The sequence below is a fragment of the Erithacus rubecula genome (assembly GCF_903797595.1).
Source record: "Erithacus rubecula genome assembly, chromosome: 11".
In the NCBI taxonomy this organism is placed as follows: domain Eukaryota; kingdom Metazoa; phylum Chordata; class Aves; order Passeriformes; family Muscicapidae; genus Erithacus; species Erithacus rubecula.
The window spans coordinates 1,083,281-1,153,942 of record NC_136663.1 but is presented as its reverse complement, the minus strand read 5'-3'; the positions used below and the strand labels follow the sequence as shown (position 1 = coordinate 1,153,942).

Sequence of the window (70,662 nt, the reverse complement as noted above, 5' to 3'; positions counted from 1 at the left end):
CCTAATATCCCATTCTATACCCTCATTCTATCACTCCAGGCCCTTGTGCAAAATGCCCCTCCAGCCTCTTTGCAAACCCCCTTTAGGTCCTGGAAAGCCAGACATAAATATTTCAGAATATTTTGATAGGGAAGAGTGTTGTATAATTTACTGAATTTTTAATACAGTTTTACTTTTTATTCTCACACAGGCTCATCATGTCAGTGGTTGCTGCAAGCCTAGCTAATTAACAGAGGGCTGGGGGGATGATTAAAGGCAGGCTCTGGGTATCTGCATTGTTCTGCTTTAATTGCTGCTCAGGCAATGATTCAGTGCTGCTTTTGGCAGTGGAGCTGCTTTTGTCTGGCACGGTGAAATTCCCTGTTTCATGTCCATGGTGTTGGGGATGAGCAGGAGGGTTTGTAACAGTTCTAGAGCCAGGCTTGTGGCAGGAACTGGTTTTATGATGTGGGGAAGACCAGGCTGGAGTGGAAGGTGTCCCCTCCATCCCAGGATTCTGTGGTTGTAGGAGGGGAGCTCCTGGATGGACATTGCCCTGCCAGCCTGAATCCATCCCTGTTTCCTTGGCATCTGTGCTGCAGCCTTGCCACAGGTCCTCTTTCTCACCTTATCTCCTTTTGCTCCTGAATATTTAAAAACCATAGGAAAAAAAAGGAGCAAAAAAGCAATTTCTAGGTGGGAAAACGTTATCAAGATACCTCTAAAATCCTTCCAGTTTTCATAAGCAGAGATTGAGGTTCCTGGGTTTATCCAGGCCTTTTGCTGTCCCTGTTCCTGAATAAACACATCTTTGATGTCACAAGCTGCATTTCATGACACTGCCTTAAAAAAGAAGTGACTAAAGAAGGGATAATGTGGGAGACAGCCGATTACTCCATAAATGTAAACGACATTAAAAGTGGTGTGTAACATTATATATTTATGGCTACAATTTTGTTCTGCTGTCACATAACCAAATGAATAATGCATCAGTCCAAGAACTTGTCATTAAGTGAATTTCTTTGTTGCCTTGCTATAAAAATACAAAAATCCTTGGTGTGTGTATTTGTGTGACATTAACCCCTTCTGGGAGCAAAACACAGGGTGGGTGAAGGCACTGTTAAATTTTATTATTTTTTAGGTGAAATAATGTTAGGGATTTGAGGACATTCAGGAAGATTATTTTTTTCTGTGGATGAGAGGTGATGAATGCACTTCACTTCTAAAAAACAAACTTCTCAGTACAAGAAGGACAGGGATGCATTGAATCCAGGGGAGAGACAGGAAAATGGTTCAGAATCCAGGGAAAAAACAGAAAAATGATTCAAAATCCAGCTGGAGTGGCCCTGACCACCCTGCTGGGCTGGACTTGGTCTCTGCAGGCACCTTCCAACCCCACTCTAAGAGATGGGACATGGAATAATTAAAAATATGAGATTGCTACTGGGATGGTTAAAGTTAAGCTGAAGAATCTGCTGAGCTGAGATCTGGAACCTCTTAAAAACATCTCTGAATTCTCCACCCTCAGTTCCTGTGGGTTTCAATCTCTTTTTCCATGTTGTCTTCCTTTAATTCTTGTCCTCCTGAGGAGAGAGGGGAGCAGCTATTTACAGCCTGACAAGGGAGACCAAAGGGCCAATGGAACTTCTGATTAGGGGAAAATTGTCTTTATGGTTGAAGTCAGACTGGATATGGAATTTCAGGCCCCAGCTGAAATCCTTATCCTGTCCTGTGAGTCCTGCAGAGGGAAAAAAAAGGAAACCCTAATTCAGTTAGATGAGGGTGAAAAACTCTTTTGGTGTTGTGCCTTCCAGGCTCCTCCATGTAGATGCACGTGATGAGTTTGCACCTCTCAAAAGTAAGATTAAACTTATCTGAAATACCATTTATCTCAGAATGCATTAATCTGATTTTTTTTTTCTATTTTCTCCTATTTCTCCCTAACGTAATTGACAGCAAAATTGAATCGGTTTCCTACCGAGTTGGACTTGAAAGGTGAACACTGAATTTTCTATTACTTGGTTTTAATGCAATGTGTACACCTCAGGATTTGATAAATTCAGACCTGCTGGGGAAAAGCCAGGAACCACATTTTGGACACAAAGGATCAGATCTTGTTTTATTTTGCAGGAACTATTGGTTTAAATTTTGAAGTTATGAGAGGAAAATGGTTTCTCTGCAAAATGTGTTGAGAATTCAGGGAGTTGGTTTCTGGAGCAGGAGGTCCTCAGGTTAGGGAGGATTTTGGAGGAAAAACACAACAGATACAGTGATACCACCAAAAAAAAAAAAAAAAAACAAACCCAAAACAACCACCCCATAAACAAACCCAAACCAACAAAACCCCAAAAACACAGAGAAACTGAGGAAATGAAAACTTAGGATTGCTCAGGAACAGGACAACAGAGCAGAGTGAGAAAGAGATGAAAATAAAGAGATTTTCCTTCAAAAGGAGACATTTGAGAGAGCAAAGAATCATTAATTCAGACACCAGAACAAACCAGTGCTCTGGTGTCCTCTGTTCCTAATGGAGTAGGGAAAATCTCTGGCTAATGAGTAATCTGCTAATTGTGGAATGTTGAAAAGCTTTGCTTAGGGAAGCAACATCAGGACAAACACCAGGTGAGCCTAGACCTGGCAGCTCTTGCCTCAACAGGTTCGGTAAGATCGAGGATTTTCCAATCCAGCATTCTGCACTTTCATGCTTATTTATACAAAGAATCTACAAATCTAGGAAAGAGAGCTTTGCCTGCCAAGCCACTTCCACATCAGCGCTATTGTTAATTAATTTAAATAAGGTTTCTTGTGAGGTGCTGCCTCTCTTCTATTTTGCCCTGCCTGGTTTCCCGAAGCTCCCAAGTGAGCTGCTGCTCAGCTCTGCTGCTGCTGTGAAACGATGCGTGCTCCCCTTTCAAAGCCCTGGGCTCCTCTGAGGTGTAGGATCAGCGATGGAAAGCTTATTCAGCAGATGTTTGAGGGTTTTTCGTGCTGAGGCAAAATAGCCAGGAGGAGAAGCTGTGCACAGGCAAGGTGTGAGCAGGTACTGCTGCTCTCCCGTGGAACTCAGCACAAATCCCTGGGTTTATTTTCACTGCTATGGATTAGCTGGTTTCATTAGCAGCTTCAGAGGCTGGGTGATTAATATTAATTACCCCTGTTAGCCTATAGACTTAATTAGGGTGAGAAACAGCTGGACGCTGTGCGGACCCAGCCGCGGTGTCTGTGCCCCGCTTGCTGAGCTCTGAACTGGGCAGATCCTCGCTCCCATCGATTCGATCCCGCTCCTCCTTCCTGCTCCAGGACCCTGCTGAAGGCTCCTGCTCCTTCCCAGCGCCTGGCAGCCTGCTCGGAGCAGTCCTTGCAGGCACACGGGGTTTTTTTTCTATGGGAATAGCCGCTTTTACTCCCTGGGTGAGCTTTCCTCGCCGCTGCTCTCAGGGGTTCCTTGGGCTGCCAGCAGCAGCTTCGTTCATTTCATGGCTCTCCTTAAATAAACTTGTGCCAGCCGAATGCGGCTTTTGTGCCCTTGGGGTATTAGTAAAACCTGCAGGGATGTCAGGAGTGCGGAGCTCCTAAGGGCTCCTTAACTTGCGGAGCTGCAGCTCCGGTGGCACCGACCCAGCGCTCGATGGGTTCAGGGTCTGAAACCCCGGCAGCAGCGGAGTTATGCAGCTCAATTAGCGCACTTCATAAACTATGCAGCTCAATTAAGGAAGCCCTGTCCCTGGAAGGAGATGTCTGAAGTAATAAAATATGCGTTCAGTGGGGAAATGATGCAGGTGGTTAATGAAAATGTTACCTGAGATGGGAAATGTGCGTGGGGATGTAAAAACGAGCCTGAGTGTGCTTGAGTTTATCCAAGAGGAGACTGAGGTGACTTTTTTGTTGCTTGTGCGATTTTGGAGACCCCTCTGAACCAGCAGTGGTTACAAAGAAATGAGTATGCAAAGTTTCCCTATTTGTGATAAACTTTATGGCCACGATGGCGCAGCAGATGTTGGTTTGTGATGCAAATGAGCCTTTGGAGCAGGGCAGCTGTTAATGAGCTGTGAGCATTGCACAAGGCCATACCCACCTGGGCAAACCCACACACACCTGGGTCATAATTCCAGAGTTTTATTCAGGGAAAACCTCTTTTAATTCCAGTAGGGGCTATGACCGTGGGTGCTACACGGTAACTGGAGGATAAGCAAGGCTTGGTATGGAAACAAGGGAAACTTTTACATGATCCTCAAGGCGTTTGTGTCCTGGCTGGTTCCATCAGAATCAGGGGGATGTTGCCTGATTTTAAGAGTATGAAACAGTCTAAACATCAACCCATAACAGTGGATTAGGGGAACATTCATGGCTTGGCACATATTTAAATGTCATTAATAAGCGGTGCCCTGTCCTGGACCTGTCCCCTGCTGAGGCCACCCCAGCACAGAGCAGGATTTGAAACTCATTTATCCCATCCCAGATTTCAGCCTCAAACCCAGACAATTATTAGCCAAACTGAAACCCTCTGGAGGTGTCATCTGTGAGTCCTGCACAATTCTCCTTGGTTTTCCATGGCTGATTCCTGGCATACAGCAGGATTTTGGCATTGGAACAGGCTGATAGGACATAAACCTGATTTTGCCATTATTCTTTTATGTTGGGAGGGGAGTGAGTTCCTAAGAATATCTGAAATTAAAGAGACTCCAGCCTGACTGTGAAATTAATAGAGCTATCAACCACCCCCCCCTCTGTCATTATACAACAAATGTTAATTATTTACAAGCAAACTTCTGCAAAAAACAGTATTGTAACTGTCGGCATTGTCGTTATTAAAATTAAAACACTTTGTCTGGGTGGAAGATAACATGAGTCATTTTGGTGAAATGTAATGAATATGGAATATTCTGTTGCTTTTCCCCAATTAGTCAGAGGGAGAACAATAGCCTGTCTCTTCCCTAACAAGATGTTTGTTTTTAAAAGTCTAACAAAATAAATATTTTCAGGGCTTTGCTGAAAAAGGGCGTCATTCATTGTAGCTGTTATAATAAAAGTTCAAACAAATTTATTTTTTCTAAGATGGGGGAAAACCTACACAAAGTAAATTCTCTTTTTTTTCAGCTGGTGAAAGACGTGTGTGAACCTTTTTTCTTTATTACCACAACACCTTGGTTTGTCTTATTATTACAGCAAAGACTTTAAAGCTCATCTTGTTCCACCCCTGCCATGAGCACCTTCCACTATCCCAGGCTGCTCCCAGCCTTATCCAGAACATTTTCAGGGGTGGGGAATCCACAATCTCTGGGTGAATTTGGTTGCTGCTAGAAGTCAAAATGAGGTTTATGGTGAGCAGAGGAAGCTCTGAATTTCTGCTGTACAATGGATAAAGTTGTTAAGGAATGCAAAAATAAAATCCAACCCCCTGTCTGTGCTCTCCCAGTCAGACCATGCTGCCCTGTGAAATTTATTATATTAAAATCTCTTGTTTAGAAAATGAATTTCAGAGGGAGAATATTTTCTTTCCTGCCATCATCTCACAAGGTTTTTTGCAGTCTCATAGAAGTGGGAGAGAAGCCAGCTGTGTTTCTGTCGTTCCTGAGCTAAAAGGAAGATGTAGGAAACACACAGTTGGATTTCCCATAAAGAACAACAACTTTAACATCGTTAAAAGAATGTGTTCACCCCCCATTAATTTTGTATTTGATTGCCCAGGCTGTGGTGCAATGAGCAGGAGCAAAAAGCCATTAGGAGGAATTGCCATCAAAATTGAGGACTTGTGTGACTGTGTGTTCTAGAGAGCAGATTTTTTAAAAAAAAGAACTATAATTCATAAACTCCTTCAGTATTGCAAGCACCCTAACAAGAGTTGTACAAATGTTTCTCCTCATTATCTTTGGGCAAACAGGCTTTCCTTTCTCCCAGCAGCTGCCCAAGGGTGCTTGACCTTACACTTGGCTGTTCCCAGTTGGTTCCTTTGATATTTCTTTGGCTGTTATTAGAAAAATGTCCTTGCTGGGACACTGCCGGTGGGGGCTTGCTGCTGTGCTCTCCAGGAGAGCAGGACACAGCCAGGCTCAGATCCATGGGGTCGGTTTTAGTTAAGCTTGACCTGGTGGGAATCTGGAGTTTATTTGTCAGAGGGAAGTTAAGGGGGAAGGTAAGGCCAGGCTTGCTGGGGCAGGATCAGGTGAGGCAGGAGAGCCTCTGGAATGCTTTGGAGATCATTTCTGCTGCAGCTGCCGAGCTCTGGAGGGGCTCAGGTCGGTCCTGGACCCAGTCCCACCTGGGCAGGTCCCTTTGGAAGGGCTGGCTGAGCCTCAGGAGCTGCTGAGGTGCCACAAGTGTCAGCTGAAGGGCTGCACCTCCTCAGAACCCTGCTCTGCCCTGACTTCTCCTTTGGCTGAAGCTCCTCCAGAGGCACTGACAGGCTCCAGCCTTCCAGAAGAGGCCCCATAAGTAATATTAACTTCTGCAATTTCCTTGTTACTCTTAAGCAGGTTATTAATTAACTGAATGTAACCACTGGCTGTTGATAAATCCTTTTAACTAATTCAAATTCCGTATCGAGCTGGGAGCACTTTCACTCGAGCTGCTGCCCGAGTTAAGCTGGGTGAGGAATTATTCCTGATGTGTTTTCCAGCACTGGGGTTGGGGCAGAGGGAGAGGAGATATTTGTTTGCTTGATTCCACATGACAACTCCAGGGTAACTGAATAGCCTGCACGCTCGGGTTGACAGGGCTCACATACCAGAGCCAGGGGCTGGAAGGGGCACTGGCAGCTGGGATGGAGCCCATCCCAATTTCTCTGAAGAGCTCCAATTTGCCATCCATTATTCATGTTCTTCCGAGGTCTGGCTTCTGAGAGGTATGAATAACTTCAGTATGTGTTCATGTGAGAGTTTGAATAATGAATAAATTGCTGTGGGGAGGGGCGTTGAGGAGCAGGGCTGGGTGTTAAATAATGGAGGAGCTTTTGGAGGGAGTGAGGTCGTTACCAGCCTGGCTGTTCCTGGGTGTCTCTGAGTGAGGAGCTGTGGTTGTGAGATGTAGGAATGTGTTACAGTGATGGCTGGAGAAGGGCTGGGAGCTGGAGCTCCAGGGAAGGAAGAAGCAGAGTGTGTGTGTGTGTGTGTGTGGGACATGAACCTGCAGCACCCCTGCATCCCCTGGGGCTCAGCTGCTCCTTCCCCTCACTGGGCTCGGGGCACTCTGTCCCTTTGCCTTGCTTTGGGGGACCCTGGCACACTGCAGGTCCTGTTAAATCACCAGCTGCAGAGACTCTGGGGTGGATTGCCAGGTCCCTGGGAGGAACTTCAGGACATTCAGTGCTTGTCTGGTGGCTGCTGCTTCAGGAGACTTTGAGCTTCAGTGATTTTTGCATTTATTTACTGCTCTAGTCCAGTTTTCCCTGCCAGAATGGCATTTTTCATGACAGGATCCCTGGATTCTGACCCTGCAGTCCCTCATGCTTTGCCCCATTTCTCCCTTCACTCTCTTTAGACAGAAATACACATTATTCCCTTTGTAAAATTTTAAACCAAATTCTTTTTCTGTAACATCACTGTGGTCTTGAAAACAAATCACAGATCTAAAAGTTCGTTAGGTGTACCTTGAAAACAAGCAGCTTTTGACAGCATCATTGTGACAGTGACTGTTTGTTATGAAGCAATTTATTCCATTTTAGTGTTGTTTAGTTTAGCCTGATATTTTAATATCACAGAGACATTTAAACATGGAATTCTTACAAATCTGCCTTACTGATGTTAAGAATGCTAAGTCTTATGAAGTGCTATATAAAGCATCAGTGTGTGCTGAACCAGCAGCCAAATATGATTTTTTTATAGATTGAAAATCACAGGAAACTGTCTTGACAGCATCCAGATTATCAAGTAATTTATTTATATAAAAAATTGATCAAGTTGTCTGTTAGCAGCAGTAGAAGTTGGCAAGTTCCTAAGTGCATTCTTACCCCTCTGCAGCAGTGGCTTCTGCACGGGCTGTGCAGCCAAAATCTGGTTCAGTTCAGGCAGATTCTGACCCATAAAGCTGCTGATTCCACGAGCTCATCACAGGGGAGAATATTCTCACATCTGGAAGGACCCTGAGCTGCATTCAGGCAGTGGGAGGTGGCACAGCCCTGGAATTGTGGTAGGGGAGATCTCTTAAAAGGCTCAGTAATTGCTGGTTGTCCTCCCCAGGGACACAGGTGCCTTGTGCCCAAGAGCTGGATGTTGAGAACAAGTCAGCTCCCAGCACTGCAGAGAGGTGTTCCATCACTAAAAAACAGCTTTAACCCCTCAAATTCATTTTAGGGATTACAATTAATTAATAGTCTTCATAATTTATAATTTCATCATCTGGTTCAGCTCAGCATCCATGGGATTTCAAGGGATGTGAAGTGTGGAAACCTGTCCTGACAGAAAAAACAGAGAGAGGCTCATAGGAAACAATGGTTGTCTTGTGGGAAGATTTTAAATATATGCAGCTGATCCCATGGGAACTGCTGTAGTTCTATTCAACCTGTGTGAAAATGATGCTCTCTCAATATAATCTTTAATCCTTTTCTTTCACTGAAAAATGTGAGAACTTTATTTCCAAGTTTTGAAAGAATGATCTCTTTTAAGGGAGTAAATGCTTTCCAAGCATAAAAATAAAATAAATTTTGATTAGTGCAACATAGAGGGGAAAAGGTTTTCTGAAATATCCTGTAATTTTCTGTGCATGAATTGTATATGTGGATGTTCTTGGGAAATGTGTCCAGGCTTTTTTTCTCCCTGGGTCAGTGTGGAGGGGGGGAAGGAAGCACCCAGAAATCTTGGCAATAATACAAACTTCTGTAACTCTTTGAGACAGAAATTCCACAACATTTTTTCTTGTAAGATGCAAAAGAAGAGTTTCAACAGAAGGGGGATTCTACCTGAAATTCAGATTTTTCTTCGAAGATTATTCCAATCTTCCTGCTATTCATGGAAAAGGAAACTAAAAGTAAATATGCAGTTGTTACAGCATTTATACCCCAAGCATGGAAATCCAGCCCTGCTCTGTTCACTCCCTGTATGTGTGAGTAACACAGAGCTGCTCTCCTGGCCTTGAAGGGCCCAGGTCTGAGGATTAAACTTTTTTTGGTGCAAATCAATCATTCCTGGAGGAGTCCTGAGGGGAATTATACAGTCTGGACAGGCAAAGAGTCACTAACATTATTTTCCTTCTGTTTCCTCCAGTGCCTTTCCTCCCAGGCATCCAAAGCCCTGGGTGGAATCCATGGGTTAAGGATGGCAGCATGGGGGAGGTAAGAAAAGGGAGTTTTGGTTTCTTTTTTGGGGTCACTCAAAGCTCTGGGCTGTGTTGAGCCCAAGATGTTCACAATAAAACAGCTCCCACTTCTCTAACATGAGTCTCTCCAGCTCCTGGCAATTTCCAGATCATTTTCCTCTCCTGTGGAATTTACTGGAGACACTTTAAGTTGCAGTTTTGAACCAGATGCTCATTCTGTGCCTTTGGGGAATAAGAAATTCCCTATGGGAGTTGTGCTGCAGCACCTGGGGAGATCCATGGTGTGTCAGAGTCACAGAGGAGGGAGGCTCTGGCAATTTATTGGATTTCCTTGGAAACCCTGCCTGGGCTGGGTTGGGAGCATCCCTGTCCTCACTGCAGCTCCAGCAAGGGAGAAACCAAAAAATCCTCTAAAGGGTCACTCAACATGAACTCCAGTGGCCTGAGTTCCCTGAAATCCCTTAAAGAGAGGGAAGGATTTCCTGATGATGTGCAGAACAGAACTAGATAAAAAATGTCATTGCACAATTGCTTGAAAGTTGTGTTTCTGTTTCCAGTGGGATAACAAAAAATCAAGCAGCTGGATTTACATTTTGGAAGTTAAGGAGATAATTTTCTTGTAGAATTTCCTTCACTATAAATATATATAAAAAAATTATCTTTTCCCTTCCTCTTTGGTTTAAAAGAGACTTTTTTCCTGTCCTTCTAATGTCATTCTGCAGAAGCTGAGCTCCTGATAAACTGTGAGGCTCAGCTTTCAGCTCAAGTTCAAATGGCTTTTGGATGCCTGTAGGTCCAACTGCCCTTTTACACGGAATTTTTATTGTTAATCTTCTATTATTGGGGGAATTATTTTGCAAACAGACCAATTCAGTAGCTTCAAGCCCTGAAACCTGTCAGGCTGGCTTTTATTCTGATTGCTTCTGATAAGGAGCTTTGGTAAGAATGCTGTGCCTGCAGCAAGTGGAGAGATTCACCTTGGAGGGGAGCAGCTTCAAGGTCCCAGGGACAGGGTGGCTCTTTCAGCTTGGCATGAAAAGGGAAAGGAGGTGTTGAAAATCAGATCAAACCTGGGAATTGCTGGGGGACTGCACCACAACCAGTGCAAGTGGTTTGTGTTATAAGCTGAGGGGTTTTTCCTGCATAATGGCTTGAAGTTTGTTCCAAGCACTGGAGCTCCTGCTTTGTTCCCAACGTTCTGGCCTTGGAAAGGTGCAAATTCCTGCTGTGAATCCCCTCTGATCCAGCACTGGACAAACTTTGGCCAAACCCTTTTCCTTTTCCATTCCTTCTGTGTGTGGCACACAAATACAGCAAGTGAGAAAACTCTGATGGGTGGTGTGGAGTCAGGCTGATGCAGATTCAAGGTGATGTTACACCTCAGGAAAAACACTCTGAAGCAATTTTATTGCCCAGCTTGACCCTTTAAAATAAGAAAATTTAAAAATGACATTTTATAGGACGCATGATTTGTTTTCCCTCTTGCCCAGTGCCTGCTGCCTATTAATAACAAATCTTGTAGTGAGCAAGGAAATGCTTCAGGAATAATTATCTTTAATGCTGATGCAAGGAAAGTATTTCCAGCACTGTTACACAATGTAAGCATTAAGAGGATTTGCCATAATTCCATTTCCAAGAGCTCACAATAAAGAAACATTTTTTCTGCATTATCCTGACTATTGTCTATAAAACTCACATAAAATTCTCTGTTCAGGTAGAGCTCAGATTCTCTCTGAAAAACTCCTGTGCAGGAGCACAGCCAGGGGAGGATCATTTGCACAAGGCCAGTGATATTCCCAGGGCTCAGGAATATCCTGAGCTGGAAAGGGCTGGGGAGGAGGATGGAGCCCAGCTCCTGCAGAAGGGGCTGCTGTGTTTCAGAGCAGCTCATCAGAGGGAGGGCTCCACAGACCTTCCTTCCTGGAGCCCTTCTCTGCACCATGTGGGCACATTTTGTTGTGCTGCTCCTGGGGCTCCTGTTAAAAGCCAGAGCAAACCTCAGAGCCTCTTTTGTGCTCATGTGGAGGCTGCAGAACGGCAGCATTTATTCCTTTGGCCAGGAAATCTCCTCTCCAGCAAGGCTGTTCACTTGTTCTCTTTCTTCCAAACAGTGTGAGCTTACTGAGGGCTGTTTCCCCTCCTTCCCAGGCAAGGATAACTTTTCCACTAACACAGAGAGTTCTGTTTCCTCTATTAAAAACAACTGCCCTCAAGTGGAGCAGGCTTTGTGTTTTGCCCTGGAAACAGAGCAGCTCATTCAGAGATAAGGCTTCGCTGCCTTTGGGTTCCTTCAGTCACCTGATGGAGCCGTGGGTAACTTTTAGGCTGCTTTATTCTGCATTCCTGGGATGCCTTGGCTGTTAATTCACCGCAATTAACAGCTCCGGGATCCCTGCCTGCCGCCCTGCCCTGGATGCTGCCGGGGGAGAGCAGCAGAAGGGCTCTGGTGACCCCAGAACACCTGGCCCCATCCCTGAGGATGGCCCGGGGGGAGTCCGAGCAGGTAAAAAAAAAAATCTGTTTGTGTCTGCAGCTTTCTGAACTTTTATTATTTTGGATTTGGGGATGGTTGAGTGTGAGTAGGGGGAGAATATCTGAGCTCTCCCCCCTTCCCTGTGGCTCAGGTGGGTGGTTTGTGCCTCGGGATTTGCAGTCTCAGCTCCTTTCTGCTTCTGCCTGATGAGACTGGGAGTGCTGTGGAATGGTATTGACAGAGCTGGGGAAATTAAAACAGCCCTGCCTTGTGCCATTAGCAAGTGCACTGGGCTGCCTATTAAAATAGATTTTTATTTCAAGCAGGGAGTTGCTTCCAGAAGGTTCTCAGTGTTTTGCCCCTTCTGTGGATGCCCCAACCCTGGCAGTGCCCAAGGCTAGGTTGGGCAACCTGGGCTAGTGGGAGGTGGCCCTGCCCATGGCAGGGAGGCTGGGACTGGATGGGCTTTAAAGTCCCTCCCATCTATTTAACATTCTGTGATTCTATGATTTTATTTGACTTTTTTTTTTTGTCTGAAAAAAGAGAATAAAATAGAGATTAAGGGTACTCCACATCTCAAATAATAATTATAAGGGATATATCTTATGGTTTTGTCAACTCAAGAGGAGAATCCAGAGGAGTTGACACCCAAAATGATCCATGTGGGACCTAAGCAGAATTTTAGGACTCAAGTGCAGGACACTTCCCAAAGTGTGAGCCTGGCCCTGCCTGGCTCAGCCTCTGCTCCATTCCTCAGCCAAACTTTGTTTTACAGGAGTTTAAAAGACCCTAGGGATCATTTTGGCAACAAAAGTGACAATTTTTTTTGAAACAAAGCTCGTTGTCATCTTAATCTTGCTGATGATGTTTTTCTGGAGTCAAAACACAACAACCCAGAAATAAAGGAAGAGGCTTCACCCTCCTCCTCCTCCAGCTCTGCTCCTGACCATGGAAAGGGGTTTGGAGCCCTCAGCAGCTGGCCCAGGCACCAGCCTGCTCAGGTAACATGCACAGAAAGGAAGAAAACCTTGGGTTCAGTTATTACTGAAAATTATTTTTTAATCTAATTTTAAGCTACTTAGTGTTTAAAGGTAAAAACTCACATAATTCATGAATGTGCTTAAGGATGTCCCTGGCTCAAGGGGTCCTGTCTGGTGCTTTCAAACATTTAAAAACCAACGCACTTGCTGATTTTTCCTCTTTTCTTTTTGTTTTCTTTTAGACTGGGTCCAAGGAAGCCTTGAAATACAGCCCAGATTTATCCTTCATATGGAACTGATTGCTCCTGGCCAGGATTGTCCCCGTTTTGTCCCCAGCTGAGCTCTCTGTGCCCATGGTGCCTGCAGGGGGGGGCTGAGCAGGGCCATGCATCATCTCTTTGGGCTGGTTTTGGCACAGAAGGACCTGTCCCGGGCAGGGGATCTCTTCTCCCTGGAGGATGCTGAGATCGAAGGAAGCCTCTCTGAAGCTCTTGAACAGATCAGAATCATTAGTTCAGCTGCAGTGAGTGAAACAATGTCCTTAAATTTTTTTAAAAATTAGATTATATTGTATAAATAAGGGGGGGGGATATAAACAATTTAGATTTCTGAAGAGACTTGAAGAACAAAGCATAATATTTTAAAATATGCTTAAAAATGACAAATTTAAAGTTAAAAAATTACAAAGTCCATTTGTCACCAGCTGTTTTCCCTCAAAGATGTTTCCAGTTCATCTTTAGAATAATTTTTATTAAATAGTTATTTAAAACATATTAAAGATTATATGAGATTGCAGGGGTCCATCCCTTCCCAGTAATGAGAATTAAGACCTGTAGAATGACAAATTCCAGAGTTCTATCACACTGAACATTTGTTGTAAAGATGGATGCAGGAAAATGGACACAGGACTGCTAGAAAAACTGAATTTTTGGGGGTCCTGGCTGTAATGGTTTTGAAAGCAAAACCAGTGAGACACACCAAGTCAGAAATATAATTTAATAGGAAAGAAAGAGAAAAATAAAATCCATGCAGTAGTACAAAAGAAAAACCACTGACAGAATCAGAATAGAACCCAACACCCCTCTGGTCAGGGTGGTGGCAGCAGTGCAGATGAAGGGTCTTGTTGAAGCAGTGATCCTGTAGAAAGGTCTGGTAGCTCTTGTCCTCTGGAATCCAGTAGAAAGAAGCTGCTTTGGTGTTCCAAATCTCAGTTTTTATCGGGTAGGAAAGGCTTGGCTCCTGCCCTGGCTGGAGCATCTCCCAGTGGGATGATGAAATTTTATCAGTCATGCACTGAGACTCAGTGGCCATGAACAGGAGATATCTCCTGGAGAGAGGATGGGCTGTGGGAAGATAAAGATGATTGCCCCAGCTGGTTTTAACAATGGCCCATTAACAGGAGATATCTCCCACAGGGATAAGATTCAGTGCCACACCCAGTTTTAAACAATGGCCCATTAACAGGAGATATCTCCCACAGGGATAAGATTCACTGCCACACCCAGTTTTTAACAATGGCCCATTAACAGGAGATATCTCCTGGAGGGAAGAGGGGTCATGGGAAAGATAAAAGATGACTGCCCCACCTGGTTTTACGAGATGCCCATTAACAGGAGATATCTCCACAGAGATAAGAATCACTGCCCCCCCTGGTTTAACAGATAATGATAGAATACAAACTTTTGGGCACATCTTTACATTGTAACCTACTTCACTGGTAAACCAGCTCATGGGCAGATGTGTTTTGCTGTGCCCCAGGACTACCAGACCAATGACAACGACCAGGCTGTGGTGGAGATCTGCATCACCCGCATCACCACGGCCATCAGGGAGACTGCATCCATCGAGAAGCACGGCAAAGCCCTGGTGGCTCTCTGGGAGTCCTGTCTGGAGCACAACCTGAAGCCCTCTGGCAAAGATGAGGATGCTCCACACGCCAAAATTGCATCTGACATCATGAGCTGCATCCTGCAGGTATTGCTGGGCTGAAAGCAGGAGTGCAGCGCTCTGGCTGCCAATCCGGTTTTGGTTTTTAAAATGCTTTTGTAACTCTCTTTTTGGGTGCTTCTGAGTGGTTAAGTTTAAAACTAAGAGCTTGGGGAGTTGCACTGTTGTGATTTCTCCTCTCTTGAAATCATTGAGGTAACTCATAGAATCATGGAATGGTTTGGGTTGGAAAGACCTTAAATTTCATCCAGTGCCACTCCTGCCATGGCAGGGACACCTTTCACTGTCCCAGCTGCTCCAAGCCCTGTCCAGCTTGGCCTTGGACACTGCCAGCTGAGTTACAATAGTACATTTGCTGCTCCCTAAAACACAGCTTTTATTGGCAAGTTCCTTTGCATTAAAAAAAAAAAAAAAAAAAAAAAGAATAAAAGAAGGCTTTCCAGCAGATGTGGGGACAGTTGGAACAATAATGAATATCTGCCAGCTGGGCTGGATCTTCAGGCAGGTCTCTGTTGATAGCAGCAGCAGGGAGGTCCCCAAGGTTTGCAAACATCATTGTATCACTTTATTGAAATCTGCTCTTCATTGTCACCTCCACATTTTCTAAGTGTGCCTTCCTGCCCTGATATTTATCATGGAACAAACGAAACCTTTCTCCTTCCCTCTCAACTCAAACCTTTTTTTAACTAAGGATTTCATCTTTATTGTAAGGGGTGGGGGAAAAAAAAATAATTGTTCTTTGGAATTTTCTTAGATCTTTTAAATCCTAGTCAGAGAGCCAAGCCTTATCTTCCCATTCTTTGTGTGGAGTAGCAGAGCAATAACTTGGAGCAGCATTTGGCTCCTGCTCTGTGGTGTCTCAGCCAAACATAACGAGGCATTATGTTGATTTAAACGTGCTGCTGCAGAAAGCTCCATTTATTTGCAGGGCTTTTCTCATTAAAAATGCAGCTTTTGGTCATATGGCAGCTGCCAGAATTCTCTGTCTCGACACCAAGGGGTGGCTGCAGCCCCTTCTTCCTCAGGGGTCTCTGGAAGGGAATGTCCACTGCTTGGCAAGTCTCTGTTCCAAGGAAAAATCCTCAGAGCCACTCAAACTCTGTGGAATAACAGATTTGGGGTTTCTCAGGCTGAATTTATTCTATTCAGAGCTGCTCCAGAATGCAAGTCCAGAAAGTCTGCTCTGCCTTCCTTCCTTCTGTTGCTGTCTGAAACATCTGGGTTCCAGGGGTTGCCTGAGATTTCAGCTGCTAATTAGACATAATCACATTGCAGGATTATTTTCAGAAACAGGGATGTGCTCCAGTTTCATAGAGCTGCTCAGAACTGAGTGGAGAGGAGAGCACAGCACTGGTTAAGGAGGCTCCAGAGGGAATGTGGGTCCTCAGTGTCCTGCTGCTGTGGGAATTCAGCAGGCAATGGATGTGTGTGGTTTGTACACACAATTTTCTGTCTAAATAGTAGCAGAAAACCTTTTCTGACCTTGATTCAAAACTCCAGTGTACACTCAGGGACCCTGGGATTCCAGAAACTTGGAGCTGTTTTAGGAAGTGGAGTTTGCACTCCTGAAAAATCTCAGTGTTCAGAGGAATTGGTTGGAGGTTCCCAGAGAAGGGGAACTGGAATTCCAGTGGGAATTCCACTCCAATGGGCTGGAGATTCCCAGAGCAGCTGTGGATCCCTGGCAGTGCCCAAGGCCAGGCTGGGCAGGGCTTGGAGCTCCCTGGAATAGTGGAAGATGTCCCTGCCCTGACCTTTCCAACCCAGACCATTCTGGGATTCTGTGAGTTTAAATAAAAGAATGAAATCTTAGTGATTACAGGACAATTAATGATCAATATAGGGCTATTACAATGTGAGCAAGGTTCCAGGGAGTGGCTGCTCCAAGGTTTTGGGGTGTTGAATGCACCCTCTGTCACCCAGGGAGCACCAAACACAAAATGTCTTGTTAGAAATGTTAACATGTGCTTAGTGCCCTTCATATTTTATTTATATTGATTTCTATTTACAAATATTGTTAGTGTCCTTCTGCTTCCTCTAGCAGAAGACAAAAATAGGGCTGTTCTTACATTTCCTGCTGCAGTAGTTTTCAATTTCTGTATTGACAAGTTTTTTGCAATTTTTCCCCCCTTACTGCTTTGACTTTGGTTTCCCTACTCTGCCCAGCACAAGACTTTAATATTAATTAATAATTTTTTTTTTTTTTTTTTCAGAATTACAACCAGCCTCCAGTGATGGCCTTGGCTGTGCCAGTGGCAGTGAAATTCCTGCAGAGGGGCAATAAGGAGCTGTGCAGGAACATGTCCAGTTACCTGTCCCTGGCTGCCATTGCCAAGGCTGAGCTGCTGGCTGAGCACACAGAAACCATCCTCAGGAGTGTCCTCCAAGGTAGGCCCAGCCCAGAGCCTGGGTTTGGTCCCAAACTAAACCTGAATGTGTGACCAGATCACTTAGGCTGTGCAGAATCATTATCTTATAGAATCAATCAATCATTAGGGGTGGGAAAGACTCCAGGATCAACCCAACCATTAAACAAATCATATAAAGCAGACCTATGGAAATAGCTATAAATGTGATCAGATGTATTAATCACACTCCAATAACAGAGTTTCTCAGGGAATATGTGAATTTACTGCACCTCTGGAGGTTTTGGTATGGATTGGCTGAGCCACAGGGCAGGAAATACATCTGTACTCATTAATATTCCCTGCTAATGGACTCCAAATTATCAGACCTGATATGAGGCACCAGCCATGGAGCTCTTATCCTTCCTCTTAGTGTCACTGGCAAGGCTCCAAGAGAGAAATGGGGATGAAATTAATCCCATTCTGTGGTGGAATAGTCAGATGGAAGATATAAAAGCTTTGTAGTGGTTCTTCAATTGTGCCTGTGTTATTAGCTTTATATAGAACAATGTTGCTAATCTCATTACATTTTTATTTTTGTGGTTTAAAAAGCCAAAAATATTCATTTCTCTATAAAAGGAACTCCAATTGGATTGGAGTAATAAAGTTCACAGTGTTTGTTGCAATACAGTGCTACTGCAGTGGTAAAATCAGTGCTCTCCTTTGAGTGGGGGTAACAGCAGTGAGTAGCAATAAGTAATTATTAAAATAATATTATTATGAACATGTTAAGCCCTCCAATTAAATTTGTGCATCCTGCATTTATAAATCTTTAAATTTATTCTGTTAAGACTTATTAACGTGCTAACATTATTCATTGCCAGTTGTAACTGGGGTAGTAACAGAAAGAAATAGTGAATATATTCATGTTTTTTGGGGGAAAATGCTGCACACACACCCACAGGGGAAGGTTTCAGCACTGTGAGCTGTGTATTTTTGTTCTTCCACCAGCAGATGTTGCTGTGGATATCAGGTTTGGGAATTCCAGCCTGGAAGGGGCCACTTGGAGCAGGCAGAAGGATTTGTTTTACATAGTGACTTAATTCCAGTGCTCATAATTGGTGTCCAGGCAGGAGAAGGTGGGTTTGCAGCAGGCTGAGAGTTGCCCTGAGAGCTTTGCTGAAGGGGGCAGAGCTGCTGAGGATGGATTTCCAGGGCAGCTTTGGAGACAAAGCCGTGTTGTGGGGCTGCACAGACAGGGCTCAGCCTCGTGGCACCAGCCTCAGCAAACTTTGGCCCCTTGCCTGCAAATGTTGGAGAGGAACTGGAGTTTTTCATTACTTGGGGCAACTCTCTGGCTGCACAGCCAGCTTCTTATCTCATTAGGTAAAAAAGAGCTCTTTGGAAGGAGCCTGTGGGCTCTGAGCACCCTGAACATCAGCACCAGGCTCACCCACGGATTTATTCCCATTCCTGGGGGACTGCAAAGCTCTGCCCTGAAATCAGAGAGTCCCGGGGCTGCTGCACCTCCCAGAGCAGCTCAGGCATCCTGTGCTGCTGGGCTGTGCCTCAGCCTCCCTCTTCATCTCTGTGGCAGAGGCTTTTTCACAATTGGGGCCCAAATTTCCCCCAAATGCCATTTATTTGCCCCCCAAAATGCTATTTCTTTCCCTCCCAAATGCTATTTCTTTCCCTCCCAAATGCTATTTCATCCCCCCCCCCAAATGCTATTTATTCTCCCCCCACAAATGCTATTTATCCCCCCCCCCCCAAAATTCTATTTATTTCCCCACCCCCAAATGCTATTTATTTCCCCTCCAGTGATATTTCTTTCCCCCAAAATGCTATTCTTTCCCCCCACAAATGCTATTTATCCTGAGTCAGGATGGCTTTGCATTTGCTCCTGTGCCAAAGCTGAGCTGACAGCAGAAGGCTCCTTCCAAGACAAAGCATTTCAGGTATGAGCTGCAGTGAGAGGAGCAGCCAGGAAGGATTTCTGGAGATCTTTTTGAGGATTTTCCTTTTCCTGCTGTATTTCATGTACATTTGTTTTCATTTAATGGAGGGCACTGAGCAGAGGGAGGGTTTGAGAGTGGTTTTTCCCTTGCACAATGTTGGGACCCTGAGTGTTTTTGTAACTCTGAGGATCTGGGTTTTGGCTGCCTGAGATGAACAGAGGTAATATTTCATTGTGCTGTAGCTGAGGTTATTTGCAGATATTACTTAGTGAGGGATTTTTGTCAAGTTTACTGCCAAGCATTTATAACGTAGATACATTTTTATTGCAGAGTAACAGGAGAAATTCCAGAGCAATTCTTTGTCCCTTAAATAAGCACTGCTGCCAAAACTTTGGAGCAGGTCATGTAACTTTAGGTATGAAGCACAACCCCTTTGAACAGCACAGGAAAGTGGAATTTACCTTTTTTTTTTTTACTCCTTTTATATCTGGGCAGCAAGGATCTGTCATGGTCAGGAGGAAGTGTAGCAGCAATGTCAAGAAATTTGTCCAAGTGTGTTCTTGGGACATGTGCAGAGAATGAGAGACAGGGAATAGAGAAGAAGGATGGGCTGCTCCCAGGGGAAGCAGGAATTGCTTTGAATAAGACATTCCTCATGATGACTTGTTCAGAGGCTTCAGCAGGTAGCAAGTGGTTCTTGTTGTAAGTGGTTGCACACTCAGTGAGCAGGGCATTCATCACTCTCTGTGCTCTGCTCTCCACATGAAAACCATCAGCAGTTCCTGGGCTCTCTGCAGCTGCTGGTGCTCTGTGTCCAGCCCTGGGCTTACAGGGGATTTGGGGTGAGTTTGTGTGAGAGAGAAGAAAATCACTGGCACTGAGCAGTGATTCTATCTTGTACAAACCCCCTGAGGGCAGCAAACAAATCCAAATGTACCTCAAAACCTGCCTCAGGATTGTGCACGGGGTCTCTGCTCCTCTGAGATGTTGCTCTTTGTTTTCTCTACCAGCAGCTAAAACTGCATGGTTCAAAATGAGAATAAAGTCCCACTTGTGACTTGGTGCAGGATTTTGGTTTATGAGAAGAGTTGAGAGTTTTAGTCTAGTAAAGTATCTTTATTTACAAAACAACTTTACAAAAATAATTTCAATAAAATTATCACAAAGTCAATGTACAATATAATACAGCTGCATTTCCTCCCAATGTAACATCAGATTATAATGGGGAATATTATTTTTATATCAATCTGTGGCATAAATAATGCTTTAAACAAGGAACTAGCTTTCTTAGAGCCTACACATTACTAACAATGACTAATAGACAGCACACTTCTGGACTTGGGTGGTTCCTCTGTAAAATTCACATTAACACTGAAGAACCCAAGGATTGGAGGAGCCTGGAATGGTTTGGGTTGGGATGGACCTTAAAGCCCATCCAGGCAGGGACACCTCCCACTGCCCCAGCAGCTCCAGCCCCGTGTCCAGCCTGGCCTGGGCACTGCCAGGGATCCAGGGCAGCCACAGCTGCTCTGATCTGCAGAGCCAGGTCAGCTTTTCCTCAGCAGGGATGTCAGGAGCTCCACTGGCTCCTGAATGTCCAGGGTGACCCTCTCTTTATACAGAAAGCCCTGGGCTGCAGAGAGCTGCCTGGCCCCAGGAAGAGCTTTCCCAGTGCCATGCCTTGCTCTGTGGGGTGTTTTTGGGGTTTGGCCAGGACAGCAGGCAGAGATCCATCCCACCTGCAGTGCTGATGTTCCCTGGGAATTGCAGAGGCAGGGAGGGGCTGTGCAGTACCATCAGTTCAGCTCTGGGAGCTCCATGCCCAGCTTTAGGACACGAACTGGGCTCCTCCGTAGGGCAGCACCTCCGTCACCCCCCAGCCCACCACGTTGCCCCGGCTGCCACAGGTGTCCCCCACGCTCTGAGCCGCCACCTCGGCGGGGCTGAGCACTCTGTCCCACAGGTTAAAGCCAGTCAGCTTCCCCGAGAAAGCCAGGGCTTCATCGAACCCCCCTCCCACGCAGCAGCCGTTCTTCTCCTGGCCCAGCTGCAGGATGCCCCCGGCCGGGATGGAGTGAGCCCCAGCCACGTCCCGGGCACTGGCTGCCAGCTGCCCCTGCGCCCACAGCGATGCCGAGCCGTTCTCCGAGCTCCAGGTGCCACACAGGTGGAGCCATTTCCCAGGAATAACCACGTTTTTGGCAGCTAGTTTGTGCTGGGCAGCGCCCACAGCCAGCACGGCCGAGTCCCGGCTCAGGTACAGCTGCACCTCGTAGGGGTTGAACTTGGTCCCGTAGGAGAAGACGATGGTTTTGTCCAAGGCTTCGGTCACCTTGAGCCAGATGCAGGCAGTGAAGGAGCTCAGGGCCATTGCAGAGGTGGGGTGGACACTCCCAAAGATCTTCCTCGAGCGCATGGGGAACAGAATGGCAGTTTCACAGCCTGCAAAGGTTTGGGAGATTGTCAGGTCAAGGAGAACTGGGTTATTTGAATGTGCACAGTTGGGACTTTTGGCATTACACGGGTTCATTAAGGTTGGAAAAGATCTCTCTGGTCACCCAGCTGTGGCTGCCCCATCCCTGCCAGGCCAGGCTGGACAAGGTTTGGAGCAGCCTGGGATAGGGAAAGGTGGGGTTGGAACAAGATGATCTTTAAGATCCCTTCATCCCAAACCATTCCCTGATTCTGGCAAGTCAAACTGCCAGCCCAGCACCACCAGGCCATCAAATGCCACATCCCCCCCTATTTCAGCACTCCCAGGCTGCCTGTCCCAATTCCTGAGCCAGGGCTCACTTCCAGCCTTCCCCAAAGGCACTGGCAGCTCAGCTCATCCACTGGGATGCAGGAACCTTCCCCAGGATGGTTGGAAGGAGCTGCCAGAGCTGCTGGAGGAACTGCTGGGCACTATGGCAAGGGATAATCCAGCTGCAGGAATCTCTTGGCTCTTCCCTGCCTGCACAGGGGGGCACTGTACAGTCCTGTGGCATCCAAAGGGTTAATGCAGCTTCCTTTGGGAAGCTGGGCTTCCCTGCTCTGAATGGAGCACCATCCCTTGAGACTGGATAATGCTGCCAGGTAACTGGGGAACCCTCCCTCGGTGCCACTGACGTGTTCTCTCCTCTGCTCTCAGTGTGGAGAGTGAAAATAATTCCCTTGTGCTGGGAGAAGGGGTCAGGGATCCCCTCAAACAGGTTTGGACACTGAGGTGCTCCCAGGAGAGGGGGAGGCTGTGCCATGGATAATGGGGCAGGAACATGCTGAGATGGGTTTGCTTATTTAATTTCCATGAGCCCCTTTCCTGGCCCTGCCTTCAGGGGTTTTTTGTCAGGAGTGTTCACGGGCACTGGTTAAACAGGGGAAATTATGAGACAACTGATACTTTTAAACCAGCTCTTGTCTCATGTCCAATTAATCAAAGTGTTGATAATAGAAATTAGATTAGTTAAAACCACTAAACAGAAATTTATGCAGCTTGGGAAAGCAATAGGTGATCAGTAAAGCCAAGACATTTCTGGTGGTTTCTGTGCTGTTCCCTGGTTGTACCTAAGTTAATATCCAAGGTGACAGCAGGGAACAAGCAGCCCCTTCTCCAATTAAGCTGCTTCATTTCCTGTTTAAAGAAGCTGGAGGATCTGAAATGTCTAAAACGTGTGTGGAAATTTCTGCTCCGGGGAATGAAGGAGCCTTTGTGCCCTCCAGGACTGAGCTGCTGTGGTATTTCATGGGCTGCTTCCCTCCAGCTTTGAGCAGATTTTACATCTCCCATTGACCCTTTTGAAGAGGGGCAGGGTCAGTGAGCAACTGCTGGGGATTCTCCTTAAAATGCTACTTAGGAGCACTATTGTGAAAAAGCTTTTAATTAGCAGGCTTTCAGGCTTTATTATCAAAGCCTAAACAAAATTAAAACCAGCCTCGGTGAAGAACAAAAAAGTGTGATTAGAAAATCCCTCAAGAGGATGGCTGGCAGTAAGTCAAGATGTGAGAAATTAAAGTCAGTTGCTAAAAATTCCCTTGGAAAAAAAAAATCCAGAGAGATACTCTGGAAGTACTTAAAATGTAGCCTTTAAATTTACAAGTATGGTTGTTTTGTGTAAAATCACGTGGGAACCAGTGGAAATAAACCGAATTTCCACTGCTGATCCTCACTGCAGATGGAGTTTGCTCTCACCTGGTGCAGAGTAGCTGAGGCACAGGGAGATAAGGAATGAGAACATGTTCTCTGCAAGGTTTGCTTGGGGAAAACAGGAATATGCTCAAAGATCTCCTCTCAGCACACAAAGATTTGAGGTGTTGTGATAAAGCAGTGAAAACAATTTACTTCTGAAGCTGAGTTCTGAAGCATGAAGGGATGGGCTCAGGTTAGGCTGTAAAAGCTTTGATGTTGTGTTGTTGCCTTTGCTGTGGCAATTATTGCTCCTTTCTGCTCCCTGCTGTGGGAGCTCATCTGGGGATGCTGCACCCTCTTCTTCCTAAGCCTGGGGGAGATTTTGGGGGGGTTTAGATTGCAATAACTCCTATTTGTGGAAAACAGAGCCATTAATCAGCAATCAGAAGCCAGGCAGGGACAGCTCGCTGGTGGGCAGGGTGATTTCACTGTGTTTATCCTGCACATGGTAATTCTGCACCCACACTTCAAACAAATGAGGGGCTGCTCTGCCACACCCCAGCTGCTGCTTTTTGGGTGTCTGGTTACACAAAAGAACTGAGTTTGGATTTGAGGTATGAGCCCTACAGCCACCTCATTGACTTCCAAATGTTTTGGAAGGGGAAAAATCCCCCAAACAGCAGCAGCAGGGGTTACTGAGTTCTCTGTGCCAGTGGGAATATCCAGGGCAGAATCTCCCCCTGGCATGAGGGGATGTGCCCTCCCTGCCCTGAAGTGTGCCTGGCTGGAGCAGCATGCCCAGCTCTTGGACAGCAGAGCTGGTGAATGTCCATGGAGGAAGAGGAAGGAGTGGGAACATGCAGGAGAACAGGAGAGCTCTGTGACTGTGTAAATGCATGGGAGTCACTATCAGGGAAGGCAAAAGGTGAGAGAACACAGGCTGGATGTCTAAAATACATCTGCTGCTCTCTGGCAATGGCTTTGATCTGGGAGAGCCTGGAGCAGGTGGGATCCTGGCTGGCTCTGCCCTGCACGAGGAGCTTTGATGAAACCTTTCTTTGATCCCACGTTTGAAAAGCTCAGCGCCTCCTTTCCCACAAGTTTTGGGGTTCCCCCCTTCAGGCACAGCCTGTTCAAAGCTGCTCCTGGGGCTGGAGGTGCCCAGGAGGGTTTGTGGCCCCCGGAGCTCCCTCGCTGGCCTTACCTGCAGGCAGCAGGTGCTGAGCTGCCCATTGCTGTGACACCCTCAGCTCAGCCCGGGTCTGCTGCAGCTCCCTCCACAGCGAGTCCAGGATGGGGCTGTCCCCTCTGCTGGCCCCCAGCTCACCCTGCAGGGCTGTTTGCTGTGCCTGCTGCTCGGCCCTGCCTCGCCAGGCGCTCTCCAGCCAGCCCAGCCTCACCGACACGTTGTGGCTCAGCTGCAGGACGTGCTCCAGAACCTTCCCTTGCTCCCACTGCTGCAGCCTCCTGGCCTCCTCAGCCTGCTCCCTGCTCCTCTGCAGCACCTGCTCCACCTGGGCCACCACCTGCGAGGTGACAGTGGCCAAGGTGCCCGCCAGGGTGGTGGTGAGCTGGCTCAGCTCTGCCTTCAGGGTCTGCAGCTGCAGCCTGGGGAGCTCATCCAGAGCCTGCAGCATCATGTTCTCCTTCATCTGCGAGTTCTCCAGCATGATGAACAGCTTGTCCCACTTGCTGTGCTCCCGCTGGCAGTCGCACGCAGCAGCTGGAAGGGAACGTACAGATGTTGCTATTCCTTTGTACCGGGTTTGAAACGGGAGCGTTTGGCAAAATCTGGCTCTGTGCAAGGCTCGTGTGCTCCAGCCTGTCCCAGAATCGTGGATTCACAGACTGGTTTGGGTTGGAAGGGACCCTGCAGCTAACCAAGTTCCAACCCCCTGCCCAGTGCCTTTCCCTCTGTATCAGGACAGAACAATGCAGGGGTGTGATTACAGAGATCCTCAGCCCTGGGACAGCGACAGCCTGCTGCAGGAAAACCGAGAAATAAAGAGCCTAAAGCACAGTCCGAGGCATCCCATCCGAGGGCTTTGCCATTATAGCCCAAAAGAAATCTACAGCTACGAGCACGAGCGTACAAGAGCTCGGCAGCACCCGCGGCAGTTCTGCCCTTTAAACCGGATTCGGGTTACATTGACTCACCTTCCTCAGCCGCAGGGGCCGGACCTTCGATTTCATTATCCAGGTTGACGTACATGAGCTCGTAGTCATGGTCCTGATGCAGGGCGGAGGCGGCAGCGCTGGGCGCCGCGAGCAGGGCGAGCAGGGCGAGCAGGGCCAGCATCTCCCGGGCTGTGGCTACCGCGGGGCGCGCAACCACCGAGCGCTGGAGCGCCGCGCCCCGGCTCTGCCTTTTGGAGCGGATGGGATGCGATGGGATGCGATGGGGAGGAGGGAAAGGGGCGGGCACAGAGCTCGGTCCCAACCCTCCAGGCTCGCCCGCGGGATGCGCTGGGTGGCCCAAGGCGAGAGCGGGGCCGGGGGCGCTCGGGGTCTGTGTCGTTTGTGGAAAATAAAGTGTTCCCTGTAAGAGCCGCGATGGGCAGTGCGGGGCTCCGGGCGGCTCTTTAAATGCTGTTTATTGTGTTTAAATGATGCAGCAATTCGCGGGTCGTGGGTGACAAGAGCTCAGCTCGCAGCTGTGTTCTATTTTCTACAACTCATTATGTATATTTCATTACAGAGCATTTTTATACATGACAACCAATCAATACTTTTACTATACCTTATCATAGCTACTAACATTACCATATTCTATTTTTTTTTCATTACTATTTTTTAATTACAAAAGTTAGGACGTTACATGTAATAATGTTACGTATATAATTGAAGCTAGAAGGTTTTTTTCAGTTTTATTGCTGTGGAAATTTTTGAGGTCTTTTTTTCTACTTGCAACATGACATTTTTGTTTGTGAAATTCTTTTTGCTTGGTAAAACCATTTTGTTTAAGGTAGATTTATCCTTTGCTCTGAGTCATAAAAACCCCTTCTAACTCACATGCTAACACACACTTTGCCTTCTAACACTGGCTCAGCAATTCCTTTTTTTCTATATCAAAACTGGCTTTTATTTTTTATTTGTTTTTCAGATTCTACATTCAAAAATCTTTCTGTTATGCATACATATCTGTGAGGCTTTCCTGTCAAATCTTTATTTTTTCCAACTGTGAATTCAGTTTGTGTGCCAGGGCTCTGGAGGGGATTGGTAGAAAAACAAACATACCTGGAGTTGGTTTGGATACACGTGTCTAAAACCTAAATAGTGCAGCTTTTTTGGAGAGTTTGGCACTGCTGTGCAATAAATTCTATTGTACACCAGCAGTTTATTGCTTTAAGCAATGCAGGAGAGCTCTTAAGGAGCTCTAACAGCTTGTTAGGGTTCTGCTTTTCCAGCCCTAATTAGCACTTACACCACTGTTACTCCGTGGGTAATCTGTTAGTGCTGAATCCTGTTTGGAGAGCTGTAAATCTTTTGGTGCTTTTGGATGGAACATTCATTTAGTCTGGGTCTTCTTGGTATTAATCTGGTTTAAATTCTGTGATCTTGTTGGTTCAACAGGCCATTAATCATGTCAGAGATGCTTTGCTGAGGTGAGATTAGGGGTGATCTCATACAGATTATGGATTGGCTATGAAATATCCAGAGAACAGCAAAAAAACCTCCTGTAATTACATCTAAATTGGAATCTGTGCTCCCTTTCCTTTTGTGTTTTGCTTATACAAACCTGCACTGCCTGTGCCTTGGGTATTGGGGAGAATTCCTCCCTGGAGGGTGCTGGGGATGAGGTGGGGGCACAGGTTGGGCTCAGATCCTGGAAATCCTTTCCAACTTCAGTGATCCCATGATTTTCAAGCAGGTATGTGCCAAACCTGAATCATCCTGGGGGGAAAATTAGTCTTGGTGCTGGGGATTTTGTCTTTGGGGAATCCCTTTGGAGTGAAAATCCATCTGCCCAGGGACAGTGGATTGTGCTCCATTGAATGTTCTTCCCAAATTCTCTGTTCTGCTGGGATGGGCAGAGCTGGAGCTCAGGGCAGCTTTTTCCAGGAATGGGAGCAGGGCTGGCACCACCCTGGAGTCCCTCCTGGCTCACCTGCAGCCATGGAGTGTCCCCAGCTGTAGGACACTGCTGGGATTGTCATTCCCAGCGTGTGGCCTGCTTGGGAAGGGTGACAAAATCTGATTTGGGAAGTACTGGGGGTCAGGGTGGCAGGGAAGGAAGGCATTTAGGGATGTTCTTTCCATTCTCATCCAACAAACATTTGCAGGCTCTTAGTTTAGATTGAGGCAGATGAAGCAAGATTGGGGAAAAGTGAATTATTCAGAATTCCCAGTATCACCTCTGGCTGTCTGAGCTCTGGGAATCAGGGGGTTGGGAGCTGGGTGTGCATAAATCCCCTCAGAGGCTGTAAAGATGTGACAAACAGCTCTGAGCATCCTTTGCTACCTCAAATGTTTAAAGAGCAGAAAATGTCCCACTGGGTTGTGCCTGCTGACCTTTCTTGAGGTCTCTGAAGAACAGACCCAAACTGGGATGTTTGGGGTTATTTACATGTGCACACAGGTTCTTCACTTAAAAGCAATTCCACGTCAGTGAGGTCACTGCAATCTCACTGCTCTGATTGCCTTTGCTTTTCATTTATCTTGGTTAGGGAATATCAGCCCAGCAGTGTTTGCTGCAGGAAACTGCCCAGGGCTGCATTTGCACAAAGTATTTTTTGTTCAGAGAGGTTTGGTGGCTGCAGTCCATCACCAGTGATTGCATCACTCCTCTGGTGCACTCCACACTGCAAATCCTTTGCCAGACTAAATAATCACTCTTCCTTTGCAGATCCCTTCCTAGCCCTGACATCCCAGCTTAGGCAATAGCATGGCTCAGGTTGGTGTCTTTCCTTGCTTAAAGCTGTTTTTTTTTTTTTTGTTACTCCCTCTTGGATTCCTTCCCATCACACTTCTATAGCTGAGAGGAAATTTGCCTGTCCAGGAATACGGGAATTTCATCTTTTGCAATCTTTGCTGCAATCTGACTGGAGTTTAAGGGCTCTGCTCCATGTGGGCAGAAAACTTCCAGTGCAACCTGGGCAAGTGCAAAGAAAGGACTTAGTGCTGGAAGCACGACGTCAGCCAGAGAGAAAATAATTTTTGGTGTAATCAGTACAAAATGTTTCAATTTTGAGCTATGACATGAGTCTAGAAAAGTTCCAGTGAGTCCATCCTCTCACCTTTTTATCATTGAATATCCTGAGTTGGAAAGGATCCCCAAAATCCTCCAGTCCAGCCCTGGCCCTGCACAGACACCCCAAAATCCCACCCTGGGCATCCCTGGGAGTGGTGTTCAAACACTCCTGGAGCTCTGGCAGCCTTGGGGCTGTGCCCAGTACCCTCTGGGGGAAGCAGAGCCTCTCCCTCATCTCCACCTTCTCCCTCTGGGGCAATTTTTGCTTGGTATCAATCCCATGGAACATTGGTGGTGACAATTTTTATCCAGATCCACTGGGAACATCAGGAGGAGCCCAGGGTACTGTGGTTAGGAAATGGAGCAGTTTGCTCTTCTTTTCAGGGTGATTCACCAGCAAATCTCTTTCCTTTGCCCCTGGCCTTGGTGACTGTGTAGACCAGAAGCAGATCAATGTGCTGTGCCCCTGGGTGGGGTCTGACCTGGCCTCTGGCTGCTCAGGGGGCTCGGGGCAGCCTTTGGGGAGCAGCCAGGGATCCCCCAAGCAGGATAAGGTGCAGAAGTGTGGCTGGCTGGAGTGTGGAGCTGCTCCTGAGCAGGAAAGGACCCTCAGGGATCATTACAAGCTGCTGGGCTCAGAGCTGTCAGAAGCTGCCCTGAGTTATGTGCTGGTTTCTTGGCTCAGGGCTGGGCTGGGACACCCAGCTGTGTCCTGGGGTGCATTTGCTGCATCTGGCAGGAGCCCCACGTGCTCCAGCCTGAACCCAAATATCCCTTTCCTACCATCCATGAACAGATCTGCTTATCTTCCAGAGTCCTCCAGCTCAGATGTAAATGGGAGGAAAAGCAGCAGGCCAGAGAGTTGATTCCTCCTGGAAAGCAAAAGCAGGACTTGCAGGGTTTACAAAGAGGAGCCTGACTGGGCTGCAACAGGCAGATGTTTTCCATATGTTGCTCAAGTGAAACCTAAACCCATTGAGGCAGGCATGTACTGAGATGTGAAGTTATATATTTTGGTATGAGCCTGGCTTCAAATTGAATTATGCACAGACATGTTAAGAAAATGTGTGAGAGAGGGTTTAGCATATCTCTGTCTGTCTGCAGTTGCCTCTCTCTGGCTCCTTTCTATTCCTGGAAATGGCATCCTTAACTATTTCTGTTCAAATGCATGTTTAGTCCTCTGTTAGTCAGCTATTCATTCCATATGATGCTTATTTAATTTGAAAATCTGAATCTCAGCAAAGGAGAATTGTAGTTTTTGGTCTTTTGTTGTTTTCTGTTGTTTCTTTGTCATTTTTCTCCTTCTTTCTTCTTTTGTTTCTTTGTTAATTGAAATCACACTTAGTTTGGCCTAGGACTCAACAGAGCATCATCCAAAACTGAAAGCTTATTAAGCAATGTTCTCATGATATTCAGAAATAAAATGATAATTCATAGGAATTAGTGAGGTTTTCTTTACACAATGATTTGCTCTATTTTGATAATTTATTTGGTTTCTTGGCCCAATATAGAACTTTTTACAGCTTTATGCCTCCCTGGTTTTGTACTGATGATCCTTCAAGGCCAGGTTAGAGCAACCTGCTGGGAGGTGCCCAGGGGAGGGGTGGAAGGAGATGAGCTCCAACATCTCCCCAGCCCAAGGTGTTCTGTGATTGTGAAACTGGAGTGTGCTGGTGTTGGGGGCTCTGCCCAGTGCAGTGATGCCTGGAGAGGCTCCCTGGAGCAGAGGCAGGGCAGAGTTAAAGGAACAAAGCAAGGATTTATTCAAAGCCTTCCAAGGATTCACTTTGGGCAGTGCAAGGTGGACACATGATGGTTTATGAGTTTTCACACTTTTATCAGTTTTGTTCCATTTCCATCTTGGGGTTCACTGTCCAATCCCAGCTCCAGGTTCTGCAGTTCCACCCTCCCAGATTCTCCCTCAATTCTCTCTGTTTGCACTTTTTGTGGCTGGAGCTCCACTTTTGTGGCTCCACTTTTTGTGGAGCAGCGTGTCCTTGTTTTTGGGGCTGGACAAGGATTGTTGTGTGTAACTGAGCTGGGAGGAGAACTTGTGACACTGTGTGGAGTTCAGAGCCACAGAGCAATGCAGCGCAGAGTCTGGAAATGCAGGCTGAGGCTGAGCAGCAGAGCCCTGAGTGCCCTGTGTGCTGTGTCCCTGAGTGTCCCTGAGTGCCCTGTGTGCCCCTGTGCTGTGTCCCTGAGGTCTGTGTGCTGTGTCCCTGAGTGTGCCTGAGTGCCCTGTGTGCCCTGTGTGCCCCTGTGCTGTGTCCCTGAGGTCTGTGTGCTGTGTGTCCCTGAGTGCCTTGTGTGTCCCTGAGGTCTGTGTGCTGTGTCCCTGAGTGTCCCTGAGTGCCCTGTGTGCCCTGTGTGCCCCTGTGCTGTGTCCCTGAGGTCTGTGTGCTGTGTCCCTGAGTGCTGTGTGCTGTGTCCCTGAGTGCCCTGTGTGTCCCTGAGTGCCCCTGTGTCCCTGAGTGCCCTGTGCTGTGTCCCTGAGGTCTGTGTGCTGTGTCCCTGAGTGTCCCTGAGTGTCCCTGAATGCCCTGTGTGCCCTGTGTGCCCCTGTGCTGTGTCCCTGAGGTCTGTGTGCTGTGTCCCTGAGTGCCCTGTGTGTCCCTGTGTGCCCTGTGTGTCCCTGAGTGCCCTGTGCTGTGTCCCTGAGTGCCCCTGTGTCCCTGAGTGCCCTGTGTGTCCCTGAGTGCCCTGTGCTGTGTCCCTGAGTGCCCTGTGTGTCCCTGTGTGCCCTGTGCTGTGTCCCTGAGTGCCCCTGTGTCCCTGAGTGCCCTGTGTGTCCCTGTGTGCCCTGTGCTGTGTCCCTGAGTGCCCCTGTGTCCCTGAGTGCCCTGTGCTGTGTCCCTGAGTGCCCTGTGCTGTGTCCCTGTGTGCCCTGTGTGTCCCTGAGTGCCCTGAGTGTCCCTGAGTGCCCTGTGCTGTGTCCCCAGGGAACTGGATGCTGCTGCGGGTGCTGCCCGCGCTCCTGGAGCAGCGCCCGCGGCCGATCCTCGCCCGCCTGCCCGACCTGGTGGCCCCCATGGCCCAGCTGGACCCTCCTGAGCAGCTCCACCTGCTCAGGCTGCTGCACACCGTGGCCAGGAAGAGACAGACGGGGGTAAAGCACACTGGGAATATCCCCTGTCCCTGCTTTGTGCTCCACAGCCTGGGGAGGGAGGGATGGAGGGAGGGATGGATCGCACCATGCTCTGCTAATTCCTCATCTCTCTGCTGGTTCATTCTCTCTCTGCTGGTTCATTCTCTCTCTGCTGATTCATTCTCTCTCTGCTAATTCCTCATCTCTCTGCTGGTTCATTCTCTCTCTTCTGGTTCCTCATCTCTCTGCTGATTCATTCTCTCTCTGCTAATTCCTCATCTCTCTGCTGGTTCCTTCTCTCTCTGCTAATTCCTCCTCTCTCTGCTAATTCCTCATCTCTCTGCTAGTTCCTTGTCTCTGCTAATTCTTTAATTCCATCCCAAGTCCACCAAGTCATAAAGAGAACAGAGCAAAGACTCTGCTGGACCAAAAGGTTTGGGTTAAACCATTTGTCTCCAATGTTTTTGGCTCTTCCTCTGTCAGCTGAGTGTGAAATCCCATAATTGTGTTTCTGTCAGTGGACATGGACTGTGTTAAAAATCCATGTCAAGGCCAATTAGCATGATTTAGAAACTGATGAGAACTGATAATCCCCCCCCCCCAAAAAAAAAAAAAACCAAACCAGAAGAAGGGGTTGTTTTATGCCCTGTGTCTGTCTGAATGTCTTTCCCACAGATGCAGCAATTTCCATGAATCCAAGGTAATTTAGTTGTGTACTCTGAATTAATCCCTCAGTGGGGACTTGCATCCTGTTTGGCAGATGGCTCTGAGGACAACATCCTCCTGAAAATTGGGTTCTTACAAGAAATGACAACTTACCTCCAGCACACTTTTTGTGCAGTGAGGGTCTTGCCCCCCATTTTCCACTTTATTCCAGCTCCTGACCTTGTCACATTGTTTGGATTGTGGAGGAACCCAAAAATTTCTACAAATACTTTAATTTACTACATCATTGAGGAAGGCTGAGTCTTATGTTGTTTTAATCAATAAAATATAGACTGGCCTGGAGCAAGGAAAATATTTGGTGGAGGTGCTTTTTTTGTTTAGTTTTGGGTTTTTTTTAATTGGGCATTTCCTTACTTATTTATGCATAGCTGCCATATTTTACAGCAGAGCTTACCCTTATTCCATATGTTCACTTGAACTTGGATTGACCTCAGCAAACAGCTCCATGCAAAGGTCACCAAGGGTGGAAAACTCTTCTATTAACTCTGAGTCTGGGGGTTTATTTTTATCACTCTGGTGCTTGTGTCTCTCTGGTTATAAGCGTTCACAATTCAAAACAGAGATCCAATTTGTTTCTGGTTTTTTTAACAGGTGCTGAAAGAGTGTTTGCCATTTTTATTTGCACACCTGAGGGACCCCAACCACAGTGAGGTGATTCTGAACATCCTTCTGGAAATATCCAGTTATGAACCTGCAGCCTTGGCCCCTTTCCTTCCCACACTGAGGGAAATTGGGGAGACTTTTCCCACTTTGATTGGGCAGACAGCAAAGATCTTTGGAGCTGTTGGACATCTCGATGAGGTAAGGTGGAAAACAAAAACTAAAGGACTTGCTTGAGTTTGTTTTTAATCTTTATAAAGTAGTGCAACCACTAATTTATTTCTTCATGAGTAACCAGCCTGTCCTGCAATGGAATCATGGAGTGGTTGGGGTTGGGGGGACCTTAAAGATGATTTTATTCCAGTCCTTCCCCCTTTGGCAATTGGTTTGGGTGTGTATTGGCTGAGCCTCCTGTGTCTGAGCAGCACAGGAAGAACCATCCTTGCTGTTTCTACTGATCTGGAGCTTTATATTCATGTAAAATTAAATTTATCTCCGAAGAATCAAAACCAGATTTGGTTTGGCTTTGTAAATCTTATTTCTGTTGTGTGGAAAGAGGAGCCAAAAAATCCCATTGAGGCCTGGGAGCCAAATGAAGTTTTTTGTTCTCTCCTTGTTTACTTCCATCCCCCAGCAAGTTTTACTTTTATAAGATCTGCAGGTGACCACATTTAACTCTGTATTTAGCATTTGAGAGTCAGCACTTTCTAGAAACTTTACAGTGGCTTAGCAGCCAATCCTCAGCTGAGCACAGCTGGGCTCAGAGCTGAAGGATTCCATTTGGATTCTGTGTTTTGGGGTGTTGAACCAGCTCTCCCCATCTGGGTGTCTCTGAGGCTCCATTTCCTCTGAGTTCTGCTACTTCAAAGGGGATGGATTTATTTATTTTGCTTTTTGTTGCTGTGATTGTTTTATACCAAACCAAGAAGAAGTGAGGAACCAACTGGCCCTGTTGGGTTTCACGTGGTGCTGGAAATTCCACACTAAAGTTCACAAAGACAGGATTCAAAGAATATTTTTCCCCCTCATATTTTGAACCTGTTGGTTTGTGTGGCTGCACCAATTACTGAGTGGAGCATACACAGCCTGTGGATAATTGATGCCCAGTCTCCCTGGAGTCAGTGCTGAGTTAGATCTCACCATGTCCTGTGTCATGAGTCTGATTTTTTAGGAAGCTGCAGGCTCAGCATCAACCCAGCCCATGGGGAGGACACGTTTGACATGTTTGCTGTTTGACACTGGCATCCAGGCTCAAAAACAGGGACAAAAACATCACACAGAGGGTGCTGGAGGTGAATGTCCCACCAGGAAATCAACAGCTCCTCTCTTGTTTTGCTGTCTAAAACGTTAGGAAATGTGAATAATTCTGAATTATGGAAGATCTTGCAATGACAGAGTGGTTGGAAGTTGAAGCTCATCCCTGCTGTGGGCAGGGACATTTCCACTACCCCAAAGCTGATTTTACAAAGAATCACCTCTTCTGAGAGCAGGAAATGCCTCCATGGCTGATTCCTGAGCTTAGGTGAGATCATGGAATCATAAAATCTCCCTGGCTGGAAAAAAAAAAAACCCTCCAACCATCAACCCACATGATGGTCTCATCTCCCAGCCCCCCATGTCAGGGACCTCCCCACCCTCCCTCATCCCTCCTCCTCCTCTCCCAGGGCTGTTCCAGGGATTTTCTGCCCCTTCTCAGGCAGGACCAGCACCCCCAGCCCTGCCAAGCAAAGCCAGGAGGCATCAATGGCACTGCTGGAGTTTGATTTGTTGATGTTTGATTTCTGCCTGGCAAAAAGAGGTGGCAAGGATTGAGGCTTGGCCCTTGGTGGCTGAGACTGGGGATCTGAGCAGCAAATCCTTGCTGGCTCCTGGAAAAAGCCTCTTGTGCTTCCAGGGAGAGGGGAGAGCTCTGGATTGGAAAGGCTGCCCCTCGTTTACACACATCACACACTCTCAGGGGGCAGGATGAAATCAGATTTTGTCCCTTAACCATAAATTTGTGCAAATGAAAAACCATCTTTTGGGGCACAATGGGACACTTTATTTTTTTCCCCCTATGTTTTGAACCACCTGGGAGCTGGAGTTATTTCTGAAAGCCTTGTGATCTTTTTGTTTTTTAAAAAAAGAACCTGTTTTTAAGAAACTAAAAAGCACAACACTTTGCCACACCTCATTGCTTTAGCTCTTCACCTTCTGGCAGATGTAATGCCATAAAATATAAGGGCTGCTTATGAGAAAATACAAGAATCCATCAAGCAGGCACTGCTGAAATAACAAGGGGTTATGTGCATCCAAACAGGCTTTGGGAAACATTTGGGATCAGAATTGTGGCAGGGATAAGGGCTGCTTTCATGTGGAGCTATTTTGCTTTAATTTTGTTTTGTGAAACAGTTACATATTATGTTACCCAGGCAAGTTTATTGTTCTTTTACCTCACTCCAGGCGAGTAGCAGCATTTCAGCATGGCTGGAGCTTCTCCAGCTGGATCAAAGTGACAGGAAAATGCTCAAAACTGCTCCTCCATTTAGTCTGCTGCACAGTTTGTTTAGAAAACAAAAATGTGTTTTAAATGTTAATTGAGCCTCTGTTTATCTCTTGGAGGAAGGATCAGCTTTCAAATAAATGAGTGACTTGTGCACCAAAAAGTCAACCTTGCTCAAGCCATTGAGGAAAAAGCTGCAGCCCAGGGTGCAGCTGGAGTTTTCCCCACGTGGCTGAAGGGATGGAGTTGGTTTGATCCCCTTTTCTCAGGTGTCCCTGCCATGGCACGAGGCTGCAGAGCTGCTTTTCCTTCCTTGCTCTGCACAAAAAGCCTTGCCCACGATGCTGGGCCCTGCTCCTGCCAAAGTCTGCTGGGTGTTTTTACAGCCCAGCTGGGTCTGGAGTCAAAATTCCAGCAGATTTTGCTCTCTGGTGATGAGAGAGGAGAGGAGGAAATGGGGCTGGGACCCTGCAGAGTGCAGAGCACGTGCGTGGCACATGAGCTGGTGCTTGGGAAGCAGAAAGCTGCTTGTGTTTGCCTTTGTTTGTGTTTCTGCACAGGCTGAAATCCAAACATCTCCCAGTTTGTTTCCATCTGCTGAGCACCAAGTGGCTTCCCTGAGTTAAAGGATTCCCCCAGTGAAGGATCTGGTGGGAGATCCTGAGTTAACCACTGGTTTTTCCACTGGTTTTTCCACTGCTTTTTCCCACTTGGGTGTTTTTAGGACTGTGGAACCCAATCTGATTAGGACAACTATAACAGAGGAGCCTTGATCTGGAGGTGTTCCCATCCAGGCTGGGTGTTCCTCACTCCTGGAGGTGCTGGTGGGGATTGGAGCAGCCTGTGGGAGCAGGGGTGGGACTGCATAAAACCTTTCTCTGGTTTTATGAAGTGTCTGAGCCAGTCTGATCAGAGGTGGAAGAGGAGCCACTGAGCCAGGCTGATCTACAGCCCAGAACCATGCAGAGCCCTTCAAAGGCAGCACTGACACAGCCAGGGGGCACAGCCTCAAGCTGTGCCAGGGGAGACACAGCTGGATGTTAGGAAAAAGTTTGTAATGAACAGAGTGATAAAGCACTGGGATGGTCTGCACAGGGAGGTGGTGGAGTCACCACCCCTGGATGTGTTTAAAAACACCTGGATGGGCACTGGGTGCCGTGGGCTAGTTGAGGTGTTAGGGCTGGGTTGGACTTGATGATCTTGAAGGTTCCAGCTCAGAATTCTGTGAATTCTGTGATTCTGTGAATTCTGTGAGTTCTGTGATTCTGTGAATTCTGAGAAAAGCCTTCAGGGATCTGGCCCCAGCTCTAAGGAGACAACACGTCCTGAGTTGGGCTGGGCTAGGTAACAGCAAGAGGGACAAAGTCAGCTCAGTGTAAGCACAGATGGGCATTTTTGGGGCAGCCAGTGCTCGGTGGCAGCCCCAGCACAGCCGAGTGTCCCTGGTGTCCCCTGCAGGAGCGAGCCAGGGCGTGCCTGCAGTGCCTGGTGAGCCAGCTGGCCAGCATGGAGCACTCCTGCCACCACCTGCTGCTGCTGGAGATCAAGAGCCTGACCGACAGCTTCGGCAGCATCCTGGGCTGCCCCGGCCGCGACATTTACCGCATGAGCAACAGCTTCTCTGCCACGGCCCGGCTGCTGGCGCGGCGGCTGCGGCACGGGGCGGGGCACGCGGGCAGGTACGGACACACCTGACCCTGACCTGACCCCAAACCCAGCCAGAAACCCAAACCCAAACCTGACCCCAAACCTGACCCCAAACCTGCCACGGCCCGGCTGCTGGCGCGGCGGCTGCGGCACGGGGCGGGGCACGCGGGCAGGTACGGACACACCTGACCCTGACCTGACCCCAAACCCAGCCAGAAACCCTAACCCAAACCCAAACCTGACCCCAAACCTGCCACGGCCCGGCTGCTGGCGCGGCGGCTGCGGCACGGGGCGGGGCACGCGGGCAGGTACGGACACACCTGACCCTGACCTGACCCCAAACCCAGCCAGAAACCCTAACCCAAACCCAAACCTGACCCCAAACCTGACCCCAAACCTGACCCTAACCCCAAACCTGACCCCAAACCTGACCCCAAACCTGACCCTAACCTGCCACGGCCCGGCTGCTGGCGCGGCGGCTGCGGCACGGGGCGGGGCACGCGGGCAGGTACGGACACACCTGACCCCAAACCTGACCCTGACCTGACCCCAAACCTGACCCCAAACCCAAACCTGACCCCAAACCTGACCCTAACCCCAAACCTGACCCCAAACCTGATCCTAACCTGACCCCAAACCTGACCAAACCTGATCCCAAACCTGACCCTAACCCCAAACCTGACCCCAAACCTGACCCAAACACCAAACCCAGCCCCAAACCCAGCCAGAAACACAAACCCACCCCAAACCCAGCCAGAAACCTAAACCCACCCCAAACTCAACCAGAAACTCAAACCCAGCCAGAAACACAAACCCAGCCTCAAACCCAGCAGATCTCAAACCCAGACCCAAACCCAGCTCCAACCCAAACCCCAAACCCAAACTCAAACCCAAACACAACCCAAAACCCAAACTTAAACCCCAAAACCAGCCCCAAACCAGCCCCAAACTCAAACCCAGCCCCAACCCAAACCCCAAACCCAACCCAACCCCAACCAAAGCCCAAACCCAGCTTGCACATTTCCAGATCCTGCACTGCATTGGTGTAGAACTCTGAACTCCACACAAAGTGTCCCAAGTTCTGCTCCCAGCTCAGGCACACACAACAATCCTTGTCCAGCCCAGAACCAAGGACACGCTGCAGCTCCAGCCCCAAAAAGTGCAAACAGAGAATTGAGGGGAGAACCTGGGAGGGGGGAGTGCAGAGCCTGCAGCTGGGATTGAACCCCAAGATGTAATATATATTATATTACATATATTCCACACTTAAAAAGTGTGAAAACTCATGACTCTGGTCCACCTTAGGTAGACCCACATTTGGGCTCTTGCACTGCCCAAGGTGAATCCTTTTAAAAAATCCCTGCTTTATTCCTTTAACTCTGCCCAGCCTCTGTCCCAGGGAGCCTCTTTAGGAATCAAAATTCCCATTAAATATCTTCTCATTGCCATGAAGAAAGCCATGCCTCAGATAAGCAGACTTAAGCAAGCTAAAAACTTCAGTTAAAAATAAATCAGTGAAGTCAGGCTCACAATTATCACTGAGTTTATTCTAGAAAATGCCCACTGAGGGTGATGAGAACAATGACTGGCGTAGCTCCATGATGGATTTGTCCAAAAAAAGTCTGAGATAAATCTCTGAAGCATCCACAGAGAGATTTGTGCTCACTCAGCTGCTTCTGACTGTGCATCCTGAGGTTAAAGCATTGGGATGTTCATCAGGGTGAGGATAGAAATGTTATTTAAATACAGGGTGGCAGTCACTTTTAATTAGTGAGAGATTTATAATTAGATTGTCTATACTGCAGTAGGTCAGGGGGCACAGAGGAGTAGTGGTTCTTGGAAAAAATGGAATACAGATGTCAGAAAATCTTATAAAGGTGAAGGCCAGCCCTGGAGCCAGACTGGGAGCAGTGGAGCCAAAACAGTGAGGTCAGTGGAGAAATCAAAAATTGGTGTCCTGGAGAGAGGTAAAAATGAAAAAGGAGAGGAACCCAGACAGAGCCCCTCCTCTGACTGAGGCTGTGAAAAATGTCCAAACTTCACCTGGTGGCAGAACCTCAGCAGAAATCAGCCCTCAGCATTCACAACCCACTGTGGTCTCTCTATGTATGGCTGAAAAATTACTTTATTTGTTAAAAATACTGTGATATTCCTATTCCTTATTACATTCTGTGCTTAACATTTATCTCTAGGGCTGCTAAAAAAAAAAAAAAAAAAAAACAAAACAAAACAGGTAAAGACAAGGTTTTCATCAAAATCTGGCTGTTTGTGTTTGTTAAGGACTGGCTGAAGTGTAGAAACTTCCTTGTCTGTGTGAGTGTGGTAACAGATGATTTTTCTCTCTCTGCTCCTTTTATTTCTTTCTTTATTTTAATCTTCATTCCCTCCCCAACCCTCTGTGCCTTTGTTATCTCAACGTGGCTGTGAGAGATGCCAGCAAAAGCTGTTTTTTCAGTTTTTAGCCATTGGTTTTCCATTTCAGGGCTGCATCAAGCAGAGTCTCAGCTCAATGCAGGCTGAGTGAGATTTCTCTGCTGATTTGAGCTGAGTTGATTTTGACCTGGGGATGGAGTGGGAGCAGCCCAGGTGTGGAGGGAATGCCCTCCCAGCTCTGCAGCCCAGGGTGTTTGTACTGTTAGAGTTAAAAAACAGGATTGAACTGTGCCTGAATTATATCCACTCCTCAAACCTCTGTGTGTACAGGAGAGGCTGATTTCTGCAGAGCCATGGCTGCTCCAGTGCTGTTTGACACAGGGAATTTTACATGTAGGGGACTGGGGAGTGTAATTAAAACCAGGCCATGCTCTGCTGCCCCTTACTGTCCCAAAAAATGCAAGTTGTTCAGTCCCAGAGGGGCTTTTAAATAACAAATTCAGGGTTTTAATGGACTTGTCCAACCCAGAGGGGCAGAGTGGTCAATTAAAGGGACAGGAAGCTTCAGAGTTCCTGTTGTGGGTCAGAACTGAGCATGAGAAGCTGCAGCAATGCTGCTGCTCCCAGTGGTGTGGCTGCTTGGAGCTGGTTTATACTGGCAGCAAAATATGGAGAAAAACAGCTAAACACAGTTTGGCTGGTGCATACAGCACAGACCAAGGCCTGGACTGGTTCAGACATGGCACTGTGGCCCAAATCTGTTCAGTATTGCCACAGGCAGAGTTTTTGGCAGGGTGGTTCCTCTGGGAGCTCGTGCATCCTCCTCCTCCTCCTCCTCCTCCTCCAGCTCTGAGCTGGTCCTGCTGGGGCAGCCTCAGCCATGCCCCAGAGCCTCTGGCCAGCCTGCAGACACTGCTGGGTTTGATGGAGCTGGAAGGGCTGCCAGGGGTCCCAAGGGGGTGGGATGGAGCCCTCACTGAGGTTTTTGTGGGGTTTTGTGGCTTTGGCTGCCCAAGGAGCTGCTGTGACACGAGGCTGGTGCACAGCAGAGCTCCTGGGCACTCAGAGTTCCTCTGCTTCCCACCTGGAAATCCTGGCACCAGCAGGGGCAAAAATGAGGTGGTGGCTTATGGAGCCCACCCTCCACACCCTAGGAGTGACTCTTTTCTGCTCTACACATGTAAAACAGGATTCATCCATGTTTCTTTTCCAGCCATAACGATTTTTTGATTCTTTAGAAGTATTTCCTTGCATTCCCTTCCCAAAGCTGTGGGAGCTCAGCAGGAGGAGGCTGGACAAAGAGGTGCTGTTTGAAACCCCATTTTTAATTCCAAGCATCACCAAAACTCCCTGGTTGGGGTCTGTCACTCCCAAAACTCATCAGTCCATCAATCCCCTCTCTGTGTCCTGAGGCTTTGCCCATATTTACACAGGGAACAGAAGTTTTCCTTCCAGCTCAGCTCCCACAATGGCAGCAGTGTTGGGAGCTCTGACTGCTTTCCAATAAATTAAATCTTGTCCTACATCCCCAGAAAGATCTGTTAGGAAAGGTCACATCCAGGGTCTTTATTACAGAAGAATATTTTCCAAGTGCTCCTCAGTGTTAATATATTATGAGATCTTGCTTGAATTCAAAACAAAGCAAGACAAAACTTGCCAGCTCCCCTGAGAAATACCCCGAGCTGCCTTTATCAAAACAAGTGAAAAAGTGCATTTTGTGATGCCTCTTTTCTGGTTGTTTTTGAAAAACCTGGCTTTTTACAATTGGTAATTTGCAGTTTGGGGAGTTTTTAATGGGCTCCCCCACTGTGACTCGTGAGACTCTGCAGCTTTGTTAAACCCCTCCTTTGTGGTTTTATGTATCCATGTTTTACAGATTTAGCTATTCAGATGTTTGTTCATTGGGAAAAAAAAAAAAAAAAAAAAAAAAAAGAAAATCAAGCAGAGAAATAGTCAGAAGCATAACAAACTGGTTTTAGGGCTGTGGGTAGAGTTTAAAAAGGAAATAGTTCCCAATCCCCCTTGATTCTCCAAGGATCCCTGTTTGCTTTGTGCTGTCTCTGTGATTTTTTGGGCCAGTTCCTCTCTGCTTGCAGGACTGAGCTGCAGGAGAGGGAGAGGAAGCAGCAGAGATGCTCTTGCTGTTGGTGCCTGGAAATCCAGTCCTGCTGCTGCTGCAGCATCTTCAAGGCAGAGCAAAAATACCCAAAATTCGGATTTCCAGCAAATATTTGGAGCTGAGTGTCTCTGCAGGCTCTGAGCAATGAAGGAGCCCAGAAAAAGCCATTTTTCAAAGCAGTGTCTTTTCCAGCAGATTTTTCTTTTGGTGCTGTAAGATCAACAGCTTCCCTTCCATTTATTTGAAAGTTACCTTTGGATTTTGCATTTAAATGTTACATTTTGTGGCTGCCCTTCCCTGGAAGTGTCCAAGGCTTGGAGCAGCCTTGGCACTGGATGGGCTTTGAGGTCCCTTCCAGCCCAAACCATTCCATGAATCTCTGATTCTGGGATTTTAAGACAAACAAAACAAATCCAAAACAAAACTACTTGCCCTGCAAGTTCATTTTAACTCTTCATTTTCCCTTTGCTGAGCTGGAGTCACGTTGCTCAGAACTTTTCCTGAGTTTTAAAAGGATTTTTTCTTTCTCAGAGTGCAATAATTCAGTAAGAACTGCATGTACTTTGGTCAAAGCTTTAAAACCACAGAATTCTATAAAGTCTGCAAATAGCTTGACTTTTGCTTTGTGAGAATAATGCAATAAGTCAGTGTTTAGCAATTTTGAGAGAATGGTTTGAGTTCAGATGAAAAACTTGTTACTACCAGGGACAGAGTTGTGATTTGCTGGTGCTTGGCAAGTTTCTGATCCAGGGTTGTCAGAGATGTTCAGTGTTTCTGATCTGGATTGAAGATGTTCCTGAAGATAATCTCAGGCAATCTCTGTTTAACCATAATTATTTTACCAGACCCAAACCACCAGTGCCAGGCAGGGACACAGCACAATGAGCACAGAGTGCCAGGGTTAAATCTCTGCTTTCTGCTCCCTCAGGGTGGAAAACAGCTCTGAGGCAGAATGTCCTGTACCCCTGGATGATTTAAAATCTGTTGTGAATGGCAGTGAAGAAGATGAAAAGCTGCAAGTTAAAATCCAAGCTTTTGAAGAGAAAATAAACGTGGACAGCAGCACCCCTGGCTCGGTGAGGAGATACAGCCTGGGCCAGGTTTCTAAAGAAGAAAGGAAGGATATGAGGTTTAACAGGTATGGCTCTGGAAAATGTGTGAGGGCTGCAGGGAGATCAGCTTTGTCAGGAAAATGTATCCAGACATGGAGGGTTTGGTCTGCTCATGTGATACCCACAGGCAGCATAAACCGAATTTTAACCGATTTTTGCATTGGTGAATTTAAGGGCTGGATGAAATCTTTCTAAATCCCAGAATCACTGAATGGTTTGGGTTGGGAGGGACTTGAAATTGCCACCCCTGCCTTGGGGACACCTCCCACTGTCCCAGATGCTCCAACCCCAATGTCCAGCCAGGCCCTGGGCACTGCCAGGGATCCAGGGGCAGCCACAGCTGCTCTGGGAAACCCATTTAATCTTTCCTGTGCCCTAAAGCAGCAAAAAGGGCAGGAAAACATCTGCATTGAGATATCACAGAAAGGAAGGTCCTGAGAGCTTTTCTCTTTTATCACCAATACAATATTCATCAATATTTATCAATATTTATCAATATTTATCAATATTTATCAATATTTATCAATATTTATCAATATTTATCAATATTTATCAATATTTATCAATATTTATCAATATTTATCAATATTTATCAATGGCAGCAGCATGACCCACAGGCTCCTCAGGCTCCACAGTGATTTCTGCTCTCAGGATTTGCCCTTTCAGCCCCTTGTGCCCCCTTTGCTCCCCTCCATCCCCAGCAGGGACCCAGGGCAGGAGGAGCTGGAGCTCCTGGCTCAGGGAATTCTGTGCCTGGCATTTTTATGATGTGATTGCTACAAGGTTATCAGATCCCTGCAGAGGGGCTGCCTCACTCCCCCCATGGCAGATGTTGGGATATGTAGGTATCATTTGGATATTATTTCATTTTATTTGCTTATTAAAGCCACGGCTTGAGCTTGGCTTTTGAAATGCAGATTCCCCAGAAGGTTCTCACCCCTGGCTCGGTGAGGGCAGGTTTTGGGGGGGGTTTTGTGCCCTGCCTTTATTCCGAACCCTTTTCCCCTTGCTGTCCCCCCTCAGGTCCAAGAGCCTGGCCCTGCACACGCTCAGGATGAAGGGGCTGAGCTCAGAGGGAGGGCAGGACGAGGAGGATGGGGACATCCCTGCTGGAATCTCCTTCTCCGAGCTCTACCTCAGCCAGGAACACGAGAAGGAGCCTTTTGGGGTCCATCCTGAGGCAGTGATTTCACAGCCCAGTGCTGATTTGCCCCAGGCAGCCCAGGAGCCAGAGCAGAGCCTGGAACAGGGCAGGGCAGGGGCAGCCACAGCAGCTGGGCAGCACCAGGACAAGCTGTACCTGCACCTGAAGGAAAACCTGGGCAAAGTCAAGGAGTTTGTGATGGAGATGGGCAGGAGGATTCCCATCCCTGAGCAGTGTGTGATCGAAGGTAAGTGGTGTGAGCCTTCCCAAAAACCTGAGCACCCAGCCAGGCTCCCCTCAGGGCTCAGGAAATGGGGCAAAGACCCTCCAGCACAGGCAGGGAGGAACAGCAGCCCTAGAAAACAACCTTTCCCAAATGGCTGGGCAGGCTCAGGATGGGTTGGGTTGGGTTGGGTTGGGTTGGGTTGGGTTGGGTTGGGTTGGGTTGGTCTGGGATGGATGAGTTGCATTGGGTTGGGTTGGGTTGGGTTGGATTGGGCTGGGATGGATCAGTTGCATTGGGTTGGGTTGGATTGGGCTGGGATGGATCAGTTGGGCTGGCCTGGGTTGGCCTGGGTTGGGTTGGGTTGAGTTGGATTGGGCTGGACTGGGTTGAGTTGGATTGGGCTGAGTTGGGTTGGGCTGGTTTGGGCTGGGTTTGACTGGGTTTGGTTGGGTTGGGTTGATCTGGGCTGGGCTGAGTTGGGTTGGGTTTGGTTGATCTGGGTTGGGTTGGATTGGGTTGGTTTGGGCTGGGTTTGGCTGGATTGGGTTTGGTTGATCTGGGTTGGGTTGGACTGGGCTGGGTTGGGTTGGGTTGGATTGGGCTGGGTTTGGCTGAGTTGGGTTTGGTTTGGTTGGGTTGGGTTGGGCTGGGATGGATGAGTTGGATTGGGATGGGTTTGGTTGGGATGAGCTGAGTTGGCTGGGTTAAGATGGGCTGGGCTGGGTTGGGTTGATCTGGGTTTGGTTGATCTGGGTTGGGTTGGGCTGGGTTGGGTTTGGCTGGGTTGGGTTGGTTTGGGTTGGGCTGGTTTGGGCTGGGTTTGGTTAATCTGGGTTGGGTTGGATTGAGTTGGGATCCTCCTGCTTCTTCCCTTTGAGGTGAATTTGGGTGATCCAACCCCTCAGTGGTGGCCACGAGCCCAGCCCTGCCATGTGCCACACTGATCCCAAAGAGCAGCTCCCTCAAGCAATTAAATTAAATTAAATTAAATTAAACAAATTAAATTTCCACTCACTTCAAACATCGCCTTCTAATACAGCATCACTTCAGCTCCAACAAGCATCAACTGAGGTTGATAAATTATAAAATATTTATTTATTTCCTTTCTCTGTGGTGAAGAAGTAGAAAATCAGTTTCCACTCATAAAAGGGATATCATTCTTTATATATATTTTAAAAGCTTATGTTTCAGAAGAATTTCCTAAATACTTTAAATTCCAGGTTTAGTAGCTGAAATAGTTGTTTGGTAGAATTAAGGATGAAACTTTTGTTCATAAAATTCCAGTGAAAAAATGAGAGTGAACAATGTGGCTTTTGAAGTGCTGAGTGCTCTGACCCCACATTAATGAAATCCCATATATTGAATATTTTTTAACGCATTGCTCAGTTTCCTTTCTGCAATACCTCTTATGATACATCCTAGGCATGTGACTATTTCTAAATTCATTCAAACTATTGTAATTTCCTGAAAATCCTCAACTGGCATTCCTGGGGAAATTCCTTGAGCAGGGACACATGTGCAGAGCAGAGATTTATGGGGCTCCTTCTAAATCTGTTGAAGAAATGCAGCCCTGCTCATTCCACGGGGGACAGCTCTGTTAATATTCCAGATATTGCACAAACCTCTCCAAAATCTTGCAGTTATTGCACTTCAGAGATCCCCAAACTCCAGCAGGGCCCACCCCAAGATTTCACCAGCAGAAAAAACGAGATTAGAAAACATGAATAAACACAGTTGGCTGATTTTCTGCTGGCTGTGTGGGAGTCTTGAACTGGAAATTGAATGTGTGAGACATGGAAAAGATGAAAAGATCAAAATTCCAGAGAAACCCCTCATGGCACAGAGTATTTGAAGGAAAAAGTGGCAAAATGTGAGTGCACATTTCCCAGCCTTTCCTTCCCCTGCTCATTTCCTGGCATTTCAAGTGGCAGCTCTGGAGTGTTAGAGGAATTTCCAGGGGGTTTGGGGCCAAATTCTGCTCTCTTAACCTGAATTCCATCCTTGCTTGTATTTCTGGTGGTGTCTGAGCTGGGGCAGTCAGGGTGGATTCCTCATGGCTTAACCCCAGGCTGGGTGCTCCTCCAAAAGGGGATGTGCTGGTGAGGACAGAAATATATAAAAATATTTTAAAAAACCCCCAGGAAAATACATTAAAATATAAAAAAATACAGGAAAATATATAAAAAATACATGAAAATATATTAAAATATACAAATATTAAATATATATTTATATAAATATAAGAATATCCCAATTTTCCTGTAAGACCCTTCAGACCTGGCCACTAAGGACACAGGGAAAGGTGTCCCTGCCCAGGAGCTGGAGATGCTGTGAGCTCCCTTCCACCCCAAACCATTCTGGGATTGCCTGCATTAATTAATTAGAGCTTGAAGGATAAAGGGCAGGAGTGGCTGCAGGGAAATCAGAGATCTCCATGTGGAGATAAATGGGTTCTGCAGCCAGAAAAAGAGATTTGCAGCATCAGGAATGACTGGGAGGATGAACTGAGTGTCTGCCCTGCTCCAGGTGCTGGAGAGCACAATGAAGTTGTCAGAGAGGAGTTCAGAACACACAAAACAGGCACCTCTGCTCTGTTAAATTGTCTGTGATTTGCAAATTGGCTTTTTTTTTGCTCTTGAGTCAGATGTTTGCTGTGTAGGTCTTACCCCTCACTGAGTAGTTTTGCTTTGCAGGGTGTGATTTGCAGGCTCCTCGTTGATTTCTAAGCTCATTTCAATTTCCATTCCATGTCCATGTGGATGCAATATTAACTGGAGTGTCAGATTTTACAGCTGGGAAGGGCTGCAGGTTAAGAAGTGTCAGGGTGGATCCATGAACTGCCTGTGACAGTTTGAAGATGCCTCATGCAGACCTTGAAAAATTGCCATGTCAGCCCTTGTTGTTTAAAATTTCCTATTTTTGGCTGGCTGTGCCCTGGGCAGGGCAGAGCTGGGGATGGGGTGATGATCCTGCAGCAGGAGCAGGGCTGGGCTGTTGGCCAGAAGGTTTTATCCTGCAGAAAAGGGCTGAGAGCACACAGGCTGCAGCACCAGACTCGTGTGCATAAAAGAGATTTTTTGGAATGAAACTGCAGCCAGAGAGGGGATTTGAGTTGGGGCAGAAAGAAGGAACCCAAACCCACAAAAATCCATTTATTGGTTCAGTTCCTGCTTAGTCTGGAGCCTTGTGCCCTGACCCACATCTCTGACATACCTGAAGCCATTTGAGGCATTTTTTAACATCACTTAAAGCCTCTTAATCCTGGGGAACTTTTCCTTAAAAGAAAGGAAAATAACAAGCCACCATATTTGTCAGGCTCTCCAGATTTCCTGGAGTTCAGCAGAGTTTTCCTCAGCCCATATTTCTTGGGGTGGGTTGGGATCCTCTGTTCTCCAGGGTGTTGCTGGTGGCAGCTTCCAACCCCAACCCCTGCAGGTTCTGGGGGGGTTCTGTGGTTTTTGGTGGTTTTTGACCTGCCAGAGCTGGTTTGGGGACAGGCACAGCATCCAGGGTTTGGTGTAACCAGGACAGGCCCTTGTTTTCTGCTGTGGCTCTGCTCCATTTTTAGGTAATTTGGATTTTAAAAGCCACCATTAAAGCTCAGAGCTGTGACTGTGGAGTGAGCTGCTGGAAAGAAAGCATTTGGTGAAATCTGTGTGTCAAGGATGCTGAAGGATTTGCCATCTCCTTTTGAAAGGACAGAGCCCTGGGAGCTCAGGGAATCATTTCCCCCCTCGTTCACTGAGGCCACATCCAGTGACACCCAAGAAAAAATATTAGAAATCATTTTGCAGCAGTGGCTGCTGGCTCCTGTAGCCATGCAGGAGGAAATCCTTGCAGTGACCATTGCTGGGGAGGGGGAGGAGGAGCAGGGGGAGCAGGTTGCAGTGTGCTGGCCCCCAATGTGGTTGTGATTATGTTTTATGTGGTACTGGGGGCTAATGGGGACCAGATGGAAAAGCTCATTGCTCCCCTGCAGTGCTCACCCCTGCTCTGGCCTGAGCAGCTCCAGCATTCCATCAGCCACAGGCTGATTGGGAACAGATGGGGCTGGGGTCCTGCAGGGCTGGGGGGGGCTCAGGAGAGCTCTGCAGGCTCACAGCAAACAGGAGCTGCCATCCCATCCCATCCCATCCCATCCCATCCCATCCCATCCCATCCCATCCCATCCCATCCCATCCCATCCCATCCCATCCCATCCCATCCCATCCCATCCCATCCCATCCCAAGGTGAGGGAGCAGTGGGGATGGCAGTGCCACCACTCAGGATGGCCAGGAATTTCCTGGCTGCCCTCACACACATCCTGGGGGCTTCACCCTGCCCTGGGGGCTTCACCCTGCCCTGGGGCCAGCCCTGGGCTCAGGCTGCTCTCCAGGTGAGCTGTACCTGGCACCTGGGACACTCCTGGTGGCATCAACCAGAGCACTTGGATGGGGCTTGAGCAGCTTGGCCTAGGGGATGAAAGGGAGAGGTAGAACAGGATGAAATTCAGCCCTTCCATCCCAGTCTGTGATTCTGGGATGATTTTATGGCTCCTGAGCTTCTGGCTTTGCCCCTTGGATGTGTGCCCCATTCCAGCCCTGCCTTCCCTTAGTGTTGGTGTAACTCACTGGAGGTGAAACCTTGCCCTGCACACAAAGTTAGCAGTGTTAAAAACAACATAAAGCAGCATTTCTTGAAGCTGCTTGCTTTAAAAATTGCCCTCTCCTCCTATAAATGTATTTACTGCTTGCATACTTTTTGTAACCCAAGCTGAAGAGGTCAGGCAAAGGAAAATGAGGAAGCTGAAAAAGCTTAAACCCAAAATTCTAAAAGCTGCATCCATTTCTTATTGGTTCCATGTTTATGTGTGGGTTTGATTCTATTTAGGAAATTTATGAGCATACTTTTACTCCTATTAACAGATTTCATTGAACAGTAAAGGATTATCAACATAAATCAAATAATGCATTAATTGTTCCCAGAGCCAGTGCCTCTGTACCCTCCTGGTTCAGCCCAGCATGTGAAGCTGGAATAGGTAACAATTAAACAGCTCTGCTGACATTCTTCTGGTTATATTTTGTTCCTTTTCCCCAGGCACAACCACTCGGTTGTGAACTTGAAAATTGCAACATGCATTCCCTTGTTTCCTGTAGGAATAACGAGTTGTTGCTTATTCCCTTGGAAGGCAAGAGCTGGGCTGAAAGATGGAACTTTTCCTTTTCTAGATCACTCTTTGGGGCATCTGGAGACAGTGTGGGTGGGTTTGTGTCCTGTGCTGCTCTTCACATCTTCTTATGCTTTAAAATCCTTTTCTTGTGCTGCTTGGGCTCTCCTGCCCAGCCAGGCCAGGCTGAGGAAGGAGGAGAAAGAAAGGACAGGAGAAAATGGTCTTAAACTGCCAGAGGGCAATTAAACTTTAACTGCCAGAGGGCAGGAATGGATGGATTTTGGGAAGGAATTGTTCCTGGTGAGGGTGCCCAGAGCAGCTGTGGCTGGATCCCTGGAAATGTCCCAGGCCAGGCTGGACATTGGGGTTTGGAGCAGCCTGGGACAGAGGGAGGTGTCCCTGCCATGGCAGGGATGAAATGAGTACAACCTTCCCTTTTAAGTTTTAATTCTTATAGAATTCATGGGGTTTTTTTCCCCCATTGCTTCTTTCATCTTCCAATTTCATTTATTAGCAAACCTACTGTTTGTTTGTAAAGGCAAATCTCTTTTTCCATCCATCAATCAGTGAATCCATCCCATTGTTTCTTTTATCTCATTGCTGGCCTTATTTACCAGTAGACCCAGAGTTTATTTGTAAAGACAAATCCTCTCAGGCACCTCTTTGTGCTCCTCAGTGTCCCCAACAAAACCTTTTTCCAGGAGCTCCTGCTTCTCCAAAGGTCCTTTGCCATTTTTTCATCCTGCAGCATTCAGAGATGTCCTTCCCACCCCACCACACACAATTTTACTTCTTTTTTTACATCAAACACGATTTTCCTTTTGCTCAGCTGCTCACCAGGGGCTGCAGCCCTGCCCCTCCTGCTCCCAGGTTTTTTTGGTCAATCCATATTTTTGTAACTGGAAGATTAAATGCTGTTTTCCAGGGAAGAGGAAGGACAAGCTGCCTGCTCCTCTTCACCGTGGTTTGGGGTCATTTTTAGCTAAGAGTCATTTCCCATCTCAAACATCAACTTTTCACACACATGGCCCAAGGCCAAGTCTGGATTTCTGCTCGAGTGCTTCAGTGAAGGTTTTTTTAGCATCTGTGAGGGGTCTGCAGCTTGGAAGAGCATCTGTCATCAGCCTCCTTGGAAATGTCACCGTGTGCTCTGCTGTGCCCCAGGACTCAGGATGGCTCCAATTAACCCCTTGGCCTCCCCAAACTAGTGAACTTCAGCAGGTTTGGGCAACTAAACTCAAGTTTTCCCTCTAACCAGTGATCCCAGTGTGTGGATTTAGTGCCACTAAAGCAAGAGAGGGGGATTTGTGCCCCTTTTTTCCCTGCTGGGTGTGCTGCTGATGGGGCAGGGATGTGACTCAGTCTCTTGCTGTCCTGGTGAGTCACCGTGGGGAGAAGGGGGAAGGGATGGAATGCTCAGAGAAAAATCTCCCGACTGGAAAAATGAGTTGTGACTTTTGAGAAAAGGTGACTAAGCTGAGATGGTTTCTGGATCTCCTGAGGAGGAGAGGCTGAGAGCAGAGGCAGCCTGTGTGTCCAACAACAGCATGAAATGCTTGGGTTTAACATTTGCCATCTAATCAGGATGGGAATGCACAGCAGGGAAATGTAATAAACTCAGAATTTCATGTAAAAGTGAGGAATGAGTTTACCAGAGGTACCAAAGGATGTGTTGCCAGAACGAAGTGTCAGTGGTCAGATTGTCACTGAAAATGCAGAAAATCTAAAAGTGGGATGTTGGGATCTGCCAGAAATGCTGCAGAGAGGCCAGATGGCTGCAAGGCTGATTTCAATATTCCATGATTTCAGTATTCCCTGATTGCAATATTCCATTATTTCAGTATTCCATTATTTCAATATTCCCTGATTTTAGTATTCCCTGATTTCAATATTCCCTGATTTCAGTATTCCCTGATTTCACTATTCCATGATTTCAGTATTCCCTGATTTCAGTATTCCATTATTTCAGTATTCCATTATTTCAATATTCCATTATTTCAGTTTTACATTATTTCACTATTCCCTGATTTCAGTTTTCCATTATTTCACTATTCCCTGATTTCAGTATTCCATTATTTCAGTATTCCATTATTTCAATATTCCATTATTTCAGTTTTCCATTATTTCACTATTCCCTGATTTCAGTATTCCCTGATTTCACTATTCCCTGATTTCAGTTTTCCATTCTTTCACTATTCCCTGATTTCAGTTTTCCATTCTTTCACTATTCCCTGATTTCACTATTCCCTGATTTCAGTTTTCCATTCTTTCACTATTCCCTGATTTCACTATTCCCTGATTTCAGTTTTCCATTCTTTCACTATTCCCTGATTTCACTATTCCCTGATTTCAGTTTTCCATTATTTCACTATTCCCTGATTTCAGTATTCCATTATTTCAGTATTCCATTATTTCAATATTCCATTATTTCAGTTTTCCATTATTTCACTATTCCCTGATTTCAGTATTCCCTGATTTCACTATTCCCTGATTTCAGTTTTCCATTCTTTCACTATTCCCTGATTTCAGTTTTCCATTCTTTCACTATTCCCTGATTTCACTATTCCCTGATTTCAGTTTTCCATTCTTTCACTATTCCCTGATTTCAGTACTCCCTGCCCTTCTTTGCAGACTCTGCCCAAAGCTGTGTGGCCAAGCTGTCCTTCAGCTGTCCCCTGAAGGGTCACTACTGCCTGTACAGCAGATCCAGCTTCACCCTGCTGAGCCAGCAGCCTCCTCTCTGGATCCACATCATGTTCCTGTTCCAGCAGGTGAGGGCCACAAACCAGCCTGCTCCTGGGGCACCTGGACAAGAATTTCAATTAAACACCTTAAATTCCTCTTTTATTTGTGACCCTTGTGATCCCTCAGAAACTCGTTTGATTTGGCTGAAATTATTTTGTGCTCTATAAATTTTTATATTTCTGTTAAATGCCCCCAAATTCAAACTGGCTTGGGGAAATTACAAAGCCTGGGGATGAAAAAGTGGGACCAAAACCAAATTGTTCTTGTTCAGGTAAAACTTGCAGCAAGTCCCAGGAGCCTTGGGAGCAGCCAGGAGCTGGCAGAGGATTTTGGGGGAGCAGCAGGAGGGGTTGAGAATTTGGAAATCTGCTCAGTGCTGCTCTGCCACCCCTCAAGTGATTTTCCTGTGCTTCATGTTGTTTCCAAGCACATCCCAATATTTGGGCACGTGTGGAATTTCCTAACAGATTACAAATGGTGTGAAACTAAGAGAGAGCCCTAAATTTACACTCCAAGGTGGAACAGATGGGGTTTGGGTTAAAATACAATGTTCAGTTTCTTCACACATCCAGAGCCTTTCCCTGCAGCCTTGGATTTATCCCAAATAAGGTGAGGGATGTTGTGGATGGAACAGCCTGAATTGCTCTGCCCTGTGTGTTTTCCTAGAAATAAACCCTTTTCAAGAACATTGGTCAGTTAATTTTTAAAAAAACATATTAATGGAGAGTTCTACAGTGTTTCAAAACCCTTGGATAGAAATTGGGAGCTGAGTGGGACAGCAGGATTAGGCTGGATGAGTTTGCTCAGAAAGAGGAGACAGAAAGTCCATCCAGGAATCCCACATTTGAAGGACATTGCCCATATTGTGAAATCAAATATTTGCAGTATGGAAAATGAGGTTTGTTTGTGCACTCTTATCTTGGCCCCTGCCTGTGAATGCAATCTTTAATTAAAAGATCACAGGGGAGATACAAGAGAGTTCTCTCAGCCCCAGAGTTCATGCACCACTGACTCTCTGAGCAGCTAATGCAATAAATTTGGTGCTGTTGGAGCACCAGGATGATTCCTGGGGCTGGAAGTTGGATCCTCACTGTCCTTTGGCTCAGGGACCTCTGGGGGTGACCCCAACAAGGGTCCCCCTGTCCTGGCAGTGTTCAGTGTCCCAAAAACCTGGGGGTGTTGGATTTCTGTGTTTTCTGACACTGACCCCCAGAACACTGCTTTTAACCTGAGGCCTTGGAGAAGCTTCCAAATTGGAGTGATGGAGTTAAAATCATGAGTGTGTAGTTAAATAGAAGTGTGTGATTTCACATGGTGAAGGGTTTAAATTTGGGGGTTTTATGATATAATAATATTCTATTCTAATTCTATTCTATTCTGTTCTATTCTATTCTATCCTATTCTATTCTATTCTATTCTATTCTATTCTATTCTATTCTATTCTATTCTATTCTATTCTATTCTATATTCTATTCTATTCTAATCTATTCTATATTCTATTCTATATTCTATTCTATTCTATCCGATTCCATTCTATTCTCTATTCTATTCCATTCCATTCCATTCCATTCCATTCCATTCCATTCCATTCCATTCCATTCCATCCTTAACATTTTTGTTATAATATTAACATTTTTAACATGGAGGATTTTGGGTATTGTTTCTTTCTGTCTTCTTCCTTCTTCATGATTTCAGGTATTTTTTGTTTGAACAGTTGATGCTGCAGTGCAGGTCACACGAATTTAGTTATTAAGGCAAAAATATAATTAATTAATATAGGTGTTAATTCTCTATTTGTCACCTCTTCAGAGCAGTGAGAGGTTTTGCTGTTTGGTATTGCTCATTCTTGTGCTAAAAAGTGCTTTTCCTATTAAATAAACATGTTTTTTTCCACTTCTCTCCTAGGAAATATTTTCCTGAATCAGTTGGGGTAGGGCTGCTTGAATCTGTTTCCTAAGGGGATCCCACTCTGAGGTTTTTCTCCCAAATTTGCCCTGAATCAGGACACACAGAGCCCTGCAGGGCTGGGAACTTCTCCTGGCTCTGGCTGGAAATGCCAGGTGTGTTCCAGAGGGATGCAGCTCACCCAGGGCTCTGTCTGGCTGCTGATAAATTATTTAGTTTTTTAAAAATTCATTTAATTATTTATTGAAATCTATTCTATAAATTCATTGCAGGGCAATCCTTGGTGAGCCACAGACCTCAGAGATGGGGGATGTGCAACAAACTTCAGAAACCCAAGGGAAATGAGAATTTGATGTTTATCAATGAGATATTTGATGTCTATAATGAGATATTTGATGTTTATCAATGAGATATTTGATGTTTATCAATGAGATTTGGTGTTTATCAATGAGATATTTGATGTTTATAATGAGATATTATCATTGAGATTTGGTGTTTATCAATGAGATATTTGGTGTTTATCAATGAGATATTTGATGTTTATTAATGAGATATTTGGTGTTTATCAGTGAGATTTGGTGTTTATTAATGAGATATTTGGTGTTTATCAATGAGATATTTAGTGTTTATCAATGAGATATTTGGTGTTCATTAATGAGATATTTGATGTTTATCAATGAGATCTTTGATGTTTATCAATGAGATATTTGATGTTTATTAATGAGGTATTTGGTGTTTATCAGTGAGATTTGGTGTTTATTAATGAGATATTTAGTGTTTATCAATGAGATATTTGGTGTTCATTAATGAGATATTTGGTGTTTATCAATGAGATCTTTGCTGTTTATCAATGAGATATTTGATGTTTATCAATGAGATATTTGCTGTTTATCAATGAGATATTTGATGTTTATTAATGAGGTATTTGGTGTTTATCAGTGAGATTTGGTGTTTATTAATGAGATATTTGGTGTTCATTAATGAGATATTTGGTGTTTATCAATGAGATCTTTGCTGTTTATCAATGAGATATTTGATGTTTACAATGATATATTTGGTGTTTATCATTGAGATCTTTGCTGTTTATCTGATTGTGTTGATCCATCAGAATTGCCTTTGGGCTGACCCTGGGAATTCTCCCGGCTGTGAGCACAGGATGCTCTCTGGCTATGGCTGAGTACCAAAGCACTTTGAGTGATTCTGTGTTTCCTGCAGAGCCTGTTGGCAGAGCCTCTGTCCCTGCAGAGCAGCTCAGTGCAGGGGCTGAGGGTGCTGTGGGAGCAGAGCCAGCTCAAGGGGATGCACAGCTTCGAGGCTGCCATGATCCAGTCCACCTTCCCACAACAGAAGGTGAGAGCTGCTTCCCTCTCAAATGCAAACAGCATGTCAGGAAAATCAGCCCACAAACACCAGAGGTTCGTGGCCAGAAAGGAGACAGAGGAGTTCTTTTTGTTTTATTCCAATAAAGGCAGAGGCCATGGGGCATCCCCTGGGGTCTCAGATTTTTGGAGGCTGCAGCCTCCTTTTATCCCAATTTCCCTCTCTCTTTCCCCATGGGCTGAGGTACTTGAGAGGCACAGACTTCCCAAACACCTGATAGCTGAGATTCCCCTCTCATGTACAACCCTCCCTTTTAATTTTTAATTCTTATACAATTCATAGTTTTTCCCCATTGCTTCTTTCATCTTCCAATATCCAATTTCATCTACAAGCAAACCTACCAAAAATCTTTTTCCATTCATCAACCAGTGAATCCATCCCATTATTTCTCTTATCTCTCAGTGCTGGTTTTATCTACCAGCAGACCCACAGCTGGTTTGTAAGGACAAATCCAACCTCCCTCTCCAGCAGGAGTTTCCCTGCATTTGGGGCATTTTGCAACAGAGGCACTCAGGGCTGTGCTGGGCTTTGGAAGCTCCCCAGGCTCTGCAGCCTCCACTGAGCTGATCCATGGCAGGGATGCTGCTCCTGGGGCTTTTCCTGCTTAGTCCTGAGCTCCAGGCTCAGCTTAGCTGCTGCTGGGGGCAGCCCCTGGATGTTCACCCAGTTCAGCACAGCCCTGGGTTTTATGGAATTGTTTTCCTGCACATTAGTTGCCCCCATCACTTGAAGGGATTAGAGCTCTTTTCTGTCTCCAGGATTTCAGTGAGTGCCCTTTCCAAGCTATTAATCAGCTGCTTGGAAAAGGCCACTGTGGGATTGGAAAACAAATATCCATTTATCCCTGAGCTTCTCCATCCAGCTCAGCTGGATGAAATGAGTTGTCAAACACGATTTTAAAACACTCTCTCTCAGAATATTGTGGGCATGAGGATGTCTGGTGGAATAAGATTAAATTACCGAGGCTCTGGCTGATTTAAAACCAGAGTTTTGTTAGGAACACCTTCTGCACTCCCAGGATAATGTGGTGCAGTGGGAACTCCTGCTGGGGCCCAGAGGAGGGGGGACCCCACTCAGGTTTCACTGGGACTGTCATGAAGAAGGTTTTCTTTAGCTTTTGCATTTCCAAAAAAATCTGCCTGGAACATTTCCTAGTCCTTACTTTCCTCAGCTTCTGTCATAATGGGAATTTGTCATCTCAGAAGTTCTTCCCATTGCTAACAGGACTTCAGAGATTTTAAATTATTGGACAAAATTGTTGCATTTGTTAATGTTATTCCTCTGCCAGGAAGCAAAATTCTGAGCGTTGCTTCATTAAGCACAACACTTTTAATTTTCAGTGGCCTGAAATGTGTTGATGCAAAAGCAGCATCAACACTGCCTGCTGTATTTGAGACTAAGTTTCATGCACTGTGTTCCAGCAGAGTCTGAAATGCTCTGTCAGGGTGGGATGGGACACTGGGAAGGAATTTCTGGCTGGGCTGGAATTCCCAGAGCAGCTGTGGCTGCCCCTGGATCCCTGGCAGTGCCCAAGGCCAGGCTGGACACTGGGGCTGGAGCCCCTGGGATGGTGGAAGGTGATAAATTTTTCCAATATGAATTCTAAAGCATTTTTTCCACCCTGGAGAATAATGTATGACATCAATGCTTGACATGAATTCTGAGCAACCCCTTCAGATGTGCAGCAGTGTGGAGCTGCAGGGAGTACCTGGCTCACCCAGAGCACACTGTGCTGCTCTGGGCAGCCCCTCCATGCCACAGAAAACATTCTTTGTTTATTCAGCACGTCTCAGACGTGCCAGCAGCAAAGCACTTCCAGATGTGGATCCTCCCAGCTTTCCTGGGGCTCTCCACAGCTCCTTATCAAGGTCCTATTTGTTCTGAGCTGGGCTGAGCCATCCTGAGCTGTCCTGGCTGCTCTGCACTGCCAAGGCCACCACTGGCCCAGGTGCCACCTCCACACAGATCCCAAATCCCCCCTGGGATTCCCCCACTGCCCTTTCCACGAGGAAATGTTCCCAATATCCAATCTGAACATCCCCTGGCAGAATCTGGAGCCCTTTCCCTGGTGCTGTCAGTTATTACTGGGACCCCCCTGGCTGTCCCCTCCTGTCAGGGAGTTGTGCAGAACCACAAGTTCCCCCTGCTCACCTTTTCTCCAGGCTGGGCTCTCTCAGACATTCTCTCCTCACCACCCTCGTGTTCCAAGGTGGTTCAGCTGCTGGAAAACAGCCAGGCCTGGCTGCTGACCTGCCTGGAAGAGGAGAAACAAATCCCAGAGCACCCCCAGCCTCCCAAACCCAATCCATGATTTCTGGCTCAGCTGCTGCTGCTGGTCCTGCTCAGCTCCATGTCCTTGGGGGCTGAGCTGTGCTTCTTCACCTCCTGAGTTTGGTTTCTCTCTTCCCACCCCAGGAGCTGGAGAAGGTTCAGATGCACCTGGAGGAAGTGAGGTTCTTTGATTTGTTTGGCTACAGCGAGGAGGCAGGAGCCTGGCAGTGCTTCATGTGCAACAACCCCGAGAAGGCAACAGGTACAGGGGGCTGCTGCCCTGGCCCTGCTGGGTGTGTGCTCATGTGGCTGTCCTGGTTTGAGGGGCAGATATCTGCTAATAAAGGCAGGAGCTTGTCCCTCCCTCTGAATTATTATAATTTTGAAATTAAGGGACTCTCAGGCAAAGATATGGGAATTAGGAATAACAGTTCTTTACTAGTAAATTAAAATAGAAATGCAGTATTACACAGAACAATCCCAAACCCTGCCAGAGTCAGAATCCAAGCTGGCACAGTCAGTCAGTCAGGGTGGTGGCACAGTCCCATTCCATGGTGCTGCATCCTCCTGCAGGGGCAGATGTGGCTCAGCTGGAGCAGTGCTCCTGGAGAAGGGGCAGTTTCCTCTGAAGCTCCAGGGATGATGTGGAAGGGTCTGGATTTCCTCTGGTATCCAGTGGAAAGAAGGTCCCTTGGTGTCCAAAATCTCAGTTTTTATCTGGGTAGGAAAGGCTTGGCTCCTACCCTGGCTGGAGCATCTCCCAGTGGGATGATGGAATTTTATCAGCCATGCACTGGGACTCACTGGCCATGAACAGGAGATATCTCCTGGAGGGAGGATGGGCTGTGGGAAGATAAAGATGATTGCCCAGCTGGTTTTTAACAATGGCCTATTAACAGGAGATATCTCACACAGGGATAAGATTCACTGCCACACCCAGTTTTAAACAATGGCCCATTAACAGGAGATATCTCCCACAGGGATAAGATTCACTGCCACACCCAGTTTTAAACAATGGCCCATTAACAGGAGATATCTCCCACAGGGATAAGATTCACTGCCACACCCAGTTTTTAACAATGGCCCATTAACAGGAGATATCTCCCACAGGGATAAGATTCACTGCCACACCCAGTTTTAAACAATGGCCCATTAACAGGAGATATCTCCTGGATGAAGGGTGGGTCATGGGAAAGGTAAAGATGATTGCCCCACCTGGTTTTTAACACCTGACCCAGGAACAGGAGATATTTCCTGGAGAGAGGATGGGCTGTGGGAAGATAAAGATGATTGCCCAGCTGGTTTAAAGCTGGCCCATTAGCAGAGAATATGTGCCAGGAGATCAGGGGCACTGCCCCAGCTGGTTTAACAGATGGGGACAGAATCCACATTTCTGGTCACATCCTGTATTGCAACCTAGCACAGTGGGGAGAGGGGAAAAGGCTCAACCAAACTCCCCAGTGGCTTCTTTAATTGGAATTCTCCACTAAACTCATCTTTGGTGAGAGTCAGCCCAAACCTGATTTGGTGAGTTCTCAGAGGGACACAGCCCCCCATCTGCATCATCACTGACCCCTGGGAGGGCTCTGCACCCCTGCTCCAGGGTCCAGATAAAGGATTCCATCTCCTGGGCCAACCCCAGGTGCCACAAGTCAGGGGACAATGGCACAGGAGCAGCACTTGCTTCCTCCTTCCTTCACTCTCAGAATTATTTGCTTTAATGTCATTTACTCCACAGTGCACAGTGCACATTTACTCCATCTCCTTAGGGACATGGTGATTAAATCTTATAAAGGCATGACACTTCAGCTGTATTGGAAAAGAGGGTGAAAAATAGGGAAAAGCAGCCTTTTTCCCAGGTATCATTCCCTGGTGCCCTGCTTTTGAAGCTTTTTTTTTTTTTTTTTTTTTTTTTTTTTTGAAGCTTTCTGGCACCCAGCAGTGCCCTGACAGGCAGAGGAATGTCTTGTTCTTAGATGCTTTCTGCCACTCCATAAAAGTCTGACCAATCTTGGCCAAGAATTTTGATTATTTTGGCCAAGTGTTTGAATAATTGGCTGTTTCAGCAATTTCTTTTAACAGTTGGTGTCTCTTCAGTCTGCATCAATCCCGAGTTTAGGGAGCCAGGCTGCCCCTGCTCATTCCAGGGATGTTTGAGCATCTTCTCCTTCCCCAGCTCTCCTGGGACTCCAGCACCAGCAAAGAAATCCTGCTCTGAGTTAAATCTCCATCTCTCAGTGTGGATCTCAGGGATGTTGGGCTATGAGGAAAACGAGCCTCTGGCTTAAAATGTCAAAGCTTCATGGAGTAACTTTGGTGTGAATTTCCACAGACATGTAACCAGTCCAGCCTTGCCTCACTCCTGCTCTCCTGGCTGAAATTGTCCTTTTCATCAGCAGTTGCTCTCTTTGTCTCAGTTTAAAAGAATTTTTGTGAGAAAGGCTCATTGTGAGTATCATGATTTCTGAGCTCCAAAGGCCTTTAGAAAACCAAGAAAACAAATTCCTTGAATGGATCATGTGAAAGGTGAGGAAAGGAACATGGAAGAGGGAGCTCAGTGGAATAAACATTTCCACCTTTGAATTGGTGCTGCAGAGCTGAGGCAGAGGGGGAGACCCTGCAGGGTCTCTCTGGGTTTCTAGGATCTGACACAGAAAAGGATTTGGAGTTCAGCTTGGATTGGTAAGGAATTTTATGGCTGTGAAACACCTTTTATTTTTATTCCAGAGTGGGAAAGACCCTTTGAAATCTGAAATACATTTGAGAGGCAAGAAAGCAATTTCTTCCTCTCAGCAATGCTGTTTAGCAACCAAATTCCTGTTGAAGAAGGAATTCAGAGGCTTTTTCTTTTTTTTTTTTTTTTTTTTCTATTATTGTCTGCTGGGTTTGGTTCATGTGGGGTTTTGCTGCATTTTTTGGATGCCTTGTTGCAAGATTCCATTTATCCCCCAGTTCTTGCCTTGGGATGGAATTCCCAGATTTGCTGTGGCTGCCCCTGGATCCCAGGCCAGGCTGGACATTGGGGCTGGAGCAGCCTGGGGTGGTGGAAGGTGTCCCTGCCATGGCAGGGGTGGGATCAGATGATCTTTAAGATCCTTTTCAGCCCACACCATCCCACATTTCTGTGCTCAGTGGTTCCTGTTTGGCTGTAGCTGGGAGGGATTTTGGAGCTGGAAGCTGATCCTGAGTGAAAAGAGCTGAAGCCTCGTGGTTGATGCACCCACAGTGACAATCTGACTCCTCGTGCCTCCCTCTGCTCCAAAGCATGTCCTGTACAAACACACTTTTCCAGGAGTGCTGTCAGATCCTCCTGGATTGGCTTTTCCTGCCACTGAGGAGCAGCATCCCCACAAACCCCACAGCCCAGCACAGCCAGGAGGCTCCTGGGGTGCTGGAAAATGGGAGGATTCCCCTGTTAGGACAGGCTGGGAGCCTCATTCCAGCACAACCCCCTGCACTGAGAGCTTGGCTTCACCAGCTCTTGCACAAAACATTCCTCAAAACCACTGCAGAGCCAGCAGGGAGTTCCAGTTGTTCCCCCTCTGGAAGCTCACAAAGCCATGGCAGGGATCCCTGGGGGCTGCAGGGAGCCAGGGAAAGGATTTGGGATCTGGGGAAAACTGAGGGTGTTTTTCTGAGGCCAATTCCTCTGGAAAACTGCAATTCCCAAGGAATTAACACCACATTAACTTGGGAGTACATTTATCCCCCTCCTGCAGTGCCAGCCATGCAGAGAAATGAAGGAGCCCAAAACCATAAAAAGTGGCATCCAGCAATGTGTTCCTTCCAGGTTTTCAGCAAAACTCAACGTGGTGATTAATGGAGGAGAGTAATCCATATTCCCCGAGGTTAATTGCATTTATCTGCCACACATTCCATTCTTTCAAGTTCATAGGGGTTTATTATCACTGAGATCATTCATGAATTCTTGTGGAGGATTTTATGTTTCATCAGATTCAAGATTTAAAGCTTTGGGTTTTATCTGTCTCAAGTTCATCTTGGAAGAGTTTGGAGGGTTTTAAACTTTTTATTCAGTACCCAAACTGCTCAGAGCTGGGTGTTGTGGCAAAGAAAGAAAGATGGAAAATAGACAATTCCAACAGGGTTAAATTGGGGCTCAATGTGTCTGTATTAAGATGATTTAAGAAAAAATAGGTATTTGAAGACCTTTGGATGTTTCATGACCTTTTCAAACTGAAAGAACAGAGATTTAGATGGGCTGTTGGGCAGGAATCATTCCCTGTGAGTGCCAGCTTTCCCACCAGGAGGATACCAAGCACTGGAGCAGCTTGCCCAGAGATGTTGTGCAGGTTTTTCATAAATCCATGAGCCAGCCCTGACCCCGTGGGTGACCCTGCTTGGAGCAGGAGGAGAGACCCTCCAGCTCTCTTCCAGCTTATTCTGGGATTCTGTGAAGCCAACCACAAGGAAAATAAGCAGAAGGGCTTAGAAAAATATTGGAAAAGAGTTTTATTCTTATCTTGCATGGATCTCTGTCTCCTAATCAGCCCCTCAGACTCGCTGGCATCAGGCTCATTACGGCCCCTTTGGAAGCTGCCACCAAACTCCCCCTGGGCTTCCTTGTGGACACACAGGAGAAATCCTCTGCCAGCATTGCCCAAAGCCACTGGCTCCTCAAGAGATATCAACATTTCTTAGCAAATCTCGGGTTTGAAAGGTTTTGGCCAGAAAAATTCACTTCAGGCCAAAATTGCACGTTCACATCCCTTCTCGTGCTGTGCACTTACCCACAAATTATCTCAGGATCATCTGAGCCTTCTGTGCTCTGCCCCTCTTAGTCTGGTTGAAGAGGGATTGAAGATGTTCCTGTGGAACCAGGAGCCAGGCAGAGAACGATATTTAACATAATTGCCATGATTTTAGTAGGGGAGGTATTAAAATGTGGTTCTGTGCCACTAAAGAGCTTTTGGGCAGAGGATGCAGCCCCAAACCAGCCTCGTGGGAAATTTGTTCCCTTTTGCATTTATACAGGGAGAAAACAACTCTCTGCTTTCCCCTGTCCCCAGGCCTGGTGCTGGCACAAAAACCCAGAAAATTGTGGAGTCAGGGCTGAAGTGGCTGCATGGAGCAGAGCAGGGCTCTGGGAATCACAGCTCAGCTCCCCCAGCACTGAGGCTTTGCCAACCCCCTTTTTTCATTCATCCATCTCCTTCCAAGCACTCCCTGTCTGCAGAGACAGAAATATTTATGGTTTTTCCTGAGGAAATTGCTCGAGTCCACACTGCACCCCCAGCCAGCCTGGCTGCCAAGGAAAACAAGGCTGGGGGAGGACACAGCCCTCACCTACCCCATTCTTGTCCTGGGGTGCTTTGCCCTCTTCCAGGTGAGGGTTGGTGCCCAAAAATCAGTGAAGCCTTTGGCACTCCCTGCTCACCTTCATCCTCAGCAGCCTTTGGGCTCAGGGGGTGGCAGCAAAGGTGTTCAGGGGGTGCTGGGGGAGCAGCCAGCCAGGGGTCAGTGCCCCTCTGAGAGGCTGGGATGGGCTCCAAGGCAAACATCCCACCCAAAAATGTCCCTCCCCAGCCTGCCTGGGCCTTGCACTGCCCTCTGCTCTGTCTGCTGCTTTGTGTCCTGGTGTAAAGATGGAAGAGAAAGGGAAAAGAGACCCCAGGAGATCTCAGGGCTTTAAACTGCCAGAGAGAAGGGTGAGCTGATACTGGGAAGGAATCCTTCCCTGGGATGGAATTCCCAGATTTGCTGTGGCTGCCCCTGGACCCCTGGCAGTGTCCAAGGCCAGAAATGGTTATTGCAGGGCTGAGGAACAACTGGGGGGAGAAGTTTGGGATGGTGAGGGAGCAGGAAAAGAGGTGGGAGAGGGTCTGAGCTGTCAGCTCCACGTGCTCAGCCTCCCCAGCAGGACATGGCCAAGGCTGAGCTGTGGGAATCTGTGAGAAGGGAGAGCAAGGACAACAACCTCCAGCTGGGGCACAGGAGGGCAGGACTCACCCTGGCTGTGTCCCCAGGTGTGAACCAGGACGGGCAGCCCCTGATGGAGGGCAAGCTGAAGGAGAAGCAGGTGTGCTGGAAATTCATCAAGAGGTGGAAAACTCGCTACTTCACCCTGGCTGGCAACCAGCTGCTGTTCCACAGGGACAAATCTGTGAGTGTCCCCCTGTCCCTGCTCCAGCAGCACCCTGGGCACTGCAGCACTGCAGATAACCCCCACTGCAGCCCTGGGCATTGCAAATAACCCCTAGTGCAGCCCAGGGCACTGCAAATAACCCCCACTGCACCCCAGGGCATTGCAAATAACCCTCAGTGCAGCTCTGGCAGCTTCCCACTGGGCACAGTGAGGGCAGCCAGAGTGCTGCCACTGCTGCTCCCCACCTTGTCAGGGGACACAAAGGTCATCCCATTATTCCATCCCATTATCCCATCCCATTATCCCATCCCATCCCATCCCATCCCATCCCATACCATCCCCTCCCACTGTCCCAGGCTGCTCCAGCCCCCTGCCCTTGGACACATGGACAAGATGTGGCAGCAGCAGCAGCTGGTGGCACTTGGGGACACTTTGGGGATATGTCCACAAAGAGTTCACAGGACCCCAGAGTGGTTTGGGTGGGAAGGGACCCTAAAGCCCATCCAGCCCCTCTCACTGTGCCCGGGGCTCCCAGCCCATCCCAGCAGCACCCAGGGTGTGTGTGTGTGTCACTCAGCCTGTCCCCAGGTGTGTCTGTGTCACTCAGCCCGTCCCCAGGTGTGTGTGTCACTCAGCCTGTCCCCAGCTGTGTGTGTGTCACCCAGCCTGTCCCCAGGGTGTGTGTGTGTGTCACTCAGCCTGTCCCCAGGTGTGTCTGTGTCACTCAGCCCGTCCCCAGGGTCTGTGTGTCACTCAGCCTGTCCCCAGCTGTGTGTGTGTCACCCAGCCTGTCCCCAGGGTGTGTGTGTGTCACCCAGCCCGTCCCCAGGGTCAGTGTGTCACCCAGCCCGTCCCCAGGGTCAGTGTGTCACCCGTCCCGTGCCCAGGGTATCTCTGTCACCCGTCCCGTGCCCAGGGTCAGTGTGTCACCCGTCCCATCCCCAGGGTCAGTGTGTCACCCGTCCCGTGCCCAGGGTCAGTGTGTCACCCGTCCCATCCCCAGGGTGTGTGTGTCACCCAGCCCGTCCCCAGGGTCAGTGTGTCACCCGTCCCATGCCCAGGGTCAGTGTGTCACCCAGCCTGTCCCCAGGGTCAGTGTGTCACCCGTCCTGTCCCCATCAGGCCGGTGCCGGTGCCGGTGCCGGTGGCGGGGCGGTGCCGGTGCCGCTGGGCGCGGTGCAGAGCGTGCGGGCGCTGCGGGGGCGGCGGCGGCAGCGCCGGCCTCGCGCCTTCGAGATCTTCACCGAGAGCCGCAGCCTCGTGCTCAAGGCGAGCGACCGGCAGCGCGCCCAGCAGTGGCTGCAGAGCCTCAGCGTGGCTGCGGCACAGGCACGGCACGGCCAGAGCCACGAGGCCACCACCCGTCTCTAGCCACGGCCACCGAACTGCCTGTGACACCAGGGACACCACCCGCCTCTAGCCACCAAACTGCCTGTGACAGCAGGGACACCACCCGCCTCTAGCCACCAAACTGCCTGTGACAGCGGGGACACCACCCGCCTCTAGCCACGGCCACCGAACTGCCTGTGACACCAGGGACACCACCCGCCTCTAGCCACAGCCACCAAACTGCCTGTGACACCGGGGACACCACCCGCCTCTAGCCACGGCCACCAAACTGCCTGTGACACTGGGGACACCACCCGCCTCTAGCCACGGCCACCGAACTGCCTGTGACACCAGGGACACCACCCGCCTCTAGCCACCAAACTGCCTGTGACACCAGGGACACCACCCGCCTCTAGCCACCAAACTGCCTGTGACACCAGGGACACCACCCGCCTCTAGCCACAGCCACCAAACTGCCTGTGACACCGGGGACACCACCCGCCTCTAGCCACGGCCACCGAACTGCCTGTGACACCAGGGACACCACCCGCCTCTAGCCACCAAACTGCCTGTGACAGCGGGGACACCACCCGCCTCTGGCCACGGCCACCAAACTGCCTGTGACAGCGGGGACACCACCCGCCTCTAGCCACCAAACTGTGCCTGTGACAGCAGGGACACCACCCGCCTCTAGCCACAGCCACCAAACTGTGCCTGTGACAGCAGGGACACCACCCGCCTCTAGCCACCAAACTGCCTGTGACAGCGGGGACACCACCCGCCTCTAGCCACAGCCACCGAACTGCCTGTGACACCGGGGTCACCACCCACCTCTAGCCACCAAACTGTGCCCGTGTGACACCAGGGATGGCCACAAGGCCATTCCCACCCTGGGGCCCCAAACTGTGCCCGTGTGGCAATGACACCCCCGGTGCCACCGTGGGAACACGCCCTGGCACGGGGACACTGCCACATCCCCTGGGGACATCCAGGCTTTTCCTCAGGGATGTCACCAGCAGGTGCCCCAGCTCTGTGACACTGCCAGGGGTGAGGATGTCCTGCTCTCCTCTACCAGCCTGATGTAAAAAGTTAATTTTCTTTATTTAATCCCACTGGAGTTTATCCTTTTATTGTTTATATGTGTCCATGCTGCTGCTTTCAGGTTTAAATTGGGAAATTTGGAAGATTTTTTTATGGCTGGAAAATTATTTTAAATATTTAACTGTATTGATTTTCCCCTCTTTATTTCCTGCTTTTGCTCTACTTTGTAACTGAATGTAATTTTTTTTTTCAATTATTTTCTCCATTCTGTAGCTTTTCAAAATTCCTGCAAATCTGGAAAATTCCCAGTTTGTTTGATTTTCTTTGTTACTTTCAAATGATTCCAAAACGCTGTAGAAGAGACTGAAAATAAAAGAGGGGAGCAAAAAAAAGAATGAGAAGAAATGAGCTCAGAGATCATCCAAGGCTGAGTAGAAATAAAATTTGAAATTTTCCAACAGAGCAAAATGTATTTTTGGCAGAAAAATGTTGCTGGAAATGTGGGAAAATGAGGAAAAAAAATGGCTTTTTTTCCTGTATCTTCCACTCAGTGGATGGAGTGGGGCTGGAGCAGGGATGTTCTGGTGTGAGGAAGAGGATGGAGCAGGAGGGGCAGAGGATCTGCCAGCCTGGCTTGGCTCCTGCACAGATTTTTAGCTCCAAGCTGGGAATCTTGTCCCATGAAATGCAAATATTTGTCCTTGGGTCTGATCCTCAGCCACACTGATGCTCCTGCTGTTTGTCTCCCACTGCCAGAGCTCTGACATTTGTTATCCTGACAGGTGAGTTTGGGAATGAGCATTTACCTGAATTAGAGTGAGGAAAAATTAATTTCTGGCAGCACAGGAATGGCACAGGGGGTTTCTCAAACACCCTCAAACCTTCTGGGGTTTCTCCCTGGAGCTGTGCCAGGGCAAGAATTGCCAGGGACAAAAGGAAATCAGTTTAAATTATAAAGGTTTGTTGCTCTGGGTCTCCCTTTTGGGCTGCTGCTCTCCTGGGATCTCTGTGCTCCCTGCTTGGCTTCTTGTCCCTTAATTTAATCACTTCCCATTATGGTGGTGGTTTCATTTGCAGGAAGGTGGTGAGGCCACAGGTGGGGAGGAAAATCAAAAAAAACCCTCAAAACTGGCTCCAGACTTCCCAATGCTCTTGGGAAAAATGAGAAATGTTCAAATTCCTGAAAATCCTCCCATCAGCTCAAACCTGGAGATGACTGTCAGATCCTGGAATGTGGCAGAGTGACCTGAAGAACCTTGTTAAAGATAAATTTAGTCACAGAAGATATGGGAGCCCCACCAGGGTGAGGAGAGACATGATGGGAGGTTTCCACAGGAAAATGGGAGATGAGGAAAGGAGATTTCATCCATTTCATTTTCAATGCCTGACCAACAAACCCTTACCTTGCTCTCAGCACAAACCACTGAGTCTGTGGGGAATGAAGTTGATTTATAGGAGAGAATTTGGAATTTATCACCTTGAGTTTCAGAATTACACCCTGAGTTCACTGATAACAGTGACATCAAAAACAACTTTTACAGACCAAATATTCTGTGTTTCCTTCCTCAGTGTGGTGGGAACAACATGAATGCATTGCTGTGGAGTTAGAGACACCCTGGGTGCTGTGCCAGGAAATAATTCCCTAAAACACAGAGCCCAGCCACACTTCTCCTGACTCCAATTAAAACTTGGAGGAAAATAAAAGAGAAATTCAGCTGGCAGCTTCTTCCAGTCACCCTCCTAAAAGGAGAAACACAAGAGATCATCAATCCAGTGTAGAGTGAGAGCAGGGGACTTCTCAAACAAATGTATAAATAGCTTTTGTTGGTTCTTTTTCAAACAACATGTACAAGAGCAGTTTGGATCTCAATATGCAAAATGGTTTGAATATAAATATCTGAACCACTTTGGATTTCAATATCCAAACCATTTGGATTTCAATATCCAAACCATTTGGATTTAAATACCTGAACCACTTTGGATTTCAATATCCAAACCATTTGGGTTTCCACATCCACCAGGAGCAGGCTGGCAGCTCTGATGGGCATTTGCTCATCCCTGCAGGAACCATCCTGGTCCTTCGCACTCAGAGCTCACTGAGGGGTTTTGGGCAGGTCCTGGAGAAAGGGCTGGATGCAAACAAGCTCCTCAGAGCCCCCAGCTCCAGGACTGTGCCATGGGAGAGCTCCCAGTCCAAACCAGCACCCCCAGTCCCTTCCACGGACTGGGGGCACAGACCAGCTTCAGGGTTAACCTAAACCAGACCCAAACCCTGATCATTCCTCAATGAGCCTTTTCCAACCCTCCAATTTTCACAGACCAGCATTGTTTCTCTAGCAAACAAACCCTTCAGAATATTGGCTCCCACTTCCACCAGCAGGTTTCTCCAAGGACAACAATCCATGTTTTCCTGAAGGAGCTGATGTCCCCCCTGACTCCAGTGCCACATATCCTACAGTGACCCAAATTTGGGTGAGTGTGGCCTCAGAACACCCCAGAACAACTGGGCTCAACTGGAACAGAGACCAGGCAGAGCACAAGGAATAAAACAGGTATTTATTGAAAGGATCCACCTTGGGCAGTGCAAGAGCCCAGCTGGGGCTGCACACAAATTAAATCCAAGATGCATCCTGGTCTTGAGTTTTACACTTTTATAAGTTTTGGTTCATCTACATATTTGGGTTAATTATCCAACCACAGCCCCAGGCTATGGAGTCTCAGCCCCTGGCTTGCCCCCTTCCCTTTGCCATTGTTTCTGATTTTGGGGTACCAGCTGTCCTTGATTCTCCAGCTGGGAAGGAAATGTTTTGTCCAACTCCCCTGTGAAGAGACCTTGCTAACACCTAAGATGAAGTTTCAGAGTTACACACTAAGCAGCAGAGATTGTGAAAAATAGAAAAGCTGGAAGCCAAGGCATCACAGAGGGGATGTGCAGGGCTGGATCCCTGCTCCAGTGCCAGTCAGGCTGGCTGGGATTTCCTGGAAATCACCAGCACTGCCTTCCCAGGGCTGTTTGTGGGAGCTGAGCCCAGCTCTGGGAAGCTTTCCAAGGAAATTTTACCCTCCAGTTCTGCCCCCTCCCCAAGCCAAGTGTTCCCCAGCTCTGTGTGTGGCAGAATGGAGCAGAGCAGGTGAGAAATGCTGAGGAATTGCACCCAGGGTCTGCATGCAGCACGGGGACAAATGGAATAAGCTGCACATTATTTTTCCAGCCCTTCCAATTCCAAGCTCAGCCACCCATGGGACTAACCTTGCCTGCTTCTTGTTGACAAGTCCTCTAATTCATCCTGATGCTGATGACTAATATTCCTTGGGTAAAGCCCTTGACCTTGCTGAGGTCAAATGCAGAACTCCTATTACCTCTAATAGGGCCAGAGTTTTCCTTGGATGCCTGGGTGTCCTGGTGGAACCTTTACAGCTTCCTGCTCTCCCCAGGCTTGGCCAGCTGCAGGAACACAACCCCTTCCCTCCCCCCTGACAGACCTGCAGCACCTGCTTGGCAGATTTTGGAGGATTTTGGTGAGAAAAGCTGCTTCCCAAACTTCTAGCAGTGCCTGCACTGAGGTCACCCCATGGGACCTGTGGGATGTGACCCCCCCCACAATTGTCACTGGTTGGGGGCAACAGCAGAATTCCTGCAGCTCCTCGGGCAGGAGGAAACAAGAAATAAGGTTTGATTGAGGGTTTTTTCCACAGAAACAATAGAGACATGCCTACAGCAGCTAGGAAAGCACCTGTGAAGGAGCAGGACATTGATTAATTACATGTCAAATTACAACTACACTGAGCTGGCTCAATTATTCCATAAATCTCCCCATTGTCTAATTAGCAAAATCAGACTTGATTCATTTCACTGCTTCACTGAAAAGACCTGGAATTCTCAAAACAGTTTGTGCTGGGGTTGGCTTTGTCAGGACATGGATGTCCCTGGCTGCCCCAGAGGGACCCCAGGGTCTCTGTCCCACCCCAGTGACCCCAATCCCTCCAGGGGATCCCCCAGCCCCAGCAGCCCTGGCACCTCTCACCCTGTCCCAGGACATCACAAGATTTAGATTTATTTGTTTCTCCAGATGTGGACACTGTAATATTAATGTTGTGTCCATCTTCTCTGGGTATCCATCTCCCAGCCCTGGATGTGTCAAGGCCAGCCTGGATGGGGCTTGCACAAACCTGGCCTAGTGAAACATGGAACAAGATGATCTTTGGGTCCCTTCCAACCCAAACCCTTTTATAATTCCATGAAAATCCTGGCATTTAAGTAACTGCAACTTTTAGGACACACTGAAATCACTTGGGTTTTTTTAGGACAGAATTAAAAATACATTTACACAATAGCTATTGTTTGAGAGCCAAGATTTGCCTCCCGATCTCTGCCCCTGCCCTTCCCTTCCAGCTACTCCTCAGCAGGAAATCAGCGTGGTGGCTGTCCTGGAGGGGATGGATGGATGATGGATGGATGGATGGATGGATGGATGGATGGATGATGGATGGATGGATGGATGGATGGATGGATGGATGGATGGATGGATGGATGGATGGATGATGGATGGATGGATGGATGGATGGATGGATGGATGGATGGATGGATGGATGATGGATGGATGATGATGGATGGATGGATGGATGGATGGATGGATGATGGATGGATGATGGATGGATGGATGGATGGATGGATGGATGGATGGATGGATGGATGGATGGATGATGGATGATGGATGGATGGATGATGGATGATGGATGGATGGATGGATGGATGGATGGATGGATGGATGGATGGATGATGGATGGATGGATGGATGGATGGATGGATGGATGGATGGATGGATGGATGGATGGATGGATGGATGGATGGATGGATGGAATGGATGGATGATGTATGATGGATGGATGGATGGATGGATGGATAATGGATGGATGGATGGATGGATAATGGATGGATGGATGGATGGATGGATGGATGATGGATGGATGGATGATGGATGGATGGATGGATG

General features: G+C 47.5%; 2 protein-coding genes across 2 annotated transcripts; one reads left to right on the top strand and one right to left on the bottom strand.

Annotated features, from left to right (window-relative positions):
* Nucleotides 1-11,569: 11,569 nt before the first annotated feature.
* On the top strand, nucleotides 11,570-64,669 carry VEPH1 (ventricular zone expressed PH domain containing 1; the record flags this gene model as incomplete). Its single annotated transcript, XM_079315290.1, has 14 exons — nucleotides 11,570-11,731; nucleotides 12,924-13,204; nucleotides 14,440-14,655; nucleotides 16,842-17,016; nucleotides 31,170-31,336; nucleotides 32,633-32,842; nucleotides 36,582-36,802; nucleotides 42,191-42,400; nucleotides 43,398-43,765; nucleotides 51,526-51,665; nucleotides 54,760-54,894; nucleotides 57,340-57,457; nucleotides 63,180-63,361; nucleotides 64,421-64,669. Exons 2-14 carry the CDS (start codon nucleotides 13,067-13,069, stop codon nucleotides 64,667-64,669), a joined length of 2,529 nt encoding a protein of 842 aa, XP_079171416.1. The 5' UTR covers nucleotides 11,570-11,731; nucleotides 12,924-13,066.
* Nucleotides 19,564-25,333, bottom strand: PTX3 (pentraxin 3). Its single transcript, XM_079315153.1, has 3 exons — nucleotides 25,194-25,333; nucleotides 24,241-24,759; nucleotides 19,564-21,373 (listed from the first exon to the last, which is right to left on the bottom strand). Exons 1-3 carry the CDS (start codon nucleotides 25,246-25,248, stop codon nucleotides 20,760-20,762), a joined length of 1,188 nt encoding a protein of 395 aa, XP_079171279.1. The 5' UTR covers nucleotides 25,249-25,333; the 3' UTR covers nucleotides 19,564-20,759.
* Nucleotides 64,670-70,662: the final 5,993 nt, after the last annotated feature.

Coding starts and splice junctions, on each gene's coding strand:
- PTX3 (XM_079315153.1), bottom strand. CDS start 25,248: ATGTACGTCAACCTGGATAATGAAATCGAAGGTCCGGCCCCTGCGGCT. Junction 24,760..25,193: donor GGCCCCTGCGGCTGAGGAAG/GTGAGTCAATGT, acceptor GTTCCCTTCCAG/CTGCTGCGTGCGACTGCCAG. Junction 21,374..24,240: donor TCAGCACCTGCTGCCTGCAG/GTAAGGCCAGCG, acceptor AAACCTTTGCAG/GCTGTGAAACTGCCATTCTG.